General features: G+C 42.3%; 1 protein-coding gene across 1 annotated transcript; it reads left to right on the plus strand.

The window, feature by feature from the left end:
• Positions 1-3,500: 3,500 nt before the first annotated feature.
• On the plus strand, positions 3,501-45,497 carry FGF6 (fibroblast growth factor 6). The gene is made up of 3 exons (XM_082256643.1): positions 3,501-4,311; positions 22,156-22,259; positions 44,955-45,497. Exons 1-3 carry the CDS (start codon positions 3,975-3,977, stop codon positions 45,129-45,131), a joined length of 618 nt encoding a protein of 205 aa, XP_082112769.1. The 5' UTR covers positions 3,501-3,974; the 3' UTR covers positions 45,132-45,497.
• Positions 45,498-72,089: the final 26,592 nt, after the last annotated feature.

A 72,089-nucleotide genomic window follows, 5' to 3' on the forward strand; every position in this document is an offset into this window, starting at 1 on the left:
GATCTCGCTGGCAAGTGCCAGCAGAATGATCCTGAGTAGAAAACACAAGGCATGTTCTAACATGCATACAGCTGCATAATGGTCATATACACTTACCTGCCACTTTATTAGGTACACCTTGCTAGTACCGGTTTGGAACCCCTTTTGCCTTCAGAACAGCCTTAATTCTTTGTGGCATAGATTCAAAAAGGTGTTGGAAACATTCCTCATAGATTTTAGTCCATAATGACATGATAGGATCAGGCAGTTGCTGCACACTTGTGGGCTGCACATCCATGATACAAATCTCCCGTTCCACCAAATCCCAAAAGGGCTCTTTTGGATGGAGGTCTGGTGACTGTGGAGGCCATTGGAGTACAGTGAAACCAGTGGTGAGATGATTTGAGCTCTGTGACATGGTGTATTATCCTGCTGGAAGGAGTACACTGTAGTCATAAAGGGATGGACATGATCAGCACAGTGGTGCAGCGTGAGTTGTCACCGAGGGCAAGGCAAGTAATTTGGGGTCTTTTAAAACTTTAAAACCCGAGGACTTTTAGCACTCCCTGAGTCCCTTCCACTTGTATAGTAGTATTGACCTACCTAACCACTACACTGACCTTCCTGACCACTACACTGACCTACCTGAATATTACATTATTCCTACACTGGCCACTACACTTACCTACCTGATTCCTACACTGACCACTACACTGACCTACCTGATTCCTACACTGACCTACCTGTTTCCTATACTGACCACTACACTGACCTACCTGATTTCTACACTGATCTGCCTGATTCCGACACTAACCTACCTGATTACTACACTGACCACAAGACTAACCTACTCGATGCCTACACTGACCTACTTGATGCCTACACTGACCTACCTGATTCCTATACAGACAACTACACTGACCACTACACTGACCTACCTGATTCCTACATTGACCACTTGACTGACCAACCTGATTCTTACACTGACCACTACACCAACCTACCTGATGCCTGCACTGACCTACCTGTTTCCTACATTGACCACTACACTGACCTACTTGATTCCTACACTAACCTACCTGATTCCTACACTGACCTACCTGATTCCTACATTGACTACTAAATTGACAACTACAGTGACCTACCCGATTACTACACTGACCTACCTGATGCCTGCACTGACCTACCTGATTTCTACATTGACCACTACACTGACCTACCTGATTCCTACATTGACCACTACACTGACATACCTGATTCCTACACTGACCACTACACTGACCACTTCACTGACCTACCTGATTCCTACACTGACCACTACATTGACCTACCTGATTTCTACACTGACCTACCTCACCACTACACTAACCTACCTGCCCCCTATACTGACCTACCTAAATCCTACACTGACCTACCTTACCACTACACTAGCCTACCTGACCCCTACACTGACCACTACACTGACCTAACTTATCACTACACTGACCTACCTGACCACAACACTGTCCTACCTGATTCCTACTTCCTGCACTACTCACACTCCCCCCATCCCCCACACCCACACATATACAGTATAGATCAGTGGATCCTCCTTGCCTCTCCATGGCCTCCATCGTCCATCTGATCAGGGCTCTCCCCAGCACTTGCAGTATTGTTCTGGAGTCCTGTCACCAAGCTGCTTCTTGGTATCCCACCGCCGGGAGATCAACCAGCAGCCACTGCACCTTTCCTATCTGCACAGAGCACCGCTCCTCCCCCTCTGCCAATATTACACACACAGGCTGCACAAGAGGGATCCAGAGGGACAGGCTGGACTGGAGGAGTCCGGGGCGTGGGGGGGGGCTAATAGGTTGCTGTGCAGGAATTCTCGGGATATGCCTCATCGGAGGTGTAGTGGCCAGGGGAGGCAATAGGCTGTAGCACAGACTCTCAAGATGGCGCAGGAATAACTTTACGCCCCCCAAATGTTGTGCCCAGGGTGAGAGTACCAGTTGCCCCCCCATGCTATGCCACTGGGTCAGCAACAATACTCAAGTAGGCAAAGGCATTTAAACGGTGCTCAATTGGTTCTAGGGGGCCCAAAGTGTACCATTAAAATATCCACCACACCATAACACCTCCAGCCTGGATCATTGATACAAGGCAAGATTGAGCCATGCTTTCATGTTATATATGCCAAAATCTGACCCTACCATCTGAATGTGGCAGCTGAAATCAAGACTCATCAGACCAGGCACTGTTTTTTCCAGTCTTCTATTGTCCATTTTTGGTGAGCCTGTGCAAATTGTAGCCTTAGTTTCCTGTTCTTAGCTGACAGGAGTGGCACCCGGTGTGATCTTCTACTGCTGTAGCCCAACTACTTCAAGGTTGGATGTGTTGTGTGTTCAGAGATGGTATTCTGCATGCCTTGGTTGTAACAAGTGGTTATTTGAATTACTGTTGCCTTTCTATCATCTCAAACCAATCTGCCCATTCACCTCTTAACTCTGACATCAACAAGGCGTTTTCGTCCACACAGCTGCCGCTCACTGGATATTTTCTCTTTTTCGGACCATTCTCTGTAAACCCTACAGATAATTGTGCGTGAAAATCGCAGTTTTTGAAATTCTCAGACTAGCCCGTCTGGCACCAACAACCATGACACGTTCAAAATCATTTAAATCCCCTTTCTTCCCCATTCTGATGCTCGGTTTAAACTTCAGCAAATTGTCTTCAGCACGTCTAGATGCTTAAATGCATTAAATTGTTGTCATGTGATTGGCTGATTAGCAATTTGTGTTACCAAGCAATTGAACAGGTGTACCTAATAAAGTGGCCGGTGAGTGTATATTTGCATATACACGCATAAGCACATACATTACTGCACTCAAATTCATCATTTTCTATTTTTCATGGATCTTTACTCAGCTATATGCATTATGCCATTGCCAATAATATATCTGTTCAAAAAAAAAAAAAAAAGTTACACGCTAGAAGAGCTGCATTTTTTTTCTACCTGTGTACAAGAGGCCTTAGGTTTAGTGTATTATAACATTTTTGGGAGTTGAATATATATATAGAGAGAGATAAAGAGAGAGAGAGATCCAGGTGTGTAGGTGGGGTTCTACTTTAAATTTTCATTAAAGAAAAATTGGAAACATTATGCCTTTTATTTTGATACAAGTGCACATAAATTATAAATTGTCTGCTTCAGATATTTCTGCAGGGTGCTGGTCTAATGTAATAATCCCTGAAAAAGACTGTGTCATTCCATCACAATTAGAAGTGAGAATTTATTACTGGGATTCTTTTCTTGTCCTGCAGGAGATAGCGAGGCAGGGGGAGATCTTATACAGCCTACGGCCTCGTCAATGCCTTGACTTTCTGATTCAGTTATCCCAACGTTAACTCAGTGGACATGCTAATGAGGGAGTGCTTGCAGGATTATCATTGCTCAGCGATGAGGCAAAGGACTGTTTTAACTTCTTGAGCTCTAAATAAGGAAGCTGCCTGCTAGACATCTGACCATTCAACCAATTTGGACCTTGAAGGGGGCCCTTCCATATGTAACATTTTCAGAAAGATATCCTGTGTAACTCATCCCAGCTCTGACCTGCCGTTAGCAGCTTTTTAAAAAACCAGGGCTGGCTGCTGAAGAGGCTGAACAGGTTAGTGCTAAGTCTCTTTCTATATTGCCACTTTACCGTTGGCATGGCATTGATGTCACAATGACGTTGCAGGGTAGGACAGCCTCTGCAGTATAAAGATAGGCCAAGCAGATATAGCTAAGCTGCCCACAAGTCCTCGGGAGCTACAAAACATGGTCCCCGCCACTTTGGAGTATGTTGGACTCTGTGTTTTCGTCCCTCATTTACTCTCGGGGTTTGGTTTCATGTCAGCAAGCCCCCTCTGCCTTCCAAAAATAAGCTCCCGCCGCCATGCTGAAGTCAGAAAAACAAGGAGGGTGGTATTTTTAGGGCCATCAATTCTGACCACGTGTCCAGACGGTGAACCGGATGGCCGTTGCACAAAGGCTTCTCATTACTATGTCCCACGGAGTCGGGATACACTGGACGTTGCCTGTTCTCTTGCTGCTGGGCACCATGGTTGGGATGATTTCCTCGTACCCTATCCCAAACAGGGCTAATGGGACGTCACTGGAGAGGACGTGGGAGTCACTTTTCTCCATGTCAATGGGAATGTCTTCCGACCGATTGGATGCCAAGTGGAAGAACATGTATTTGCAAGGAATTAAAAGACAACGGAGGCTCTACTGCAACGTGGGAATTGGGTTTCACCTGCAGGTCCTCCCGGATGGGAAGATTAATGGTGTTCATAATGAAAGTCCTTATAGTGAGTCACATCTGGTGTTTTATCAAGCTATTCTAAAACTTACATCATTGCTTACTGCACCTGCATGACCAATGTACCATGCTTCTATGTATATTATAACAGAGATGCACCTGTCAGAAAATCCTACAGTGCCAGTCCTTCTCATGCTTCAGGATGCCAGTAATCCACATAAGTGTGGATTTACTAAAGGAAGCTGTTTACTTGGCAAAGTGAAAATGAATAAGGTAAAGCTTTGTTCATTTCAAATACCCAATCATGTGCAAGGGGAAAAACAGGATTTGTTGCTAGCAGATGATTGGTTGAGTAAAATAAACACAGCTTCATCTTATTTACTAAGCTCAGGAGACCTTCACTTTGCTAAGTGAACAGTCTTTAGTCCTTTGATAATTCAACTCTAATAGAGGCACACATACCTATACATAGAAAGACAAACAAACATAGAATACTTGAAAAAAAATACCTAAAATAATAATAATAATGTTAATATTATCATCAGTAATAATCATCATCATCATGTACACAGTTACTTTATTTTCCATGGGACTGTGCAATGTAAGGGATACAATCAAATAATAGGGAACACAAATATAGAAAATGTTTTTCACTGACAAGTATGTACAGTTATATAAAAACATATACAACAATAACAAGGCACAATAGGAAAGAGAGTCCTGCTTATACAATCTAAGCAAGTGACATATATATATATATATATATATATATATATATATATATATATATATATATTTACATATATACAATCCGTATATATCTATCTAAAAGTTTTTAAATATATTTTGATGTGAATGTACAATGTATATGTAAAAAGCGCTGCGTAAATTGACAGCGCTATATAAGTACCTGAAATAAATAAATAAATAAATAAATAAATATATATATATATATATATATATATATATATATATATATATATATATACTTTTGGATAAATAGATGATAGTTTAATAGACAAACTGTATATAGTTTACTTAACAATATTAAAACAATATATAACTAACATCAACCATATAACATACCATTTTTGTTAAATATGTTTTATGCATTGCAAGCTTTACTTGCTTGTTCACACCATAGCGGATGCTTTAGCACATGGTTAACACACATTCTGGTATGCATTTTTAAGTTGTGCTGCACTGCATTGCAATGCAGTTTTTAATTGATGGTATTACTACCTGTTGCCATGCACTACAAAGTTTCAGGAACGCACTGCACTGCGCAAAAATGCGACATATGCTATTTTTTTTTCAGCACACACCGATGCGGGACATAAGATAGATTGCCTGGTTTTTGCCTCAGAGCTGCAGCCTGCAATCGCCTCATTGTAAAATCAAGAAGAGAATTTTTTTGTGCTCCTATGCTACTGAAGGGGTGGTAGATACATTGATTGTCCTTCCAGCAGAGGTATTCTATAAATAGACAATACAGTTGATGTGCTCTTGCTGCTAATAATGTCAAAATGTCAGTAAAATGCAACTTATAATAATGAGGACAGAGAGAGGCAAAAAGTTAACTAAACAGTAGTTGAGTAGAGTATTCAATCATTTTAGCAATATATATAGGAGCATCTCAAAAAATTGGAAAATCAAAAAGTACATTTATTTCAGTTATACAATTCAAAAAGTGAAGCTTGTATATTATATATAGATGCGTTACACACAGGATGATATGGTTCAAGCATTTCTTTCTTTTAATTTTGATGATTATGGCTTACAACTAGTGAAAACCCAAAATTCAATATTTTAGAATTTAGATTACTTAAAAAAAAAGAAAGAATTTTTAATACAGAAATGCTGGTTTACTGAAAAGTATGTACAGTATAGTACTATACTAGTACAGTATAGTACGCACGCAATATTTGGTTGGGGGTTCTTTTTCATTAATTGCTGCATCAATGCGGCGTGGTATGGAGGTGATCAGCCTGTGACATTGCTGAAGTGTTTTGGAAGCCCAGGTGGCTTTGATAGTGGCCTTCAGCTCTTCTGTATTGTTGGGTCTGGTGTCTATCATCTTTCTCTTCACAATACTCCACAGATTCTCTATGGGGTTTAGGTCAGTCGAGTTTGTTTGCCAATTAAGCACAGTGATACCATGATCATTAAACCAGGTATTGGTACTTTTGGCAGTGTGGGCAGGAGCCAAGTCCTGCTGGAATATGATATCAGCATCTCCATAAAGCTGGTCAGCAGAGGGAAGCATGAAGTCCTCTAGAACAGTGTTTCTCAACCTTTTTCCATTCAAGGCACCCTTTGAAATTATTGACAGTCTCGAAGCAGCCCATTCTAAAATCTAAAAATGATTCTAATAGCTTTACACAATGCAGCATTATCCACATGTAGGACTCCTAACGTTAGAGGTGATTCATTTTTCCAAAGCAAATACACGTTTGCACACTGGTACTGATTAGTATTCTAATCTTTCCTCTATCCCTCAATTTCTCTCCATCAGTCAGCTAATGTCACCCCAGTGCTGAGGGAGAGGGGCAAAGGAGGGTCAAACAAGGATGCTGTGGAGGCAACAAACATCCTCATTAACTGATTATGTCATCGTTGGTTGTTAGGGTGCCAGTGTCTAGAAAGTCGTAATAGTGCATATTGAAAACCTGTGGCTTTGTGTAACTAAAAGGCAGGCTTCACCCACCTGCTGGCTTGTAAACAATTTTTGATCAATTTTTAGGCATTTTGCCAAGGCACCTCTGAGGAAACCTCAAGGCACACCAGGGTGCCTGGGCACCCTGGATGAAAAAGGCTGCTCTAGAATTTCCTAGTAGAGGGCTGCACTGACTTTGGACTTGATAAAACACAGTGGACCAACAGCAGCAGATGACATGGCTCCCCAAATCATCACTGACTGTGGGAACTTCACACTGGACCTCATGCAACTTGGATTCTGTGCCTCTCCACTCTTCCTCCAGACTCCGGGACCTTGATTTCCAAATGAAATGCATCATTTTCCACAGTCAGTGATAATTTGGGAAGAATTGGAGAGCCATGTGATCTGCTGGTTGCTGCAATGTGTAGGTGTGAATATACCTTCAAAGTGAGGGAAAACACTAAATTTTGAGTGGTCACTGGAACAGAAATAGAGAGGATATCTACAATGAGGATACTTTTTTTGTGATTTCCTTACTTTTTAAAGTTTTTCCTCTCACTTATTAATTTTTCTACGTGAAATCTCCAGAGTAGAACACAGACAAATAAACGGATGGAGTTTTCACCCTTCCATACTCTATTGACAACTAAACAAAAAATTGAGGGATACTTTTTTTTTTTTTTTAGGGATACTTTAATAAAATATTTTGTAACCAGTAAGGAAAAATTAGCAGGGAACACTAAAAAATAAATGACGGATATTATACATCGGGTTGTGGTCTGTAAGGTCTGCCTATATTAAAAATAATACATTAGTTCAGATCACTAAGCTAACACACCTGTATAGTTATTTTTTATGAAATTTGAAAATGACAGTCACGTGCAAAAGTAGAATGCCTTATCCTTGTGTTAAAAGTTTTGTGAATCTAATAAGCATGATACAAGCTGGGACTGTGCAATGTCTGGCTTCTCCTCTATCACATCACCTGACACTATATACAGGTAAGGTCTAAGAGCCACTGGCAATCCTGCCACAATTTTTGGCAGCGATTTATGTAATCAGCTACTACAAATTCCTTCAATTTCATTCTTGATTCTTAATTTACAGAAATTGACTAGCTGCAGCGATCGCCTAATGATTGACTGAGCGCATTCAAGTAATACTTTAAGTTTGCATTATCAGCCAGTAAGATGCCAGTGCAAAGGAGGATGTGGGGAAAAAACCTTGGGAATCCACAAGCAACTGTGGGCGATTTTTTTTTTTTGCACTTGAAAATCACTGCAAAATCAACTTTAGAGTTTAGGTCTTTTGATTTCTAGTGTAGTAAAAGGGAAGTGCATCAAAAAGTACTTTATGATCTACAGTATTCTTGGTGCTGAAATCAAATGTCCCCAATAAAACTAAAAGGGATTATTATAATAACTAATTATTATTATTTATTAAAATATTTATGTATACAGCTTGCGAAAGTGAAGCTAAATCTACCAAAAATTGTGGCATGGTTTGTCTAACCATAACATTTTTTTAGTTGTGATGAGAGCAGAGAAATCTTTCTCAGCCTATTTACCCCAGAGGATCCCTTAGGCTCCATGCACGCTAACGTTTTTCATAAGCTCAAAAAAAGCTAGGGAAAAAAAACGCATTTTTGTGCCAGCTTCTAATAGCATTTTAGTAGCTTTTAGAAGTATTTAGAAGCTTTTAGGAGCCTTTAGGAGCATTAGCATTTTATTAGTGTTTTTGCAGTACATGAAGAAAAAAAAAAAGCTAAAAAAAAAGCTATTTGGAGCATTTTAGTAGCATTTAGAAGCAGTTAGGAGCATTTAGGAAAATTCCACTTTTTTCTGCTGGAAAAACACTCCAAAAAACCTCCACAAAAACAATTTTTTTTCTGCTCCTGAAGCTCAAAAAATAGTGATTGACCGATATCGGATTTTCATTGCCGATACCGATATTTTGGCCATTTTTTATTTTTAGCACTTGACAGGTACTGTTGTGGAGGGATATGGGGGTCTAAAAGACCCCAAACCCCTCCTCTGCACTTAAAAGCATTCAAAACAGCCAAGTTTGGCTGTTTTGAATGCTGTCAATTTTTTGAATCTGGCGCCAGTACCCAGTGCCAGTACCCAGTGATGTCATGACACCCCCAGTGTCATGACATCACTTCCGAGTTTTTACATGGAGACCCGATCAGAGCCGAATGCAGCTTTGATCGGGTCTTCGGCGGTGTCCTAGGACAGCGGTCGTGAGGGCTGGTTGCCCGATGTTGTGCCGAAACCAGGCACTCAGCTCTGATCGGAACTCTGCCTCAGTCTCTAGCCATCTGCAATCCAGCTCCACCCAGCTCCGCCTCACCAGCTGAACTGAATTCCGCCCCTCCAGCCTTTTGCACTCGAGCTCTTCCCTTGCTCCCTCCACTCCGTGTAATCTACGGTATGTTTATAAAAGACTGCTTTATTTGAGTTCCTGGGGAAACTGGTCCGGGTCTCCCGGTGGGATGGGAGACCTGGGCGAGGTGTGGAAGGTGGCGGGAGGGGGGGCGTCCCCTCCTTGTAATGGCAGCCGAGCGGCTTCTCAGCCACATCGATTGTCATTACAAGACAGCCGACCGTTGGCTATGGACGCCGATACCGGGGTGATGCCTCTAGCTGCAGGCATCACTCCGGTTCAAGCACTTTCTGAAATATCAGCAATATCGGTAACCTCAGGGGCCGATTCCGATATATCGGGGAAAGTGCATATCGGCCCTCGATATATCGGCTTTGCCGATATTCGGTCGATCCCTATCAAAAATGCTAATAGCCTAAAGTAGTGTGCATGGACACAAAGGATAACACTATTTAGCTTCTGGGAGCAGAAAAAAAATTGCTAAAGGAGCTTAAAAAACGCTAGTGTGCATGGAGCCTAAAATAATTTTCAGATATCAAGGAACCTCCGACTAAAAATGATTATATCTATAGCTTTAAGCACATTAACGTGATCAGTAAGATACACAAACATTAAAAATTGAAGTATACCCTAACATTAGTGGTCAGTACAGAAGTGACATCTTTCATTAGTCAGTGGAAAATTGCCCTGCCATTGTTGGTCGGTGTAAGAGGAAAATCAATTTTAACACCTCCTAAGGAATCCCCAGCAAGTCCAGCAGTAACCTTAGGATTCCATGGAATCTTGGCCGAGGAAGGATGGTGTAAGGAGAGGTTAAAACCGCTGTCATTTGTTTATTTGCTCTCTGTGCCTCATTGGGTATATTATCTTTTACTTCCTGTCCTTGAAATACAACAGGATATGAGAGCGAAACTTCTCTCACACATGTTCCAGTGACAGACCTAAAATTTTAGCCCCCACTAGGATGGATGAAAAGGGGGAATCTCCCTAGCAGGGACACAGGCAGAAACAAAATCATAAAGTGCAAAAAGACAACAAGAGTATCAAACCAAATAGTGAAAGAGTCCAAGTCACTTAAGCGATTTATAATATAATCACATAAAACAATCAACTTATTTCAGGGGCCAGCACACTCCCCCTTCATCAGGGTTTGGAATCGTTATTAGGATTTAGGTGAAACAAGTTGCCAGTTGTTTGCTCATGGAATATCAGTGAGATAGCAGTGTCTGCCACTCTTTAACACTTTCATCACTTTCATTTGGCTCTCATGTTGCATTTTTACGCTTTCAGTCGTATTCTAGATACCCACTGAATGAGAGCCTTGGTTCATGTGAACAACCTTACCAGAGCCAGTGAGCTTATTGAATGAGTGTGATCTCTCCCAGGACTGCTGTTAGAAATCACGGGGCCCCATACAGCCTACCTAGCACCACCCGTAAGTGACTGAGGACATAGATTTATCAGTCCCTTTCTTTGCAGCCTCAGCATCACAGATGAATGAATAGTAAGTGCTCTAAGGCTTCTTGCTTATTTACAAACTGAAGCATATTAAACCCAGTTGACTATGCTTCAGTGATGAATGAACACAGGAGTGATTGGTACAGATTGTTCACTGTGTTCATTTATGAAAGAAAGGGGCCAGTAAATTACATACTTTCCATCTCATTCCCTGGCTCTCCATCCTGAAACATCTCCCTGTTTTCCCCTAGCAGCTGCCTGTGGGAGAGGAGAGGAAGGAAGCCGGCAGCACTGTAGGGGAAGGGGGGTGCAAGGGGGGTCTGGACAGAAAATGGAAGGGGCACATGTGCCAGAACCAATTCCCCTGCTGTGCGGCTGGAGGGAGAAAGAGGAGGAGAAGCTGGCAGCCCTACAGGGAGAGGCAGAAGAGGATTGGCATCTGCAATAAGACAGTACAGCCATCCCTCCTGCTCAGCAGGTGCCTGGGCCCCCCTTTTGAACTGATGGGGTCCAGGCCCAGTACAGGAGGGCTGGCTGTACTGCCTTATTAGTGGCCCCGATCTATCCATTACAGCGCTTCTTGGATACGACTTTTAGAAAAAAAAACTTGGTAGGGATTCTAACCCTTTTCTACTCTACCAAACATTTAAACTGTAGATAAACATTTGTAGGTCAATCCCAGCAAGGGGGATTTCTTTATCGACCTAATTTGTCTGCTATGCTAGCTGAACAAAATAAAACTACCTGTGTATAATCAGCATTAGACCAATGGCCACTGGGAAAATGCCCTCTTAAATTGATGTTCATTGGGGAAAGGCCAGATTACATTAGTGCTCAGTGGAAAGAATGCCCCTTACATTAGTGGCTAGGGCATGGGTCGGCAACCCCTGTCACCCGTGCCAGACATGGCATATTGCTACATTTATGATGGCACGCGAAGGAAGTCTGTGACACCCTACACATAAAAAAAATGGTGCTTGCAGCTGGCTACAGAGGAGGGAGTCACGCTTGCTCTTTCCCACCTCCATACCCACCCACCTCATTTGGCTTGCCTGCATTTAACTGACATAGACTAGTGTTTGACCAGATACAGGGTATGCTGTGCCCCCCCCCTCCCCCTCTGTGCCCGGCCCGCTGTTCTGCTCCTCCCTTTCCCGCACAGGGCACTTAGCAGATCTCATCCTCCCACATATCACATAGCTGAAATCGTATTCTTTTACGCAACCTCCATCTGCACAGTATATAGCTGCCTGCTATGTTGCTGCTCTCACCTGTGAAATCTCTAGATTGGAAAAGCAGCAAAGCTGCAGTAGTCAGCTACACACTGTTTATGTGGAGGTTGTCTCTGTAAAAGAATCTAATCTCAGCTGTATGGGGAGAAGGAGCTCTGCTGTGTGCCCTGACAGCACTGACCCCTGTCCTCTGCCCCGCTGATCCCATCCTCTGCTTCGCTCACCCCTTCCTCTGTCCTGTTGACCCTGACCTCTGCCCTGCTGACCCCAGACCTCTGCAGCGCTGACCCAAGTCCTCCACGCCACTGACAACTGTATACTGCCCTGCTGACCCTATCCTCTGCCCACTGACCTCGGTCATCTGGTCCTGCTATCCCATCCTCCACCCTGCTGACCACTGTCCTCCACCCTGCTAAACACTGCCCTATGCTCTGTCCCTTGCACTGCTGAACCATGTTAGCTATTGGGAGCAACTAATTTACAGGTGCAGGAATTGGGCCTGATATCAGGAGTGATGGTGCAGGAATCAGGGCTGATCTGAGGTGTGAAGGTGCAGAAATGTGGGTAATCTGAGGTGTGAAAGTGCAAATACTGTAGCTGCTGTTGTTTAATGAAAAGACATTTACCAAGGCAGAGATCCAGCGCTGTCGTCACCACACATGCATGAGCCATGCCGCGCTCTGTAACTGGTCCTGCACCCTCCTGGGATCTGTGGCATGTCCCTGGAGGTTGCGGGCAGTGGGGGGGGGGGGGGGGTTTGAGGGACAAATGTCTGACTGGAATGTCCAGGGTGATCAAAGTGGAAGTGGGAAGGGGTCCAAAAAACAATAAGGTGAAACACCTTTCTCCTGCGCTTGGAATCCGAGCCTCCCGACCACACTCCTCCCAGGACTCACACCTGGCTTCTCAAATGGCTAAGGTCTTGCTGCCCATAACAGACTGGGGTAGTCCACCGCTACTAAAAGCAAGAAAACAAAGAAAGGGCGCACTGACCTAGCGCATTATCCTCAATAAAAGGCTTTATTAGTGTAACATTAAAAATGGCTACTCACAGACATAGATGTAAATATAGCATATCGAGCTCATTTGCCCAAATGTCCGGATAAGTCCAAATAATCGTCCATAACCGATGAGATGATGGCTGACGCGTTTCGAGGCTTAGCCTCTTCCTCAGAGCCACCAAGTGGGAAGGTAATACAAAAAAGTTGGGACTTTAAATGAGAGACATGACTGGGTAAAAAATTATGACACATTTATTGATGCATAAAAGGGGTAATCATGATGTAATACACGTATAGGCTGAGATGATATGATAACAAATAAATAGTAGAGTACATGGTGTACACCCCAACAAAAACAACCTCAAAAGAACCAACATGACAATGAAACAGTAGTAACAGAGTAATAAAATGACATCATAACATCCATAGACTGACGCGTTTCGTGGACTACATTCGCCACTTCTTCAGAGTCGGTGTATGATCATATCTATAAGTAAATAAGTATATGCGTATAGGTACATTGCATTGGATGGTAATTTAGAAATTGGGGGAGAAGAGGAGAAAGGGGAGATAGGAAACAGAGTCCCCATGACCCCAAACTTACACAGTAGTTCCAACAGTAACTGGTCCTGGAGGTGAGGGCATCAACCCAGATGTCTCCCCCGGGAGCTGAGGGCACGTATGGCCCACGGGCAAGGCGAAGGTGTCACATACAAAGTAAGTTTGTTGAGGTATTACAGAGTAAGCAGAGTATATCTAAATGGAATAAGTAGTAATAATGAATGGTAAGTAATTGTATTTTATACACAAACATAATATTGCTGAACTGATGTGTGTGGTGAGGGGAGGGTGACAAGATGATGTGAGCATGGAGAGATGAGTGGGGTGGGGTGGGGGGGTGTGATACGGAAATGAACTATTGAGAAATTACGAAATGGTCGTAAATATAATGAAAATATAACTGAGTAGCCAGAGTATGTCTATATAGAATGAGTATTGGCTATCGTAAATAAGTATGTACTATATAGGGATCATAATGCTACTTAAATAGTATATATAGTAATTATATACCTGCATGATTGTATACTATGTAGAAATCATAATGCTACTGAATGATATGTGTGGTGAGGGAGATGGCAAGATATTGTGAAACTGAAAAATTAATAAATGAATTGATGTGGGGGTGAGTATATGGTAGAGTAGACTAATTAAGCAAGAAAAGGGGGGTGATGTGATTGTGAACTGGTGAGAATTGTGAGTGAAATAATAAAAATTGGATGAAGTCGGATGCAAACCGACTAACAACTGTGCCTGAGTTTAGAAAGTATAGTAGTGACTAAATGAAAGGGGGGGATAATGAGAGAAGAGAAAATGTATGGAAATTGTAAAGGGTATGAAGGTGAATTGAAGTAACCTGTGGAAGAATGGATCCAAACGAAGAAAGAGAGTGTGACACAATACCGCCCGAGCCCGCCAACCATAAAGCACCCAGCGTCACGAGGTGAATAGACATGGAGCCGCAGAGTGGAGGCAGATGCCATGCCGCCCTGCTGGCTTCCTCTTATGTGCCGGATGGGACAGCAGCCGTCGGCGTGTGGCGCCAAGTGACGTCACACGTCGGCGCAGAGCGTGACGCCGATGTGCGTCGGGACCGCCCACCCGATCCAAGTGGGAAGGGATACCTGATAAAACAAGGCATCCTTTCTCAGAAAAAAAAAAAAAATCCAATACATGCAGCTGGAGGACAATCATCGCAATTTCTGTAGTAAGTGTAGTTCTGCTTTAACGTCCATCAGTATGCCAGCGTGAATGAATCTTCAGGGCTACAAGCACCTAATGCCTTTGGCACACGGCAAAAACACAGTAATGCACATGTTAAACTTGGCAGCACTGAAAATGTGAAGATCTTAAATCATAGGGGAGAGACGTTAACAAAGTCAGGAGCTTCTGCTGGGACATTCTCCCTCTCTATTGGTCCTACTGACTATTGTCACCCGGGCTGAGGGTGAAGCAAAATCCAAAATTTTGAGTTGGTGAATAGAATAAGAATAGAGTGGAAATCTTCCAATTGGGATATATGCTTTGAAGACAACTAAGTGGGGAATTCCCATGTTTTGGAGAGATTAGGGAAGATAGTTCTCTCCAGTGGGGCAAGGACAAAAAATGGGATTTTCACTACTCTACCTAAAATGAAAAAAATATTTGTATATAGAAAAGGAAATTAAACTAGGTTTTGGTATAATCGTACGATGCCACATCTCAAAATGTCATAGCAAAAAGCGATTGGAATAAACCATTCCTGAAGGTAACACCAGGAATTTTTAGGTTTTGTACTCATGACAGAAACACAATCAATTAGAAAAAAATATGTATACTTTATTAAATCATATAGACAAAATGAAAAAAAAAAATTAAATCTGGCCCGATGGGCATAGATATTTCCACAATATAACAAAACAACATTAAAATCAAGCATGGTTGAGCATAAATACAACACTCAATGCTTCTACATCGCGGTTGGCTTAGTCCTGGACCAACACATTTCGCAGCATGGATGCTGCTTCTTCAGGGACCTCACAGGAGCATCGCATCTTACGTGCTGGGCATGCATGAACCCCAGAAGAACCATCCAGCTGCCAACCGAGATGATGCACACACCAAACCCCCCACACACAAAAAAAAAGCACAGGGGATGGAGCTAGGGACACTGGAGAACACAGGGAGGAGATGGACACCATAACCAGCCAGCACACCACACTCTGAAACATATACTCAGATCACCAGACCAGATGTATACCCAAGCAGCATTCAGTCCCCCCTGTGTGCTACATGTGATCCTCACCTTTTCAGCGCTGCCAAGTTTCATCAAACAACAACAAAGTACTGAGCACACTGCATTGCAATGCAACACAATGCACAAAAGTGCAAGGCTGCACATAGCCTTTCATCTTAAGGGCTTGCTCAAGCTGCTTGTGTTAAGCTAGGTATACACATACTGGAAGTCAGCAGGTTGTGTATGTTTGTACTGCTGTCTGTTCAACAGAAGACAGTTTAATGACCGGCTTCTGTCGAACGGTCATGCTGGAAACTAGCGTTTGATCAGCACTTGCAGGCAGTGAATGCAGTGCTGATCTGTGTATTCTGATGGTGGGGAAATCCCTGCTGTCAGAACACAGAAACGCAGCAGGGGAGATCCCTGCATCAACATTGCTTGTGTTGATGGGGGATCTGTGAGTTTTTTTTAATTCAACCCGCTGGTTGAACGAAAAAAAAAAAAAAAAAAAAGCTCAGCATATATACCCTGCTTTACCCTGCTGTGTAATGCAGAAAATAATGCTTTCAAGTACAAAAAGTTCTAACATGCATGCTTTGTTGTGGCTCAATATAAGCAAAAAGCCAAATGTGCTGCATTTGTAGAAGCCTTCCTGGTCCCATTTAGTTTTAATGAATGCCCAGCTCATTTGAAAGCTCAGTGTAATGTGTGTTGCTGTATTCTTCGCGGTGTTTATGAGCCATCTTTTGGGCCATACGCACTATACAATCTTCTTTAGATTGTTTCCTTTAGATTTACCAAAACCATATAATATGAGGTCAAATCTAAACACTTTCAATTTGTATGCAATCTGGCAGGCCCTGCCACTACATAGAAAAGGTAAATCTAAAGGAAATCTGACAACAAAAGTTGTATAGTGTGTATCCAGCTTTAGACTTGTTCACACTAGCACCATTGGACTACATTGGGCAGCATTGCTCAATGCAATCCCAACATAGGAATGAGGGAATTTTTGTATTGCTTCAGTCAATTGAAATACGTTGCATTTTTGTGCACTGAAAAAAAATAGAACATGTTCTACTTTTTTGTTCAAACAAATTTTTATTACATTTTATCATATATAAACGAGGACACACCTTTATTAAATACCATGAAGGCAAAAGGTAGATACACCCAGATTTCAATGCCTGATAACATAGCAGAAGGCTAACAAACCATAGATTACATATTTGACTCTCAACATGGAAAAAAAAAGACAAGTAGCAACAATATACGGCGGCATTACTACGGTTCTAGTCTGAGAACCAAGTGTATATAAGCTCAGAGACATGTTCTTTTTTTGCGCAGCATGTTGTAATGCACTAGACAACATCATAATACATTGCAAAGCACAGAATTTCATAGCAGTTCTAAAATAAAACTAAAGAAAAAGCGAGTACTGCAATGCATTATATTAATGCATTCCAGTGCACAGTAGTGTGCGTTCACACTGCCCTTTTCTTTTACTAATACAACTCTTATCTGTGTATTATATTTACAATAAGCAATGTCTGATTTGTACCCTGATAATTGTTCCTCACACTCTACTACCCAAATCTTTTTTAGTTTAGAATAGAATTAGAAAGGGATAGAACCTCTATGTTTTTATTGTCTTTGACCTGATCAGGGTCATTTCCCCATTTCCCCATTTTTTTCAGTGTAATGGAGACAACATGGTGAGGGTGTGTGGGGGGGAGGGGAGGGGGGGGGGGTCATGGACAGTAATAAAATCAGCACTCTTAACGGAATGATAAGTACAACTCAAGGACCCACGGCATGGGATTGTGCCGCCACAGGCTTTAAAATTTAAAATAAAAAAAATAAAAAAATCATTTTTAGGTTAGTACAGCTTTAAAGGTGCTGGTCAAGGGTATTTGAACATGTTTGCTTCTGGAATATACCTGCACGCATTTCTGGGGGGCTATATAAAGCCTCGCTTGATTGAATCTCTCCACAGTTGTCCTGGATTGGTTTGGCAAGCTCCCCTCACACCCTGTCATGGCACCATTTATGTGGTTTTGTCACCCTTGGATCAAGAGGGGACTCTGTTTAATTAATTATTCATGTTTTATCACTGGACTGAGTGATATTTAAAGTTTTAATATATATTTATTTGTTCATGTTTTTAACCGCTTGCCGACCGCCCACAGTATATTTACTGCGGCAGTCAGCCCCTCCTGGGCAAAGCGACGTAGTACTACGTCGCTCGCCCAGGAGCCTGCAGGGGGCAAGCGCACGCCGCAGGGGGAAAGCGCACGCCACCGGGGGCAAGTGCGCGCCGCCGGAGACGCGCTCCCGCCACCGCTCGTTCATGGGCATCCCCGTGCGAGTGACCGGCGGCTTCGATGTCCGGCGGCCACTCGCGATCTAACGCTGGAGAGGTAGAAAGGCATTCAGGTCATTCTCCCTGGTGTAACTGCAGAGATCCTACGATCCTGCTATGTAGGATCGTATGTCTCTGTGGTTACATCACAAGTCACGCCCCTTTACAGTTAGAATCACGTCCCTAGGGACACACTTAACCCCTTGATCACTAATAAAGTTAACCCCTTCCCTGCCAGTGTCATTTTTACAGTAACAGTGCATATGTATAGCACTGATTACTGTAGTAATGTCACTGGTACCCCCAAAAGTGTCAAAAATGTTAGTCAGGGGTCCGATCTGTCCGCCGCAATGTCGCAGTCCCGCAAAAAAAATTGCAGGTCGCCGCCATTACTAGTTAAAAAAAAACAATAAAAATGACATTAATCTTTCCCGTAGTTAGTAAACGCAATAACTTTTGCGCAAACCAATCAAAATACGTTTATTGCGATTTTGTTTATCAAAAATATGTAGCAGAAAACAAATTGGCCTAAAATGTTAAAAAAATTTTGATTTTTACATTTTTTTGGGGGAATTTCATATAAAAAAATTTGAAAAATATTGTTATTTTTTTCAAAATTGACGCTCTTATTTTGTTTATAGCGCAAAAAATAAAAATCGCACAGGTGATCATATACCACCAAAAGAAAGCTCTGTTTGTGGGAAAAAAAGGACATCAATTTCATTTAGGTACAGCGTCGCACGACCGCGCAATTGTCCGTGAAACGGCAGTGCCGAATCGCAAAATAGGCCCTGGTCTTTGAGCAGGAAAATCCTCCGGGGCTTAAGTGGTTAATAAAGTTGAATAAATTCGATTTTATTACCAATAAAGGTGTCACAGCCATTTAAATACAATTTTACTATATGTCTGGTTATTTTATTTAGTATTTTAAGCATTAATATTTTGGTGGTGAATGTGAGACCTTTAATCCCAAGAGGAAGTGCCAGTGCTGCTGTGCAGATTCCTCTTACTTCCCCAAAGGTGACACAAAAAATGTTTAGGTTCCCAATCTACGGGCAAGTCAATTTTTTAATCACTGTCCCCAGCTCTCTAGGGACCTTTTTTTTTTTTTACTGACCTTTACTCTGTCAGGAGTCCCCCCAGCTGCGGGGTCTTCTTCCTCTGGAGGTGCAGTGAACAGGAGTCTGCAAGGCTATATCCCATAGCTATGCCCTGCTGAACCAGCGCTGAGAAGACCAATCACTTAGTGCACACCTAGTCAGCTGGGGTGACCGATCTCCTCAGAAGGAAATGCTGCAGGCTCAAATGTTAGGCCCCTTCCACACATATGCGGACCGTTTGTACGTTTTTCATCTATCAGTTGTCGGTTGAAAAACAGATATCAGTGCATCCCTATGGAAAAACAGATGTAATCACATGATCATCCATTTACATCAGTTTACATCCGCATCCGTCAACATCCGTTTTTTGAAACGGATCAAAGTCCTATTTTTGTTCCGTTAAAAAATGGATCGGACCAAAAACGGATGTAAACAGACAAACTTTCCATTTTTGCATCTGTTTTTGCGTTGGTAGTGGATTTAAAAAAATTGATGTACAAACTGATGAGAAACTGATGAGCACATGATGAGGAATTGAACTTCATCTGTTTTTTCTTTGAAAAAATGTGCCTAAACTGATAAAATGAACGGTCCGGTCTGCATGTGTGAAAGGGGCCTTACGATCTGAATTTTCAGGTGAATTAGGGTTTTACTGAAGTACAGTATGTAAAGACTCACCCTAGCTCTACCCGCAAAGTGAAATGGATACGGAGCTGAGTGTCGGTGCTCAGGCTAAAATGTCCAGGAACACTTGCAAATGTATAAAAAACTGGCACATGAATGCTTCTTCGTTATGCAATTTTATTCCAACATTTCCAGCAGTTACAACATGATGATCATGTTGTAACTGCTGGAATTTCTGGAATAAAATTAGGGTTTTACTTTGCATCACTACAATGCATACATAAAATAATCCATGAATTTAAAAAGCAACCCTAAACTGACAAGGGTTGCAAATTCTGACTACCTTGTGAAAATGCAAATTGCCTGGCTATCCTCTATTTTGATCATTTAAATTTACAGATTAAAGCATTTTGTTATATCTGTTCAGTAAGTGTAAGGCTGGGTTCACACTATTGCGAATTGGATGCAGGGATCCCCGCATCCAATTCACTTGACAGGAGACTGTGCCCGGCTAATAATGGAGCCGGTTCACACAGCTCTGTGTTGGCTGCGGATTGGCTTGCAGAAAAGTCTGGTCCGTCTTCTGGTCTGTTTCAGGTCGAAATTCAGTTACAAATTCGGACCTAATTCGAATCTGAAATGGTGCACAGGGACGCACTGGACCCCTGCTGCGAGCCTCGAATTCAGTGTGAACCCAGCCTAAAGAAATATCTGATGATCCTGTCAGACGCCACGTCAGCTAATAACTTTCCAAGCTCACTGCTTGTACTGACTGTTGTCAGTTAGTCATAGCTATCAATTTGGAGTACAGAACAGCACCTCCATTTTATGGAAAAAAGGAAAAGGTGAGGCATTCTGTAGTCCTAACCTACTTCCTGTACAAGGTCACAATGAGTCTCTATACCTGTACAGCAGGGGCAGACTGGCAACTTTCGGCCAAGGGGGCAAGTACAAACCAGAGGCCCATGGTGCAGCAACTCGGCCCCCCCTCCCACTTTCCCTCACCCATCCTCCCAATCCTCCTCCTGACCCCCATTATAAGCTGAAGCCCTGCTCCAGATACTCTCTACTTACCGGCTGAACCATAGTTCCCGATCTGGCCAGCAGGGGGCAGTTGGGGGGAGCTGGGACAGCTGGGTTGGGGCTGGCCGGGGCAGAAGAGTCTCCAGTGGGGCATGGAACCGGCTGCGTTCTGTCCTTGTCTTTACCACGCACTCAGTAGGTCAGTGGCAGGGAATTTTTACTTCTCTTCACCAGGAATCCTTTAGGCATGTCTGTGGCAGAAGCAGTGCAGCCTTTTACGGGGCATCAGAGCTGCCCAGGGGGCAATTGCCCCCTGCCCCCTTGCCCAGTCCTCCCCTGCTGTACAGTAAACCCCCCTCCATTGCGGGGGTTACGTTCCGGACCCAGCTGCGAAAAGTGAAATTCCGCGAAATAGAAAAACCCTATTAAAATGCATTGTAGGCATGATTTTTTTACTGTCACTGTACGTGTAAAAGCATTTTAAGGTCTTTAAACACACTTTTAAAACAATAGAAACTCATTTAAACACATAAAAGATACTAAGAGACATAGCAAGAGCTATGAAAAACACAAAAATATTTCATTTTTAATGATTTATATAGTAAAATAACATTACAAAAAAAAACGCGAATTACCGGGACCGCAAAAACCGAACCGCGATGGAGCGGGGGATTACTGTATATACAATACAGTCAGTGAGGGTTGTCACCATAGGAAGTGTGTTACCAGCAGGATCACCTGGTGAGAGTAAAGGTAAAACAAACTTAAAATAGAAAAACAAATGCAGCCACTTAAGACTAGTAAGTTGCCATATATTACATTTCTGTTCTTGGGTTTCGATATGCTTGAATTACTCTCTGAGTCAATGGCACAAAACAAACACATAGATTGAAAATAAGGGAGAAGTTAGAACCTCTGAACTACATACCTGATCTGGTCATTGACCCCAAAAGTTTTTATACTGCCAGGTCAAAGTGACCTCTGAGCTACTCATCTTTTTAAAGCAGTTGATTGGCAGGGGGACCTCCACCAATCAGAAGACAAGTGGCGACGCTTTCTAACTTCAGCCCTAAGGAGAAATATTTGGAGGTGTCAAAGAAATTTCCTAGAGCCAGAGGTTCCCTCTTATTTAAAGCCTGCTTGGGAAATGATTTGTAAATTTGGCTTTTGTTTCAACATCCTTTATACACCAACCCAATGTTTTATTTCAGTATTATGTATCTGTGAGTTTTTACTGTATAGCACAAATATTAAGACTTTTGTTTTGTCTGTTTAGGTCTCTTAGAAATTTCCACAGTAGAAAGAGGAGTTATTAGCTTGTACGGTGTGAAGACTGAACGCTTTATAGCAATGAACAACAAAGGAAGAGTATATGCTTCAGTAAGTACCGGATATTCCTATGATACTAATATTTACTTAAAGTATATCTAAGTCCAATTTATTTTCAATTTTCGATAAGGTAGAGAAGGGTTAAAACCCCACCCATTTTTCCATGTGCATCCCATTGGGGAGATTACCCTTCCGTTTCTGTCCTGTAGACACAGCAGGAAGTGAGGTCAAATCTTTTCTCAAAGTGAGGTCCCCTCTTAGACAGTTGTCACTGAAATAAGTGGAAGAAGTCCCCTCAATTCTTGTTTTGGCAACAACTCAAAAATTTGGAATTTTCCCTTACTTTCTGTTCATGTGACAGTCATCACCAGGACAAATATCCAAAATGTATCTATCCAAAATGAAAAAAAAAACATTATGGCTTCAAATACTATTTCATTTATCTGATGCTGAAAAATGTTTATTATTATTACATATTTATTTTAAATGATGATGCTGATTATTATTGGTTTCATTATTTTTGCATTTCAAATGTTTATTATTATTACCTACTGAATAGCAATTTCATAGTGTTGCGCCTCCCGGGGCGGAGCTTTGTGTGCTGAGGTTACGCCGCCGCATCAATCTTGAGCGGCAGCAACAGATCTACAATGTCCATTACTGCCTCAAGTGGAGAAGTTTATTTAAGCGGAGTTCTGCCCCCCCCCCCTCCAAAAATGAAAAGTCAGGAGCTACACATACTGTAGCTGCTTACTTTCAATATTAGGACACTTTCCTGTCCTGGAATCCAGCGATGTCGGCACCCCAGCTGATGTTTCCATCGACTGACGGGTGCTGCCGCCGCCATTGCCAGTAAGGGAATCCTTGCGGTTTCACAGCCAGTTCCCTACTGTGCATGTGTGAAGTGCGCTGCACTTTCTTTATGGCCTGACAGCACAGGGAAGGAGGAAGGAGGAGGAGGGGGGCTAAACGGCGAGGTCCGGCTGAAAAGGGGACAGGGTACCTGTCAAAAACAGGTACCCGCTCCCCCCTTACTCCCGGAAGGGGGGGGGAGGAATCAGATAAGTGAAAGTTCCACTTTTAGTTGTAACTCCGCTTTAGGTTGCCTGATATTTAAAGATACTAGAGCCTCTGCGAGAAGGGGAGTCTGCCTAAATTGGTCTATAGAGCGCTGAATCTGTCTATGGTTTGGACAGCCATTTCTTCTAGTGAGTGCAGAATGGTGATGGTGGTGGTTTGGTGATATCCACAATTTTGGACCAAATATACTCATGGGAGAAAATACAGATGAACTCGTGCAAGCCAGAATTGTTTGCACGCTTATATTCATGAACTTAAGCTATTTATAATGCACACATATTTGATGAATTGATTGAATTTTATTATATTTAATCATTTATTTAATTTGCACACTTTTGATAAATTGGTTTAATTGTATGTATTTATTCACTCGTGAATTTGGAGCACGCTTTTATTTGTTTAATTTGTCACACACAGTAGAGATTGCTTGTTGTTCCCATTGTATTTTAATTTGTGGTGCTGCATTTATTATCCATAAATTCATAGTGCTGCCAATAGTCTTCAGTGAATGGATAGGCTGCATCCTTAGTGATGTTGCTGGTCTCTGTGTAATGAATAGGCTGTATTTTCAGTGATGTTACCAGTACTTTGATTGGCAGGTTCTCAATGATGTCACTAAAAGGAACACAAGGGGGCACCAGCTAAGTGCAGCATAAATGGGTTTTCTAGGATTAAAAAGCCAAATGCAAACTCAAAAAATATAAAATCAAAGAGCTTAACTGCAGCCATGCCACATTGAATGGAATCCATCCAGTGGAAGAGCCGCTTGTGAAAGCAAACATTGTGTTGTCATTGAGGAAACGAAGTCCAATGTCCCAGAAAGTAAGGGAAGCCACTGTGAAACACAGGGCAGGATGTTACGTCCCACCCTGGGGGGGGGGGGGAGAGGGGGGGCTGGTTGATATGGGAACCCATTTTGGAACTCATATTGGCTGCTTTCTCAAACCATTCATCAATGGTTTGATAAAGGAGACAATAGGAGGTCCAAAACACATTACCAAAGCAACCAGCCCGCTCCAGGTGTGACGTCACATCCTGCCCTGTGTTCCACAGTGGCTCTCCTTACTTCCTGGGACATTGGGCTTCGTTTCCTTACTGAAAGGAGTTCCCAAACACGTTACCATATAGGTAGAGCCAAACTTATGTGGATGGTGCATTAGCATTTGTTTGTGCCACAATTTCATTTGTCAATGATGTCACTAGTCTCTGTTGAAAGGAACATGCTGCATTTCCTGGCGTGTGTTTTGTAGACAGATGGCAGGCTCAGTTTATTTACTGGTCTATTGTGAAGGGCCAGGTTGGAGTCTCGCTGGTTTGTTATAAATACTTTTCAGTGATGTCACCCATGTGTAGTGAATGCATTGGTGCTCTGTCAGGGATGTCTCTAGACCTTATTAAAAAGATAGGCCACATTCTCAGAGTTGTCACTGGTCTCTAGAGAATTGATGGGATACATCCTCTATGAATTTACTGGTCTCCAGTGGCAGTGAATGGAAAGACTGTATTCTCAGTGATGTCGCCAGTCTCTAGATGGACTGTGATGCCACTGGTCTTTAGTGAGTGGAAGAGTTGCATCCTCAGGGATGTCACTGATCTCTAGTGAATAGGTAGACTGCATCCTCAATAATGTTACAAGTCTTCAATGAATAGATAGACTGCAGCCTCAGCGATGTCACTGCTCTCTAATGAATGGGTAGGCTGCATTGTCAGTGATATAACTGATCTCTAGTGAATGAATAGATTACATTGTCAGTGATGTCACTGCTCTCTAGTGAATAGATGGACTGCATCCTCAGTGATGTCACTGCCATCTCTTGAATAGATGGACTAATTTCTCAGTGATGTTAGTGGTCTTCTGTCTTCAGTGGTCTCCAATAAGTGTGAATAGTCTGCATCTTTACAGATGTCTCTAGTCTCCATTGAGTTGTATTCTCAATGATATCCCCAGTCTTCAGTGAATGGATAGGCTGCAATATTAGCGATGGATAGGCTGTTTTCAGTGATGTAACAAGTCTCTACTGAATGGAAAGGCTGCATCCTCAGTAATGTAACTGATGAATTGTGAATGAATAGATGTAACACTGACATACATTTGGGCTTATGTTACATAGTTACATAGTTAGTGAGGTTGAAAAAAGACACCAGTCCATCCCGTTCAACCTATGATGAGTGTGGGTGTGTGTATTTATGTCAATAGTACCTCGAATACCCCTGCATGTTGTGGTCGCTAAGGTGCCCATCTAATAGTTTTTTGAAACTATCGATGCTCCTCGCTGATACCACTGCTTGTAAAAGAGAGTTCCACATCCTTACCGCTCTGACGGTATAGAACTCTTTATGCAGTTTAAGGTTAAACCGCCTCTCTTTTAACTTTAGCGAATGACCGTAAGCCCTTTTATATTCACTTTCACTGAATAGTTTGTGCCCTATGCTAGGGTCACCAGTACGGTATTTGTACATTGATATCATATCCCCTTTCAAGAGTCTCTTCTCCAGAGAGAATAAGTTCAATGCTTGCAGTCTTTCATCATAGCTGAGATCCTCCAGTTCTGTTATTAGCTTTGTTGCCCTTCTCTGGACTCTCTCCAGTTCCAGCCCATCCTTCCTGAGGACAGGCGCCCAGAACTGGACGGCATACTCCAGATGCGGCCGGACCAGAGTCTCGTAGAGTGTGAGAATTATTGTTTTATCTCTGGAGTGAATCCCCTTTTTAATACATGCCAATATTGTATTGACTTTGCTTGCAGCAGCTTGACATTGCATGCCATTGCTGAGCTTGTCGTCTCCTAGGACCCCCAGGTCCTTTTCCATCTTAGATTTCCCCAAAGGCTCCCCCCCCAGGGAGTAACTTGCGTTCGTATTTCTGGCACCCAAATGCATTACCTAACATTTTTCAACATTGAACCTCATTTGCCATATAGATGCCCATCCCATTATTTTGTTCAGGTCATCTTGTAAGATTACCATATACTGCGTAGAAATTATTGCCCTGCCTAATTTAGTATCATTCACAAATACGGAGATTGAGCTGTTTATCCCATCCTCTAGGTTTTTTATGAATAAATTAATTAAGATTGGTCCCAGGACAGATCCTTGGGGGACCCCACTTTCTACACCAGACTATTCTAGATCAGTACTCCCCATTTATCACCACCCTTTGGACTCACCCCTGCAGCCAGCTTTTAATCCAGGCACTTACTCTATGCTATGGTCTATACCTACGTACCTTATTTTGTACAGTAAGCATTTGTGGGGAACTGTATCAAATGCCTTTGCAAAATCCAGATACACCACATCCACCAGCCTTCCTTTATCTAGATGGCAGCTCACTTCTTCAAAGAAGGTTAATAGATTTTTCATGAATCCACACTGATTTCTACTAATGATACCGTTTTCATTACTTAAGTCTTGTATATAGTCCTTTATCATCCCCTCCAATATCTTACAGACTATTATTGATGTTAGGCTAACCGGCGTGTAGTTTCCCAGGATATATGTCGGCCCTTTTTTAAATATCGGTACCACATTGGCTTTTTCTAATCAGCTGGTACCCTTCCCTTCAGTAGACTATCCATAAAAGTTAGGAACAATGGTCTGGCTATCACCGGGCTGAGTTCTTTAAGGACCCTCGGGTGTAAGCTACCTGGTCCGGTGACTTATTTACGTTAAGTTTTTCAATTATAGTTCTGAGTCTGTCTTCTGTTAACCATGAGGGTGCTTCCTGTGACATGTTAATAATTTTAACATTACAAGCTGGGTTAATGTAGCTCCCCAATCCCTTTGTGAAGACTGAGAAGAATTTATTTAGCGCCTTCGCCTTTTCTCTGTCCTTTGTAGCCAGATTCCCTTCGTCGTCCTTTATGGGGCCAATGTGTTCTGGCCTAACTTTCTTACTATTTATATACTCAAAGAATTTCTTGGGGTTTTTTTTTTTTACTCTCTTCCGCTATGTGCCTTTCGTGTTCTATTTTAGCCGCCCTAATTTTGCTCTTACATTTCGTATTGCATTCTTTGTAATTTTGGAATGCTGCCAGTGACCCCTCAGCCTTGTATTTTTTGAAGGCCTTTTCTTTAGTTTTTATATGCATTTTTACGTTGGAGTTTAGCCACCCAGGGTTTATTTTAGCTCTTTTAAACATATTCCTCGTTGGAATGCACTGGCCAATACCTTTATTTAGTATGTTCTTAAAGCACTCCCATTTTTACTCCGTGTTTTTTGCTTCTAGGATTTTATCCCATTTAATAGCGTCTAGCATAGAGCGCTGTTTAGGGAAATTGGCTCTTTTGAAATTCAGTGTCCTTGTATTACCCTTGTGTTTCCTATTTCTATGATTTATAGTGAAACTAATTATCCTATGGTCACTGTTTCCTAAGTTTCCCCTTATTTCTACAATGTATTATTCATAATCAGTGGGTCTAGTAACGCGTCTCGTTGGTGCGTTCACCATCTGACCCAAAAAATTGTCCTGCAAAACTTTTAGGAAATGGCGAGCCTTAGATGAATGCGTGGTTCCTTCTGCCCAGTCTATATCCTGATAATTGAAGTCCCCCATTATAACGACATTTCCCATCCTTGCTGCCATTTCAAGCTTTGATAGGAGGTCCGCCTCCCCCTCCTCCCTCTGGTTGGGGGGCCTAAAGCATACACCCAATATTTCTATCCCCATAGTACCTTCCCTTTGAAGCTCTACCCATAGGTATTCTACCTCCTCCCTAGCTCCATTAGTGATATAGTCCCTCATTTTCACTTGCAGGTTGTTCTTGATATAAAGGCATACCCCTCCTCCTTTTTTACAATCTCTATCTCTGCGATAAAAGGAATACTCTGAATGTTTGCCAGCCAATCAGAGAGCTGTCAAACCAAGTCTCCAATATTCCCACAAAACCAATATCCTCCTCATACTTTAACAGCTCCAGTTCTCCCATCTTGTTGGCCAGACGTCTGGCATTGGTATACAACCCTCATAATGTTGTCCGGTTGCATAATGTATCCTCGTTAGATTTTATGAGGCTGCACTTTTGTTTTTTCAGCCTACCTACCTTGGGTTTTGGATTTCTGGTCACCCTACCGCTAATGCCCCCAATAATGCCCGCTGAACCTTGCTCCCCCGCTGGCTAATTCTACATCTGGACCCCCCCCCCATCACCTAGTTTAAAAGCCCCTCTAACTTTTTGGCCATCTTCTCTCCCAGTATGGCTGCACCTTCCCCATTTAGGTGCAGTCCATCCCTACTTAAGAACCGGTAGCTGACTGAGAAGTCGGCCCAGGTTCTCGAGAAAACCGAACCCTTCCTTATTACACCAGCTCCACTTGTTAACTTCCCTAATCTCCCGCTGCCTCTCTGGCATGGCTCAAGGTACAGGTAGTATTTCTGAGAATGCTACCTTTGAGGTCCTCCTCCTCAATTTAGCTCCTAAGTCCCTGAAATAATTTTTTAGGACTCTCCACCTTCCTCAAACTTTGTCATTGGTACTTACGTGTACCATGACAGCCGGGTCCTCCCCAGCCCCACCCAATAATCTGTCCACTAGATCCATGATGTGCCGAACCCGAGCGCCCTGTATGTCTTTTAGATAACATGGCTTCTTTGAACTAACAGTCTGGCACTAATTGCAATATACAGTAAAAGTATATACATCAAATCACTTAAGGGTTCAAGTAGAACTATAGGCAAAATGTTTTTTTTTTTTTTTTTTCATTTTGGTTAAAGTAGGGAGGGTTATAACACTTGTCAGATTTTTTTTCGCAATCTGTGTCCCATTGCAAAGATTTCCCTTCACTTCCTGTCCCATAGCCAAACAGGAAGTGAGCAGAAAACCCAGCAAATTAAGAGAATTCTTTCAGGACCCCTAGGTCACCAGAACTAGTGTCCCCATTGGAAGATTTCACCTATATTACTTTTGTGGGGACAATCCAAAATTGGAGACTTTCTTTTACTTAAACTTTCAATGATAAAAGTAACTGTAACGTACCTGTATGTGATTTCGTGCACAGGGTCTTGGGCGCGTGCGCCGCCAGCGACCCACTCCCGCTGTGATTGGACACAGCGGGAGCCAATCAGCAGGTCCGGCAGACGCGATGTCTGCCAGGACCCGCTGATCATTGACAAGAGAAGCAGAATGGTGGTCTGCCTATGTAAACAAGGCAGACTGTCAGAGAGGAAGATGGAGATCTTGTGTTCCTGCTAGTGTTCCTCCTCTGTCTTCCTCCAGTTAAGCCATATCCCACACAGTTATAAAGCACTCCCTAAGAGCACACTTAACCCTTTGATCGCCCCTGATGTTAACCCCTTCCCTGCCGGTGTCATTAGTACAGTGAGAGTGCATTTTTTTTTAGCACTGATCACTGTATAATTGTCACTGGTCCCCAAAAAAAGTGTCAAAAGTGACAGTTAGGTGTCCAATTTGTCTGCCGCAATGTCACAGTCCCACTAAAAATCGCTGATTGCGGCCATTACTAGTAAAACAAATACATTTTAAAAAATTCCATAAAAATATCCTATAGTTTGGAGACTCTATAACTTTTGCGCAAACCAATCAAGATATGCTTATTGGGATTTTTTTTACCAAAAATATGTAACAGAATACAAATTGGCCTAAAATGATGAAAAAATTTGATTTTAACTTTTTTTTTTTATTATTTAGAATGTTATATAGCAGAATGTGAAAAATACTTTTTTTAAGAATTGTCGCTCTTTTTTGTTTATAGAAATAATATAAAATAAAAAAGGACATTCATTTTATTTTGGTACAGCGTCATACGACAGCGCAATTGTCCGTTAAAGTAAAGCAGTGCGGAATCGCAAAAAATAGCCAGGTCATTAAGAGGGAAAATCCAGTCCAGAAGTGATTAAAGGGGCAGCTGGTAGGCTTCATTGCCATATACTTTAATTACTGTGTTTATTTAGTACATCTTGAGTTATTTATCTGGGGAGCGCCTTCTCCTATGTTTTTGGTTTTAGGCTCGGTTCACACTTGAGCGATGCGGGAACACTGCGAATATGCAGCGTGTTCCCGCATCGCATCCGCACATCTGGCAGTTCACACTGCCATATGCGATATGCAGGGGGTGTCAATTAAAAGTTAACGACACCCCCAGTTTGATTGCATATCGCAGTGCGATCTGCAAGTATGCACAGAATCGGATCGCACAAGTGTGAACCACTGCGCGATCCGATTTTGATGCGGCTCAAAAAGTGCCTCATGTGCGTCTTTGGTGCGGATGCAGTGCGAATTCAGCCATACAAAGTGTATGGCTGAAATTCGCACCGCAAATGAGATCGCATGTAATGAAGGAGCAGTGCGCTCCAAATTACATGCGATCTCCGCAGCCGCACAAGTGTGAACTGGCACTTAAAAGTATATACATACAGAATGTTTGTAACAGCTTTTTCCCCATCTGTCAAATGGAATCAAATGTGTGGTTATAAAGGGCCAATCCACCCAAAAGTGCTATTTCAGTTATAGGTGGAGCTAATGGGGCAGAGTCAGTCACTATCTACTTATATATTAAGGCTTCTTTCACATGGTCCGCCTCCGCAGGCGGATCCGTGTTGCTCAGCGGGGATCGATCCGCGATCCCCGCTGAGCCGGGCGGATGACAGCTCCGTCTCCGCTTGCAGAGCGGAGAGGGAGGTGTCTCAGCACCCGCTGCCCTCTATGGGGGATCGGAGGAGAGCGGACCGCTTGTCCGCTCTCATCAGATCCGCTCCGCTCCGATTACTGGACGGATGGAAAAATAGGGTTTCCATCCGTCCAGATTTCAGCACAGGATTGGATGCGGATGGCAGCGGGTGTCAGCGGAGGTGACCTCCGCTGACACCCGCTGCCCCATAGAGCTGCATGGAGGATCCGATCAGATCCGCCTAAAAAACTGACAGGCGGATCTGATCAGACCGCCCGTGTGAAAGAGCCCTTAGAGTACTCCAACTAGGAGATCTCTCTGCCTTAATTCCCAACTTATTTCCTTTCCACCAAAAAGTTTCCTGTCCTCCATAAAAATACAAAACACAGCAGGGATAGTGGGGAATCCTCATAATGGGCAGAGCTTTCATTAAAATAATACCTGCGGCTTCCAGTGGAGACTACAAGATTGTGCAGATATGGTCCACTGTTGTCACCATCAGGAAACCTGCCGTGAGAGTGCATGTAGACGAAAAGGGGTTGATTTACTAAAGGCAAATAGACTGTGCAATTGCAAAGTGCAGTTGCTCCAAAGCTTAGAAAATGAGGTAAAGCTGAACTTTGCAAGAATACCCAATCACATGCAAGGAAAATTAAAAAAAAAACAGCATTTTTGCTTGCACATGATTGGATGATGGAAGTCAGCAGAGTTTCTGTTCATTTACTAAGCTCTGGAGCAACTGCTCTTGCAGAGTGCAACTGCACTTTGCAAAGTGCACAGTCTATTTGCCTTTAATAAATCAATCCCAAAGTGTCTGCAAAGAGGCTGCAGGAAATCAGCAGCATTGAGATGCATCAAAGGATGTAAAAAAATGTGGAAACAAGTTTTTTATTTAAAAAAAAAAATGTTTATTATACACAGTGCTAAGGAAACTAAATATCATTCAGTTGGGGTTTACATCTACTTTAATTTCATGGCGAGGGATGCATACATTTTTCATTTCAGTTGCACAAGCACAAAATAGCCTTAGAGCTACAGGATTATATTCCTGCGTCTTTCTTTACCCTGCAAAATATTAAATGTCACGATTTCTAATCCCGTTTTTGGATCTGGTCACCATAGTGTATTTGTTTTCAAATATAAGTTGCACTATAAATACGTTATGGGCAAATAAAAAAGAACAGACCCGCTAATGTATATCAGCTCGCTGAGGGTTAGAGCTTAACAGGTGGCATCTGACCCATGCGACTTGGAAGCAGAAGGACGAGATTTATTGTTGGATGTAGACTTCCAGGCACCGACTGTCATAACATGCTCTTATCCTTTACAAATAATGACTTTCCAAAGAGTCTTGTAAAGGCACCAAATCTCAGCATACTGTACTTAGCTGGTAAGGTCACCCCGCACATGGGCACACAGCGGCACCCTTGCAGGGACTGACGTCACGCTAATTCCGGTAGGCGCTATAAGCGCAGCCTGACCTCATGCACAGATATGAAGGCGTTATTTTAGACTGTTTTAGCTATTAGTGTTGAGGATTATCCATAGTCAGTCCCCGGTTCTGGGTATACCGAGATCTACCCAGAGGAGCCAGCTATAAGGTGACCACTTAATATCCTGTGACACACTAGCCCTTGTATAATCCGCACAGAAATTTAAACTGAAACTCCAGCCAAACAACTAAATACACAGTTGAACTGCATATATGTCAGGTGTGGTACAAGTTCAAATATTTGCAATTCTTTTGTAAGTCAAACAATCCTGCCACATTTTAAAGCCAGGATAGTGACACTGGGATTGGATGTTTTCAGGTTTTCAGCTTCCTATGCCACCTTGTAATGTCATCCTATGGTACTGCTCCCCCTCCCCATAAAAGACTATGCAGTTCCAGCAGCATGTACATGTAACACAAACTAGTAAGGTTGCACACCGGACCTCCACAGCTACTCAAACCAACGTTATTGAAGTAGAGAGGACATTCCTCCCGCTGAATACCTCTAATAGAAGGAAGTTTCTTCCTTTACTGTTCAATCACAGGCTGGGGCAGGTCCAAGATGACTTGGGCTCAGAGGAAAGAGGTTGAATGATGTTGGCCATCAGACCGAGGACATCTAAAGGCAGAAAAAAATACTGCAGGAGAAATTTCTGGATTGAAGGTGAATATTGCAGAAAAGGCTATTTTATCTTTAAATAGACTATTTACTTTTATTGTACTGTTTTTATAGTTCTATTTTAAGTGAAATCACACATCAAAAAAGAGATGGGCAACTAAAGTTATTTGCAAATTTTCACTTTTCCTGTTGAAGCTAAGCTTGGCCCTACCATCCGATGGACATTAAGGCTTCCCATCACATCAAAAGTGATCCAACCTGGAGGCAAAGGATGCAGAAACGGAAAGGACAACAGTCAAATTTTACAAAACAAAAAAATATCTGGATTAGCAAAGAACTTCAGCTGCTCATATCTCTGGATATACTCATCATTATGAAAGACAGTTTTCACTGCCTCTGCTAATGCAGGCTAGTTCCTGGCAAATCGCTAAACACGCAGATGAAATACACATATGGAAGCCAACTAGTTTGTATTTCTGACCATCCAGTTCACAGCTCCATCAATTTGCACAGTCCTGTCTGGCAAAGGCAGAAGATCTGCTGTTTCTCTTCACCAGTTAAAGGGAAGCATAGCCAAAGCTTTTTAGCCATACTTTACTATGGGTCACAGGAGTGCACGTACTTGTGACCCAGAATCAGCTGACAGCTGGCAAAAGCCCGCTATCGGCGGACACAGGGCCGGCCCTACCATGGGTCCCGCTGGGTCTATTGGACCCAGGCAGAACTTGGAGAGGGGCAGAAAATTGACTCCCAAGATTTTTTTTCCAGCAGTTTTGTGTGTCATCAGTTTGCGGCGCGTTACGGGCTGCATTTCCCTATCTCATACTGCTGCCTGTAGTGCAAACTGATGAGTATGAGAAGGCGAAGCATCTCCTCAGGGGAACGTCCTTTACGTGATTGTGGTATGCGCAATGACGTCAGACATCAGCGCATTCCATCTCATGCAGGGCAGGCTGGATCTTCTAGTGCGGTGGCCACAGCAGACACAGGATTAACAGGAGGACTGAGGACACACAGTGGGTGTTTGGTGGACCAGTCCAATGATGAGTTTTGGAAGATAACAGGATATATAATATTTTCTAAATTTTATATTTATATAAAATAATGGATGTGGGGGCCTTTTGATGGGCATGATTTTTTTTTGGGGGGAGGGCAGCATTTTATCCTTGGACCCAGGTAGCACAATGTCTTGGGTCAGCCCTGGGCGGACATCACAGAGCAACTCCAGGCTCTGGAAGGATCTCAACAATATTATCAAAATCCACCCAGATGCCTGACCGACGCGCCACTTAGAGCCTGAGCCAGCTGCTCCAGCCCCTTTTCCAGCTCCAGTGAGCGCTGGAGGGGCAGAGCAGAAAGCAATGACTGGCAGGCACCGCTCTCTGCTCAGGGCCGGGAACTCAGCAATCAGCAGTCATATGATCGTTCAGTTCTTTGGCTTAGAGCAAGCGGGGGACAACTGCAGCATCACAGGGATACTGCAGCCATAGAGGGGAGTATAAATGTTTTTTTAATTTTTATTTCCACACCTCCTTTAAAGGAGAATTCTCATGAGCATTCCAAAAATTAAATACTGGTCCATATATTCATGAGTAAATACCTTTCTTTACCTCTTTAGTGAAAAGCTAAATGATTATGAATAAAATCTTTTCTTTAGTTCTTGAATTCCTGCATGCCAGCTCCTTTCCTGTCAGAAGCCCGATTTGTAGGCATTGTTATTGTTAAACTCAGGCAGAGCTCAGTTGCCACTCAGTGAATGCACCTGTCAGGAGCATTGATGGTAATTACACTGACCATTCCCTAATAGGGATGATCGAACGGTTCGGGTCGACCATCGGTTCGACCCGAACATTGGCTGTTCGAGGTTAGGCCGAATTTCGAACTTTTTGCTGAAAAAGTTTGGAATTCGGCAACCAGAACCGACCAAAATGCAATGGGACAGGAAATGGGCTTTAAAAGCCTGTGATTGGACCAGAACCATCAGTAAAAGCCAATTGAGGGGGCAGGAGAATGCTAGGAATGTAATTGGAGTGACTAGGGGGTCCAGAGGCCAATCATTAGTGAATACGCCCCCCAGTATATAAGATAGCCCCCGCCAAATTCCTAGCATTGTAATACAGGGACGTTGAAGAGAGTGGAAGCAGTTCTGTTACTTCTGCTTCAAAGTGTCATTTAGCAATTATTAGTGTGAGGAAAGGGATATCTAGTGTAGTTAGGGTACTATTTTCCACTATAGTCAGATTTAATAATCTAGTTTCTGTAGGGAAAGTGTTAAGTGTAAGGGGACCGTAGTGTAGTGTAGGGTTAACTGACTCTGACTGCTATGGCAGGGTGACAAAACCCTTCCATGTCAGGGTGACCGCTATAGAGAAAAGATTGTTTCTCTTAGGACACTTATAGCACAGGGATATGGCTTCGCTCCTGTCACCCTGCTTTTTGCTGCAGGCGTTTATAGTGTTTTTTTGAGGACATGTTTGGAGTCAGGCATGACATCTGAACTTCTGTGTAGGGGTATATATACACACACACATGTATGTATATATACACATACACATATATAGGTGTGAAAGTAGCAGAAACCTATGCTTGCGCTAATGAAATAATTAACACCCATATGGCTTCTCTGCTATAACACCTATATGTGTGTATGTGTATAAATACATATAAGTGTGTGTGTATATATACCCCTATACAGAATTTCAGATGTTTTGCCTGCCTCCAAAGACCCCAAAAAAATGCCCAAAAAAAATGCCTGCTGCAAAAACACACCTGGGCGTTTTTGTAGCTGGCGTTTTTTTGGGCATTTTTTGGGCGTCTTTTGAGGCAGGCATAACATCTGTACTTCTGTTTAGGGGTATATATACACACACACATGTATGTATATATATATACACATACACATATATAGGTGTGAAAATAGCAGAAACCTATGCTTGCGCTAATGAAATAATTAACACCCATATGGCTTCTCTGCTATAACACCTATATGTGTGTATGTGTATAAATACAAATAAGCGTGTGTGTATATATACCCCTATACAGAAGTTCAGATGTTTTGCCTGCCTCCAAAGATCCCAAAAAAATGCCCAAAAAAAACGCCTGCTGCAAAAACACACCTGGGCGTTTTTGTAGCTGGCGTTTTGGTGAGCAGCAGTCTGGTGAGCTTTTTTGTCAATCTGCTCTCTCCTTTTATCAGAATTCTCCTTAAACTACTGCAACTTATTGGCTCTTCTCCCATTCCCAGGCTGAGCTCTGCTGTAAAAGGACTTATGCTGTATGCATTCAAAAATAAATTGAATGTTGTATTAATATGCACAGCTGAATTCATTTATACCTTTTATATTTATCCCGGAATCAGCTGTAAATAGTTATTACTTAACCACTTGCCGACTGCGCACAGTATATTTACTGCGGCAGTCAGCCCCTCACAGGCAGAGCGACGTAGGTCTACATCGCTAGCCTGTGAGGCTCTGGGGAGCGAGTGCGCGCCACCGGAGGCGCGCTCCCGCACGGTCACGGACCCCCCCGCGCGTGTGACCAGCGGACCCGATGTCCGCCGGTCACTCGGCGATCGTCGGGAGAGAGGGAGAAAGGCATTCTCCCCTGTGTAGAAACTATGATCATACGGTTCTACTATGTAGGACCATTGATCATTGTTCCTACTCCTCAAGCCACAGCCAATCACAGTTAGAATCACGCCCCTAGGGACACACACCACCCCTCCCTCTCAAATAAAGTTAACCCTTCACTGCCAGTGTAATTTTACAGTAACAGTGCAAATGTATAGCACTGATTACTGTAGAAATGTCACTGGTAACCCCAAAAGTGTCAAAAATGTCAGTCAAGGGTCCGATCTGTCCGCCGCAATGTCGCAGTACCGCAAAAAAATTTGCAGATCGCCGCCATTACGCGTTAAAAAAAAAACAACAAAAATGACAAAAATCTTTCCCTTTGTTAGTAAACGCGATAACTTTTACGCAAACCAATCAAAATACGCTTTTTGCTATTTTTTTTACCAAACATATGTAGCATAAAACAAATTGGCCGAAAATGTTAAAAAATTTTGATTTTTACATTTTTTTGGGGAATTTCATATAAAAAAATGTGAAAAATATTGTTATTTTTGCAAAATTGACGCTCTTTTTTTGTTTATAGCGCATGATCAAAAAATCGCACAGGTGATCAAATACCACCAAAAGAAAGCTCTGTTTGTGGGAAAAAAAGGACGTCAAATTCGTTTAGGTACAGCCTCGCACGACCGCGCAATTGTCTGTTAAAGTCACGCAGTGTGGAATCGCAAAATACCCCCTGGTCAGGAAGGGGGTAAAATCTTCCAGGGCTTAAGTGGTTAAAGTGATATTAAGGTTAACTTTTTTTTTTTTTTAAATAACAAGCATACTATACTTACCTACTCTGTATAGTAGTTTTGTACAGAGCAGCCCCGATCCTTCCCTTCTGGGGTCCCCCGCCTCCTCCTCTTCCCTGAATGCCCCCATAGCAAGCCGTTTGCTATGAACCACTTGAATCCTTAAATATTAGACAACCTATGGGCCTCCAGCTGTGACACGACCACAAGTCCCACATTGCCTAGTCATTTCAGCCAGAGGCATAACTAAGAATTTTAAGCCCCTATAATAGAAAACAAGACCTTACAACAACTTTATTAATAGCACGTAATGTACACACAAATACTTTACGCGTTATAACAAATTCATAAGTGAGCCCAGTGGCTGATGCTATCCCTGTAGCTAAATCCCTGTCTCCAGAAGCTAACAGAGTATGCTGGAAAATTCCACCCATGAACAGAGTTCCATAGGTTGCCCATGGCTGGTGTATAAGCAACATAACTTATCCCTTGAAGACAAGTTTCTATTCTTTTATATTTCTTACAGTGGGAACCCTGAGACTAGACAGTAGTGGTATGCCTAGAAAGCCATTCCTTTTGTAGCTCAGTGCCTAAATAAGAACACATCTTACTAATCTTTTTAGTAGTGGTGACCACAGGATCATGCATGTTCTTCTGCTAAGTACATCTTGTTCCCATACTCTCTGTGCACTTAGTAAAGATGCTAAAAGGCTTATTTAAAGTGGTAGAAAGTAGACTTGCCAAGTTAGCCATTTGCAACCTAACACAGAGATGAATATGGTTCAGAGATAAGTTATCCGGCTGGGCAGTAACAAAACTGACTGCGTGTCATTTAACCTGTGTGATACCTTAATGACATCACAAAAGCAATATCGTGATGCTATTCTACAATATGGGCACTTGATTTTACATACCACTATATACAGTATATTTATTACATTTTTAAAACTGCCTTTATAAGGGGTTTGCTTGTTATTGAAACCAAAGGTCTCCAAACTAGAGAAAATGTAAAAGGAGGTTGATATGTTGTGCTTGTCAATCAATGATAATTACAGTTGAAGTGTTACTAAACCCAGGACCCTGCATTCACTATATCTGGTCTCCCACAGTACACAGAACATGGGAATGCAATTGTTTTAGTAAATATAAACTGCTAAATAAATTTTCTCATCAGCAGCTTATAGCAGTCTTGTGACTTCTATCAGTGTGTTGTCAAAGCTAGTAGGAGGAGTTTGCATTCCACTCTGACTGTCCTATGAGCAGTGCCAGGACAAGGTCATCCAGCACCCAGGGCAAAAATGCCAAACTGTGTCCCTCCTTCCCTGCCATAAACCATTGCGCCCAGGGCAGCCATCCCTCCTGCCCACCCCTTGTCCCGGCCATGCCTATGACGCTTCAGAACCCCTGACCATCGGTCTGGACAGTGCTGATGCATCCTCCAAAGTAAAAAAAAAAAACAACTCTCTAGCAATACACACCAAACTGAGTATGTGCAGAGTGACTCCAAATGCTCTGTCTTATCAGGAGATGGATTGGGGACAGAGGAAGAAGGGGCGGATCAGAGAAGATAGGATCAGGATCATACAGCCTGTATACACAATGCAGAGGATTAACCCCTTAGGTTTCACAGTGAGTATAACAAGCATGCTTTACTGCATATATACACTGATTTTCCTGTTGTGGGTTTAGTAACACTTTAGGCATTTTGAGTGAAATGCGTAAAGTTTCTTCTTTGATGTCTGTTTATCCATTCATGCTTGTACATCTTCACAATAAATCTTATGGCTGAGAAGCACAAAAAAAAAATGGAAATGAAGGGGTTTTATTTTACTGGAATTTTGTAGAATACTAGACTTCACCTTCTAACCTCCACTAGGAAACTGGAATCTTATTGGTTACTTGTTTTGTACCTGTAGCTATCACAAAACTACTTTTACAAAATGTATTTATCATCTTATAGTGTACTGTAACTCCATTTTTGGACAAACATCTACATAGAATCAAAAGGAAAATGGATAACACATTTCTCTTTCGTTCATTGATGGACACAGCTCCTGATCTTCTTAACCAATGGTTATATTGCCCCCTACAGGAGTAGGACACTAGGCAGAAAAAAGTCTGGCCATGCCTATGGGCAGTCCCAGGGGTATACTCCCTCTTTCTGCTATAGGTACTCAGTTTTTTCTGCCTAGTCAGGAGTAAGGACCTAGTTCCTTGCTGGGATCTCTGGTCCTGGCAATGTTTTCTTTTTAGATATATTTTTTTTCTCCTGTTTTTTTTCCTATCAGATGTACAATCTACTACCAGACTGGGTGACTGGCTGAATAATCTAGACCCAGTGGTTACCCCAGTCTGGCCAACAAGCGCGCGCAGACCTCAGCTCCACGCTAGGTCAGCCACGACATAGCCCCACCGGATGGGGGCTGGCCTGCGAGTTAAACGCCTCGCGAGGTCGCATACGACCAGGTCTTGGCCTGAGTCGCAGCATTCCTTCTGCCCGACAGCCCCCCCCCCCCCATTTTTTCGATGAAGAGGAGCTTCTTTCTGGAGCGGTGCCCCCCTATTTCCTGGTATGGTAAGTAACTGCCCCCCTCTCCCCCTGGAGGGTCTTGGGGTATACATGGTCCCCCTTCATGGGACGGTCAGACCGCTGGTTTCACCTCCTTCCCATTAGGCACCCCCCTCATCGGTCTGGTGGTCCATGTGGGCCATATCGCCCCCCATCCACCCCCCCTCCTTCACTGACGCTGGGGCTGTGGGGTGGCCTAGTCCACCGCCTGGGGTGGGGGGCAGGGTGCTGTGCTGGTGATGGGGGCGGGGGTTCACCGCCGGTAAATGGCTGTGGGGGGCTGTGACTGGTGAATGTTCCTGCCAGGGGCCCCCCTTCCTGCTTCTCCCATTTTCTGAGGCCTAGGGATCCCTTCTGGGGTCCATGGGAGCTTTGTGGTGCCATGTGGGGCCGCCATTTTGCTGTAGCCTAGGTGGTCAATGCATGGTGGCCATGTTTGTGTAGTCTGGTGGCCATTTTGCGGTGGTTTGCCATTGAAAATAGCGGCGGCCATGACGGTGGAGCCCTGTGGGTGGCAATGTTGGGGGTGGGAGCCCTTCCTGATCCCCTGGTGTTGACTCCTGGATCTTTTCACTTCCTGATCGCCGCACGTGGAGTGCAAATTATCCTGGTGGCTGCAGGTGTCTGTTTCTGCTGGATGTTGAGTCTAGTGGTGTCCCCTCCCTCTCTTCTGAGGATCGATTAGGTGCTCTATTACTGGCGACCGAGTGGTGCTGCCGGAGTGTAGTGGGGTGTCCCTTAGCAGTGTTTTTACTCTTTATTTTGTGGGGTCCCCCTATTGACTCATGGGGTCTTTGGAGCACATTTCTCCACCTAATCCCCTCTCAGCGAGTTCCAACCATCTATCGATGCACTGACGGCGGTCCTGGAGGTCTTTTGTGTCCCAGGTGGAGGTGGTTTTTGGCCAACGGGCTAGCAAAAAGCGCCCCCTGTTTTCCCCTGTCTCATCTGTCTCCTTAGATCCTGAATCTGATTCGGCTGTGGGTTACTCTGCTGGGTCTGCGACCACGCTCCCTGAGTTCTCAGATAGAGAGGATGATTCCTCAACATCTGCAACCACGCACAAAAAGGCACTGGTGGATGCACTGATTGTATCTGTGCGTGAGACCTTAAAAATGGAGGGCGCAGCTAAAGCTGCAACGGAGGCATCGGTTCCCGTTTGCACTCACAAGCCACCCAGAGCGGCAAAGGTGTTTCCTTTCCCTGCCTATTTAGACAGAATTGTCACTAAAGAGTGGGAATGGCCAAAACCTCCCCTTGTGGTCCCTAAGCGATTTGATATGCGGTACCCCTCTGGACTGTTTCACCGGTGGTGGACCCTCCGGTCCCCAGATTGAACAAAGCAACCATGATTTTGGTTGAAGAGTCCCTGGCCTTTAAGGACCTGGCTGACAGGAAGGCAGAGGTTGTGGCCCGCAATATGTACACCCTGGCTGGTTTGGCACTGAGACCAGTATTTACCATTGCACTGGTGTTGCAAACTCTGACTGAGTGGGCTAAGCTTTTACGCCGTGACCTGGGGGGGGGGGGGGGGGAGCAGCTCTCCCCTGAATATTGCTGAGCTGGTGGACCAGTTGTTCCCGGAGCCGCAGTTTATTTGTGATGCCTCTTAGAGAGCCTAGCGGCGAGGGGAGCCGCATCCAGTTTCGGGCAGTGGTCGTATTTTTGGCTCAAATGCTGGTCTGCGGACCAGACCTCTAAAAAGGCCTTTACTGATCTTCCTTTTGAAGGAGATCACCTGTTTGGAGTTACCCTGGATTACATCATTAAGGGTCTCACAGGGGGGAAGTGTACCTTTCTTCCGCAGGCTAGTAAGGTCAAGGACCCTCGTCTTAGACGTGGACCATGCTTCTCGGCTCATAAGAAGTTTTTTCGTCCCTCAGGGGCGACTGACATAGGATCAAAGTCGTTCAGGGCCTCTTCTGGTGGATCCAAGTGAACTTGGTCTGGCAAATCGAGAGCTGGCTCATCCAGACCCACGGACAAGGCTTCTTCAGCATGAAGGTGCGCCCTCACCTGTAACGGGTGTGGGGGGATGTCTTTGCTGGTTTCCGGATCCGTGGACTTCTCTGGTACAAGACAAGTGAGTCTACGAAGTCAAACGGTCTGGCTACAAGATCGAGTTTCGCTCTTACCCCCCACAAGGTTCTTCCCTTCCAAACTGCACCTGTCCCCGGAACACTTACAGGGTCTGTTTGGGGCAGTACAAGATCTGTTACTTCAAGGAGTGATTGTCCTGGTTCCGACATTGGAACACGTTCAGGGTTTTTACTCAAACCTGTTTACAGTACCCGGCAAAGAAGGAAGGCAAGGTGTGTCCAATCCTGGACCTCAAGGCGCTAAACTGCTTTGTGCGGGTGCAGAAGTTTGGAATGGAGTCCATTCGCACGGTGGTGGCATCCCTGCATCAGGGAGATTTTCTTGCCTCTATCGATATCAAGGATGCTTACCTTCACATTCCAATATGTGCCGGTCACCAGCACTTCCTCTGCTTTGCCATGGGAGAGGAGAGTTATCAGTTTGTGGCATTACACTTTGGTCTCACCTCTGCTCCTTGGGTCTTCACAAAAGTGTTAGCCTCGGTGCTAGCATTGTTACGCCAACGGGGAATTGTGGTACTGGGCTACTTGGGCAACCTCCTTCTGCGAGCGGAGTCTCCTACTGCTCTGGTGGAAAACGACTCTGACGTCATCTTGAGCAGCCACTCCAGATGACGTCAGAGTGACGAAACACATAGGGCAGGGCTTAGCACCATTGCGACACTTCCGGTGTGGGACCGTGGAGTGCAGAGCATCCCAGACCTCCTGTATGCCTTTGGACATAATGAGCGTTACTTTTTATGGGTATGTAAGTGGATTTTACTTGTTTTAATAAAATTAAAATGCGGTTTTACACTATGGGGGCTATCATTTTGTGTTCCATTGAGCTGTAAAAGAGGACACAACCATACAGAGAATATGAGGGGGAGCTTAAGGGAGGACCTCGGAGGGAAGATAAAGGCAGTTTTTCCAATTAAAAGGCAAGACGCCCATGTTGAAAGGGGGTAGTCATCTGGTAATTGCATACCTGGTGGGGGACACGAGAGGACCCGGGACTCACTGCATGCTTGGAATTTATTGTACTGGGGTAGAGCCGATTTGTGGATATATTGAAGACACCATATGGACCAGCAATTTTACGTAAAGAATATTCAAAACAACAGCTCATGGTGTTTTGAAGGACATTTATTACTATTATTAATCACCCTGATATCATATAAGTAGAGTGAAGTACTCACTATTAAGCACATTTGTATATAATCAGCACTAGCACTTTTTTGCGGTGTTTGCACTAATGTTTTTTGCACAGTACTGTATGTGATTAATTTTACTAATGTTATTTATTCATTCAGAAAGCACTTTTGAGCAGTATTTGCATGTACAGCACAGCAGAGCCATACCCAATTTCTATAAATATTCTACTTATAGAAAGATCTACCATCCTACGTGGAAGATGTACATTGTGTGGTGTGAGCCTCTTGGGGTTCATCCTCAATCTTTTTCAGTGGCTCAGATCTTGACCTTCCTTGAGTACTATCAAGGGCCAGGTGTCGGCCTTAGCAGTCTTCTTTCAACGGCCCTTGGCCACACACTCCCTGGTGCGTACTTTTCTTCAAAGAGTTTGGCACTTGGCTCCTCCAGTGCGATCTCTGTTACCGCCTTGGGACCTCAGTCCTCCAGAAGCCTCCTTTTGAGAATTTTGGGAGATTCCCCTGCTTACGCTGTCTCAGAAGGTGGCCTTTTTGGTGGTTATCACCTCTGCGCGCAGGGTGTCGGAATTGGCGGCGTTATCCTGTCGTTCACCCTACTTGGTGGTTCACAGAGATAAGGTGGTTCTTCCCCCCCTGTCCGTCGTTCCTTCCAAAGGTTGTCTCTGATTTTAATTTGAATAAAGACATTGTGTTACCTTCCCTGTGTCCCAGGCCAAAACATCAGAAGGAAATTGCCTCGCATGCCTTGGATATGATCTGAGTGATTAGGGTGTACCTGGCAGCTACAGAGTCTTTTAGGAAATCAGACTCATTATTTGTGCTCACAGATAGGCCTCGGAAAGGGTTGTCCACTTCCTCTGCGGCATTTCCAGATGGATCAGACAGACGAGGGTTCAGGCCTATTCCATCACGGGCCAGGTTCCTCCTTTCCCTGGCAAACCGCATTTTACTCAGATGCTCAGTACTTCCTGAGCCTTCCTTCATCAAGCGTCAGTAAAGCAGGTTTGCAAAGCGGCCACTTGGTCGGAACACTTTCACAAAGTTCTATAAAGTGCATGTGTTGGCATGTACAGATGCTTCCTTTGGCCGCAAAGTTTTGCAGGCTGCTGTTTAGAAGACCTCGTCCTTTGTGAGGGTGTATTGTTCTTTTCATGTGGGCTCCAGTTGTTTTGGTTAAGCTCCTGTTTACCCGGTTGGCTATTGTTTAGCCTTGGGAATTTCTTTTATACTTTTCCCACCCCTCATGTTTAACACTGATTTGTGATGTCCCAATGGTTAAGAAGATCAGGAGCTGTGTCTGTCAATGAACGAAAGAGAGAATGGGATTTTTGACTTTCCATAAAATCCATTTCTCTGATGTTCATTGACGGACACAGCACCTACCCCTCTGTGGAGTTGTAACTCTTCTGACACTGCTTGTAGCAATACTGAGTACCTATAGCAGAGAGAGGGAGTATACCCACTGGGACTGCCTGTAGGCGTAGCCAGACTTTTTTTCTGCCTAGTGTCCTGTAGGGGGGCAGTATAATCAATGGTTAAGAAGATCAGGAGCTGTGTCCGTCAATGAACATCAGAGAAATGAATTTTACTGTAAGTCAAAAATCCCATTTTTTTCTGGTGCAATAGGTCAACAATTCCTGCCATCTAAGTAGCAAATCACCGCACAGGAATATAAAACTCCATAAAGTCCAAGGATGTTTCAGTGATATATTGTACATTTTAGCACCCTTTTTCTTTCTATTCTAGGCAACATTTCAGGATGAGTGCAAGTTTAAGGAAATTCTGCTATCAAACAATTATAATGCCTACGAATCTCATCTATACAAAGGTGCTTACATTGGATTAAGCAAGCATGGGAAAATTAAAAGAGGAACGAAAATTTCACCCGCAATGACTGTTACACATTTCCTTCCGCGAATATGAACATCGTGCAGCTGAAATGTCTTTTAATTTTGCACATGTGAATAATCTCCCAGGTAAAATATTTATGCCATTACAAAATATATGTATATTTGGAAGGAGCTATTTCTATAGAATCATTGCAAGCCATGTCCATCCGAAATCTGCTTACTGCAATTTAATGACAACTTAAAACACAAAAAAATGTTACAGAATGTACTATTTTTTTTAGTACAGTATACCTAATTTATCCCTGATGGATACAGGATGAATTTTGAGAGCATTTTTTTCCAAAGGACAATGTTTTTTACATCTTATTTTTCTGTGGGAAAAATAAACTTAAAGTCCTTAAAACTTTGAGAAGTGTAAATATACTTCTTATACCTCGAAACTCAGCAAACTCAACTTTTTCGATATTAGGAGGTGCATGTATAATATTACTTAATAGGATTTTTTTAAAAGATGAAATAATGTAACTACATTTATATGTTTATGAAAATAATGTTTGATAAAAAGTTTCTAATATAAGTTATTTCGATGGTGATGTTTTATGTTGAATAAGTTACTATTTAGATATAAACAGAACTGCTTTCTGGGTTCTTGCTAGTACTGTGCAAATGGTTATTGGCATATTTTCACTGAAGGTAATCAATTTTTGAGCATTTGTAGTCCTCCTTTTCAGTAGTCTCTGCCTCCAATAGCTCCTTTTCAATTAACATAATCCTTGTCCCTTGTTTGATTGACTGAACTTTATCCATATAGTGTAGACTGCAATTATTAAAACCCAACTCCCGCCAATACTTCTACCTTAATACTAGATGGGACAGAGAAGTGTTCAAACCTCTACCAGGCTGTTTTTTCTCTCATTTTTCTCATTGGAGAGATTACCTCTTACTTTCTTCCTTTTTGAGGAAATTTACAGAAAATCTCCCTAGTGAGTGACACAAACAGCCTATAAAACCTGATAGAGGTTCTAGACAGTTCTCTTTCTTACGTAAAACTGAAACAAATGTGGTCGGAGTTTGGCTTTAATGTTCATGTAGGCTGCAATCTAATACTCACCAGCAGATGGTGATAGTCCTAATGGTGAGTAGTGGACTCTTAATCTTCAAGTCTCCTAAAACATCTGTAAATAGGCCTACAGGGTAGTGGCTTCTTAATTTAATATCCGTCACAATACCATCTTGCCATGATTATAATAATAACCACAATTTTTTTTTAATTTTTAAGTGTCCTTTTTAACATATTTTATTTTGTGCTTCCATGCTCTTTTGTGACATTAAATGATGCCTGCTTAGGGGAGTGTATTGCTCTTGGTACTAAGGCTCAAGGGGGCATACAATGTGTGCAGATGGTGTAGCTACATAAGGAACCTCTAGGATTTAGAGGTCCATTTTTACTCGATGGGTGCTAGGACCTCCACTGTCATGTAGACTTGAACATTGCACAGTTCTATCTAGTTGTCATTCAATACTAAGTTATTTTATTTTACACGGCCAGCAGTTGAATAGGGGGCCTAAAACCGGTCTTGCAGAGGAACCCCTTGGTGACAGAATGGTGACATAGCTAACTGTCAGTGAACTACACTTCCCAGCAGGCATTGAGTAAATCATTTAAATCTCAATCTAGGAGCATGCACCAAGAGGCAGTATTATGTGTTGGAATACTGCATTCAAGCAAAGCTTAGAATGTCGATCCCCAATGTAAATATGCAGACTACCAAATGGGCAGATGGGTGACAGGTCTAAATGCTCATATGGAGATAGCATCTGACACTGGTTACCACTTTAAGAAGCACCAGGGTTACAGATTAGAAGAGCAACATAAGTTATGTTAATTAATTAGCATTACACTGCATTAAAATACACCAATCCGGATACAGTGAGGATGTGTAGGTTTTTATCTGTGCATAGAAATTACATATAGATCTAACAGGCGCCTCTAAAATTTGGAGTTGAGAAGCTTGTTCCTGCTCCCTAACATTTCTAGACATGCCTACAAAGGTAAAGCAGAACTAAACCAATCGATTTTACTGTTTCCCAAAACAGTTACATTTAATGCATGCTGTGAATGATAACTGTCAGAGTTGCTTGTGCTTTCAACCAAACTGTCAAGCCATCAAATGACTGGTGTCATGTGCAGCACCATGGCAACTGCAGATCAAACTGAGGCTAAGATGGCAGCTTCCTAAGCTATATAAAGAACAGGAAGGTTTAGTCCTGATTTAGGCAGTTATTCCACACAACTGTAGATTTCTCCAGGTTCCAGATGTTTTCTGAAAACAATTGGAAGTCACCCATGAACAGTTGATTCCATTCCAAACTTGACAGAACCCCCTTTTTCCTTAAATCCTTTCCAGCTAAAAAGAAACTGAGATATTAAAACACAAAGTAGCATAAAAAAGAGATCAAACAGTTGCAGCAAGGAATTTGCTGTTAAGGGTTGAATTACTTTAGTTTCAAGAGGCAACTAAGCTAGACTTAAAAGAATTATTCAGCTGGATTGAGAAAAAAACTTTCAAGATTTAGTGGTTAAGGGAAATTTTATGCCGTATTTTAAGCTTATTTATTTTGTACATGATGCTGAAGAACTACTGAGATTTTTAGAATGAATTAAATAAAAAACAGTATTATTATATCTTTCAATGTGTATTAAAAGATATAATATAATACATATACAATTTATTCTATACCTCTATATTATGTGTTTTTTCTATGCTGGATATATTCAAATTTGTGCTACCAAATGTGTAAAACTTTAAAGTGAAATCAGTGGATGAGTTACAGAAAATTCTGACATAATTTGTTTAAAGTTTAAAAGCTAGAACTTTTTTGTTTTGAATAGAGTATGGAATGGTTGGAACCAATTTATGCTTTTGTGTCTTGTTGGGTAGATTTCCCTTCGTTTCCTGTCACAACATAAATCCCTCCAAAGTAAAGAGGAAATATCCTCTGACAGTTGTCACTGGTACAGATGTCTCCATTGAAAAGATGTCCCCTCATATCCTCTAAAATTTTGGATTTCCCATTATTTTCTATCACATTGATCATGGTTACCAAGACAAACCGAGAATGAGAATCCCCCAGCAATAAAAACCTGACAGAAGTTGCAAATTTTCCCTACGCAGTCCAAAACTTAAAGCAAAAACAATCTTTACTCCCAGTGGTGGGTAAATATTAATGGATGTAATGTTGGTGGACAGGTAGGTGGGGCATGAGGTATCCCTGTCATACATCGGGAGGTATATATACTGTTCCGTATGTCATTAAAAGCTGGTATTACTCATCAGGTGTTTGTGAGATGAAAGGTATTCATGAAAATGTTTTCCATATTCAGGTAGATAATTGTAAAACCCTTATGTGTTGGCCAATGCAAGCCTAAATAGGTCCTCTCATATGCACTCTTTTTGGAATCAGCTGTTTGTAATGTGCTAAAAATAAGAAAGCTTCTAGGTTGCTGGATGGCTCTGAGCTTTTGTGCCGTCATCTTTGCTTTCTGTAGTTTTCGTATCCAATGCTGCACATCTTTAACCCATTGCAAACAGTTAATCCAAGCAATAGGTTGAAGCATGAAGCCCCTCGGCCGGTTCACAAAGTTCAAACACAAGGATTTGTTAAACATTTAGGCACGGAAAATTAGATGCTTTGAACTTTGGTGCTAACATTTTTAGAAGATAATTTTGGTGTTGTATACAGATTTTGTCAATTTTTCTTTTCAATGTGAAAAGTAATATATCAAGATACATGTATCTTGAGGCACTTTTAAAAATGTTGGATATAGTGGTGAGGAATTGGAACCCCTGTCAGTTTTTTTTTTCTGTTTGTTTTGCTGCTGGGGAGAGTCAACCTCTTTTTGTCCTTCTGACCATTGTAACAGTGATTAAAAGTGACAAGATCATTCAAATTGGAGTTGTCACCATTACTGGAAAAGAGGGGAAATCTTCCAATGAGTACCCTTGTTTTTTAACAACTGTGTAGGAGAGCATTTACTATGTAGAAAAGAACAGGAAATAAAAAAAATATATTAAATAGGAGACAAATGGCTGATTAAAAATTAACATGGGTTTTGATTCTATCTAAATTGTTCAGGGTTAGATTTAGTGGCTTGAATTAACGGAATACTATCATGAGGGATGCATGGATATTACCATTACTTTTCCTTCATAAATTCCCTGGTTGTCACACTTATCCACTTAGTTCAGAACTTTAAGTCACTGACCCGGAAAAAGTATATTCAGGACATCTGTCTTTTGTCTGCCTTTCTTGATCTGCATGCTTGTTCTAGATCATTGGAGTAAGTATGAAAGTCAGTCGGTCAACAGAGCAGGCAGGAAACTGGTCTTTTTAGAAGGAGGTCAGGAATGGTAGCCTAAAATGTATGTCATGACAAGTTTAGGCAGCCCAACAATTGATTTTTTTCAATTACCAGTTGAAAAAAAAAAACCAGATCCTTCCTGCTTATTGTATTGTATTCTGACAGTGGGGAGCCTTTCCGGCCATCAAAATATAATGATCAGTTTAGCCGACAATAGCCAGCAGAACTGATCATATGGTAAGAACCCGGCAGGCTGGTTGTACCCAAGTCAATTGATAGAGCCAGCGCATACATGGATTGAACTTTCTGGTTGAGCCATCCCAGATAGCAAGCAATTGTGCTGCAAGTTTGAAAATGACTTGCCAAGCTATTGCAAGACTTGCCGGGCTTCACAAGTTTCTTGCACAATTGAGCAAGTCTGCATTGCATGACTCCAGATCAACTTTCTATGCAAACATTATGCAACTTTGCTGCAAGTTCTGGTTCAGTTATGTTGTGCAATAGTCATCCCACCACAGGGGTCACTGTGGCTAAATTTTCATGCTGTAGACTTGCAGAGCTCTTGCTGTAGACTCACTTTGCTCTTGCTAGAGACTTGCCATGCAAACATTCTACAAATTGCAGAAATGTCAACTAGAACAAGTTCTCTGCAAGTATACAACTTGCCAGTGAATATTGCCAGTGAATATGTTTTCTTACAATTCAACACTGCCACAAATGTGTGGGAAGTTATCCTTGCTATCTGGGATGAACATGGTGGGGCTCCTTCCTTCTGTATATCTCACCTTTACTTTAAGCCTGGCTAAGCACCTCACCCTCAAGCTCATGCAGCCTGAAGCACATTAGGATGACAACACAGTAAAGGGTAAAAGAGTCTGGTTGGCACTTGGTGCCAGCTCTGCTATTCTCAGCTTGATTTCTGGTGTGCAGGATGTTAGGGAAAGTTAATATACAGATAGAACTAAGGTAAATAAACTTTTATTTACCTTAACCTTACCTTAAATTTTAACTACTATTTATTGCATTTAATGTGTTTTAAATGAATGTATAGTTAGACTAAAAGGTGGGTTTTTATATCCATTGGTTTGGCTTAAAAATAATTGCACAACTTTCCAATTGTTTTAATTATTATGCTTAGCATGTAACAGTGACCCAACACAAGAATTTAACATTTTCTATTTTTGCCAAGTCTTAAAGGTCATTGTCAAGTGACAACTTATTTTATACTGTTTGAAGAAGCCATACGTTGAAGCAGGAAAAGCTCTTACAGGTTACTTGAAATGCAAGGTCCACTTAATTTGTAGCCTTCAACCCACCTGAAAAAAAACATATTAAGTTGAAGCTACAAATTTATACACTTTGGGTAAAAAATTTTTAAAAATTCTCACTTTACACCCCACTTCTGATGGGTGTAATCCTATGTGATTTGGTATCCTCAGCTTTCCTAGGATTCCACAAGAAGGCTCAGTTGTATGTAAAAAGTTTTTTTATTTTTTCTGAATACATAACTGGATTAAATAGTGATTTTATATTTGCCTGGAGTTCAGCTTTATTCCTATATGTTTTTTTATGTTCTCCTTTATGTGTCAGAGGGTAAATATGAGCAACTAATGAAAATGAGCTTAGACATAATGTGGTTCAGCAACACTGCTTTGGGCAAATATTTGCCATTGCTGCAGTAATATTTGACGCGGTCAAAAGGTTCACTTACCAGTTCAGTTTAGGCAGAAATGCAGTTGTCCCTCAAAAAGGAAGCCAATACATGCTTGATGCTCTCCAATCACCCATTTAGATCCAAAAGGGATCTTCCTTTTCAGGCCACTGGAACTTTTGAGCCAAAACTCTTATGATGTCAGCAATCTGATAATGAGAGTAGTGCTTCCTTATTAGGATAATGATGTCACAAATTGGCCACATGGAAACATCTTGCCCTCCTTAAAAGAACACATTTTAAAAAGAGACACTCCAGCAAATGTTAAAGTTCATAGGGAAGAATTCAAATTACTTTTGCTATCCTTCTAATATAGAAACAGTTTAAACTGTATTTGTGGCAATGACCTCCATGGGTTGCCAAATATGCTTCTCCATAAATGTAAAAATACAAAAAAAGTCTGTCAGTTTGATTTATTGTGCCTATATTTGTAATCCCTTTCTAAAAAAACATCTAACAGGTTCCAGGGCAAGGATCAGAATAGAAGCCTATAGTATAATGTTATAAAGTGTTCCGATTTTATGGGGACCTGTCATGAAAAAAATACTTGTGCTGCCTTTGCAGACCCCCTGCAGAAGTTGCCAGTTGCCTGGCTATTATGTTTATCATTTGATTTCCCTAATTAGAATGTCACTAACCAAAACCAAATGTGCAGTCTGCGGAGTCAAAACTTCTGACCAGCAAACATGTTCTGCATCAGGAGTTTACTGAGTAGTGAAGTCAAAGGAACAGCATTTTGTCTGGTGCAGTGTTTCTCAACCTTTTTCAGTTGAAGCACCCTTTAAAATTCTGCACAATCTGGAGGCACCCCATTCTAAAATGTAAAAATCAAAACGAATAGTTTTACACTTGCAGCAACATCCACACATGTAGGACACCCAACGTTAGAGGTCATTTTTTCTTCCATTGTAAATACACCTTTGTACACTGGTACTGACTAATATTCCAATGTTTCTCTTCTCACCCAGTTTCTCTCCCTCACTCAGATAATGTGACCCCAGTGTCAAAGGGGAGAGGCAAGGGAGGGGAACCCGAGATCCTTCTTTTTAAACCAATGACATGATTGGTTGTTAGGATGCCCGCAGCTAGGTTGTAATGGTGCATGATGGAAACCTAAGGCTTTGTGTAACTAAAAGGCAGGCCTGATCCACTTGCTGTCTTTTATACAGTTTTTGGGCAATTTTCATGCATTTTGCCAAGGCACCCCTAAAGAAACCTGAAGGCAGCCCAGGCTGTGCACTCTGGTTGAAAAAGGTTGGTCCAGGTAACTAGCAAACCTAAGGAGGTTAGCACTTGAAGGTCAAGTATTTCTTTATTAGTAGCAAAGTGTAGCTATAATTCATGAAACATAAAGTGTCGGGTATGTTGATGTCTGCCACACAGTCAATGATCAGAAATTTGGAACGTTAAGATAAGGAAAAATTTGAAAGTTAAAGAGATGAATTTAAGATGGATTTTGATTCCACAAGTGAAGCCGCCATGTTCATTTGTGAAAAGCACAGAAGGAGAACACATAGACAAGATCAATAAAATGCCAGGGCAATTTAACATCCCTGATTATGAGCATTTTTTAGTGTAAACAGTGTTAGAAGGTCATGGTTTGCAAAGTTTTGAAAGAAGACATAGAATAATGACATGTCTGAGAAGGTTCTCATTTATCCACGTCATGGTATGATTGTATTAGTTAGTCATATTCAACTGGACTTGTTCTGCAACATTGAATATGTTGTGTAGCTTCTCCAAGCCACTTGTTCAGTTCCAATGAGTGTCAAGAAGATACCCCAGCATTTGTATCCACACAGGTATCAAAACACCTTAAAGAGGCGCTCTAGGCTCCTTCAGAAAAAAAATTAATTCAGCAGCTACAAATACTGTAGCTGCTGACTTTTAATATCAGGGCAATTACCTGTCCAGGAATCCAGTGGTGTCCCCACCTGAGCCAATTTTTCCATCGGTTATTGGGTGCTGGCACCCCCTTCTTGAATAAGGGAAACTGTGCATGTGCAAAGTGCACTGTTCTTTGTGAATGGGACAACTGTGAGGGAAGGAGGGGGCCAAACTTCCAGCTCAGTTTGCCGCGGTGAACTGAGCTGGAAGTGGGAGCAGGTGCCTTTCAAAACCAGGTACCCGCTTCCCCCCCAAACGGTGCCAAATGTGGCAGCAGAGGAGGAGGCAGACAAGAGGAGCTTCCCCTTTTGGGTGGAGCTCTGCTTTAATCCAATCACCAAAGTGTGAAAGTTGTGGAACCACCCTTTTTCCAGTAACATAATTCCATTCTTGGTGTCAGGAAGTCGTGACAAAGAGGACAGCTGGTTTGCAATACAGCGTTCCCTGAACAGGAGTGGGGGCTTTAACACCATCTGTCTTCCACATGTAATATCATTTTAACATCTCTACCTCAACAATCCAACAACAGTTTACAACTAAAGCCATGTAAATAGAGAAATTAACACCTATGCAGACTTCCTGATACCAAGGTATGTAATTAGAGCAGGGTGGTCACCTCTCGTCATGTTCTTTGATAGTCAACATCTCCACATTAGATGGTGTTTGGATTAAGGTGACTGTGTGTGAATATACATGTTGGGAGGAAGAGGACTTCAGATTTCCACTATTAAAGCCGATATCAGCACAGGGGTCAAGTAACGTCCCTTATGCTGATTTTTTTAAAATGTTTTTTTTCTAAACTTAGGCCTTAAGGAAAGAAAGGAAAGAAGGGATTTCACTGAAACCTTTAAATATGTTGGGGATGTGAATTTGGTTAAAGACAGCAGTATTTACAATATGAAGCTAAGATCAAGAACATGGAGACATGAGCTCGAACCAGCAGGTGGAAAGTTAAAAACTAACCTTTGAAAGTATTATTTTTATAGAAAGAGTAGTTTATGCTTGGATCAGACCAGCAAAGGTGGTGGGTCAGTGAACAATAAGAGAATTTAACCACTTGGGTTTTACCCCCCTTCATGACCAGGCCATTTTTTTCTATTTAGCACTGCGCTACTTTAACTGGTAATTGCGCTGCAATGCAACGCTCTACCCAAATGAAAGGTATGCAATTTTTCACACAAATAGAGCTTTCTTTTGGCAAGATTTGATCACCACTGGGTTTTTTTTTTAATTTTTATTACATAAACAAAAAAAGACCGAACATTAAAAAACAAAAAAACAAAAACAATGTTTTTTGCTTTCTGCTATAAAACACATCCAATAAAAAAAATTAAAAAAAAATCAAATTTCTTCATAAATTTAGACAAAAAATGTATTATTTTATTTATTTATTTTTTTTTAATATTTATAGTTTTCTATTTCTTTCTTCATCAAAGCACGTGGTAAAGTACAACAAAAAGTAGTGTGGCAAACATGGCGGATCAGAAACCATCATAAAGTACAGTGACAGTAATAGCAATGAAAAATTTCAATACATATTCAGAACCGTGTCATCTTGTATGACTCTGTAACCATTAGAAATCTGATTACATAGAAAACGTTAGTTCAGAACAAGGTCACTAGAACATACAATTCAAAAACATGCAATAATGGGTCTGACCCATGCAGGCTTAAGCTAAAAGAGTTTATTTTTATAAGACCCAAATTATAACATTGATGAGGAACAGGGAAGAATGAGTAATAAAATGAAATTTGATGAATGATGAAATTTGACCTAGGCACATATATCTGTAGTGTTTATTTATCTCTCCCCAAAGCCCTAAATCCAGTGTCTTTCTGCTGCTCCGTTCCTGCGATAAAAGCAGCTGAAAATTTGTATCAGGAAGGGTGCATAGAGATAGATTAGCAGAGAGCTGGTCTATTCACAACACAGCTCTGCATTTTTCTTCCTTCCTCTGCCTCTGTGGAGGGGGGTGTGTGCCTTTCCTCCAATCAGCTGTCACACAGTGTATGCCAAGACTCCACACCCAGCGCTGGAATTTATAACACAATGTTCACTTTCTAAACAATGTAGAAATCTGAAGACAGCAGATATACAAATAAAACTTATGCAGGGAGATTTGTTTAATCTCTGTGTATCATCTGAGGCTGTTGACTTCCCTGGGTATATGTGAGGGTTCACATCCACTTTAACATGACAAAATATATCTGATGCTAGTTCCAGTTTATATGATATCAGGTGATTGACTTATGAAAGGTGCAGCAAAGCAAAGATTATTTTTTAATTTGAGGCAAAAAAGCTGATGGATTCTTATGTACAACAGTTTCACTTTCACACATTAATCAGTCCCAGTGATAATGATGTCCTGGTGAATTTAGAGTCCACACAATACTCTACCATTTCATTGTTTCCACTGTCGTATTTGTGGGAGGTCTAGGAATTGCTGGAATACCAGCTCCATAGCATTGTGCCAGGGTCATGTTGGGCCACTGCCTTCTCCTATGTGAGGACAGAACAACCTCAGATGCTCACAGTGGATAGAAAATAAAGTGTCCCTTTCTATGGAGTGTCCTCGCTCTACAAGGAATCCTGAGAATTCCCACAACACAGCAGGTGTAAATTCCAAATTGAGTGTTATGTACAAAGACAGAACAGCATTCCATCATAGTTTTCCCATATGTTTAATTAATATATACCATACAGAGCTGAATAAACAATCCTGAGTTTTACAATTAAAGTGGGCCTGTCACCTACCATTCATTTAAAAAACAATCTTCCTAGAGGATTATATGTGTGTATACAGTAAAGGATAACGTTACCGTTGGGAACATGTTACATGTTCCACTTGTTTTTAGGGTGTAACATGTTCCCATTTGTTTTGCGATACGGCACTGCGCCACTTTACCTGACAATTGCGGGATCGAGCGACACTGTACCCAAATAAAACTGATGTCACCCCCCCCCCCCCACAAATAGAGATTTCTTTTGGTGGTATTTGATCACCTCTGCTTTTTTTTTTTTTTTTTGTGCTATAAACCAAAAAAGACCAACAATTTTATAAATAAAAAAAAAAAACAGCATTTTTCACACTGTTATAAAACATATGCTATAAAAAAAATTGAAAAAACAAATCAAATTTCTTCATTAATTTTGGCCAATATGTTTTCTGCTACATATTTTTCGTTAAAAAAAATTCCAATAAGCGTATATTGATTGGTTTGCAAAAAAGTTATCGTGTCTACAAACTATGGGATATTTTTTTTTATTTATTTAATTACTAGAAATGGCGGTTATCAGCGACTTATAGCAGGACTGTGTAATTGCTGCTGACATTCTAACACTAGCTGACTGTTTGGGGACCAGTGACACTAATAATACAGTGATCAGTGCTAAAAAAATGCACTGTCACTGTACTAATGACACTGGCTGGGAAGGCGTTAACATCAGGGGCGATCAAAGGGTTATAGCAGGACTGTGTAATTGCTGCTGACATTCTAACACTAGCTGATTTTGGGCATCAGTGACATTAATAATACTGTGATCAGTGCTAAAAAAAATGCACTGTCACTGTACTAATGACACTGGCTGGGAAGGGGTTAACATCAGGGGCGATCAAAGGGTTAACTGTGTGCCTAGCCAGTGTTTTTGTGTACTGTGAGAGTTGCTTTCACTAGGGGAAAGCATGGTCCCATGTTCCTGCTTTGCAGAGACACAGGATCAATGCTTTCCCTCCTGTCATAATGGTTATCTGCATTGTTTAAATAGGCAGACCGCTGTTCTGCCTCTGTACTAAAGGATCAGCAGGAGCCGGAAGACATTGAGTACGCGGTACCCGCTGGTCAGCTCCCGCTGTGTATAATCATAGTGGGAACGAGCTACCGGTGGTGCGCATTTGCGCCCGCTACCCGGAAGAGCCAGATCACGTATTTATTCGTGATCCGACGCCGAGGTGCCGCCCTATAGCACTCAAACTGTGAACTTATCCTTTAATGTATTTTTTGCATGCTAATTAACTGAAAAGCTTCTTTTGTGTAGACATCTAAAAGCCCCGAGACTGCTGCTGGGTGCCACCATCTTGGATGTGGTGTCAAAAGCACCAGAAGAATAAGAGCTGTCAATGAAATGACAATATAATATTTCCCTTCATTCCTTTCCTGGAAGCTAAATATAAGTTATGTAGGAAGGTAAGGGGGGTAGGGGGATAAGACACTCTCAGAGGAGGAGAGAACTATGGTGTACAAGAAAGGAGGTTTGTGTTATGGAATTGACTCTTCCTGGAATAGTCACAGCAAGTTCAAATGCAAGTAAATGAAAGAGAGAATTTATAGTAAGAAAAAATGCTGTAAGGTAACATTTAACCACTTCAATAGAGGCACTTTCACCCCCCTCCTGCTCAGACCAATTTTCAGCTTTCAGCTCTGTCGCATTTTGAATGACAATTGCGCAGTCATGCAATACAGTACCCAAACAACATTTTTATATTTTTTTCCCCAAAAATAGAGGGGGGAATTAGCGGTATTTGATCACCACTGGGTTTTTTTCTTTTTTGCTAAACAAATAAAAAAAGACCGAAAGTTTTGAAAAACAAAAAGTTTGTCTTCATTTATGTTATAAAATGTAAATAAATAAGTTTTCTCCTGCACTGACGAGCACTGAGGAGGCTGCACTGATGGGTACTGATGAGGCAGCACTGATTGGCACTGATGAGGAGGAACTAATATGCAGCACTGATGGGCACTAATAGGCGGCACTGATATGCAGCATTGATGGGCACAGATGGGCACTCGTAAGCAGCACAAATGGGCACTGATAGGTGGCACTGATGGGCACTTATAGGTGTCACTGATGGGCACTGATAGGCGGCAATGATAGGAAATGATGGGAACTGATGGGCAGCACTAATGGGCACCGATAGATGGCACTGATGAGGAGGCACTGGCAGGCATTACTAATGGGCACTGATTGGCATCCCTGATAGGCACTGATTGGCATCTTTGATGAGCATTAATTGACATCTCTGCATCTCTGGTGGGCAGAGGTTGGCACCCCTGGTGGGCATGGGTTGGCATCCCTGGTGGGCATGGGTTGGCATCCCTGGTGGGCTCTAGTGGGCATCCTTGATGGGTCTGCACTGATAATCAATGCAATGATTATCAGCGCAGACCCCCCCTGTCAGGAGAGCCGCCGATAGGTATATGAAGCCCAGTCAGGATAACTTAACCACTTTGAGGCCATGCGCACTCAGGCTGTTATCAGCAGTTTTTGGCAGGGGCAGTTTCTGGCTGGAAAAAAACCCAGAACTAGTAGATTTTAAGAGAAGTTTTTCAGCTGTAAAAGGGCTCTAACTCTGATAAAAGCTTAAAAACGCAGAAAAACGCAAAAAAACGCTGAAAATGCAGCTATTAAGCATTTATCAATGTTTTTCAGCCATAAGCTTTTGTGGGAGTATAGTTTTGCTAAAAAAAGCAAAAAGCTGAAAAAAGCTAAAAGACTGAAAAAAACTTCTTCTACAGCTAAAGCTCTCTACTGGCGTTTTGATAACATCCAGTGGGCATGAGGCCAAAAACTATATCAAAATTTGATGTCAAAGTTACCACTGCACTACCACACAAGAATTAAGTAGGGAGAATCTACTAAGTTTCTGAAAGAAATAAAAAAATAAGAAAAATACTTTTCTTATTTTTTTTTCTTAATATTAAATTATAGTAAAATATTCAGGTAATATGTACAATGGCATTACAGCTAATAGAGTTTACAGTATTTTTTTTTTTTTTTATATATTTTAAAGTTGCACTTCTGTTTGTCAAAAAGCAATATTTTTATTTGTTTATGAAACATAACTTTATTTTATAAAGATGCGATATATCACAAAGGCTAAGGCCCCATTCAACTCGTGCGTCTTGTCCTGCGACTTGGGAATACAAAGTTGCATGACAAGTGGTACCCCATGATTTCCAATGAGTACCATTCATATCTGTGTGACTTCTAGTCGCAGCGACTTCAAAGTAGTCCCTGCACTATTTTGGTCTGACTGATGTAACTTGAGGTCCATAGAATTCAAGATTACACAGGCATTGCTTCAAGTCGCATCAAAGTCGCGTGGCTTTCATGTCGGAAAAGTGTGAAAGAGGCCTTAATCTGTGTCTGTAGTGCATGTTCAAACCTTATTACCATAAATAATAACATGTTATTTGATTTTCCACCAGGAGTATATAATGAGTTTGGAAATTCTAGAGAAATGCTTAAATAATGCATTACAAGTTAACTAAAACCATTTGATTTCAGTCGACTAAAATTTCCTGAGGTTGAGTCAACAAAAAATGTACTGGATATTTTAGTTGACTAAAATAAGATTAAAACTAAAATGATTTAGATGACTAAAATACGAGTCAAAAGCCTATGACTAGAAATAAATCGAAATTTGACGCCAAAATTAACACTGGTGCCCTGGTAGTTCAATGAGAAAGCCACAAAGGTTGTTGGTACTTGTAGTACATTCATTCATTCACAGAACTCTGTATATGAATGACGCGGTTGGGTGGGCTGAGCCCCGCATGGCCACACTCTTTTTGAATAAAAACAACAAAAAAACCTCTATATAGAGCGCTGGGGGATTTGAGTCTATACAGCCCATTAGTAATCAATGTGCTTGCACTTGCCGGCTGTTACTTGTAGTTCAACAGAATGGGTTCAATGACTATGGATGGCAATAGTGAAAAAGTTTATTGATAGGTCAAATGAAAACTTTGAAAGGACTATGAATGGCTGTAGGGAATATGTAGCAAAGGAACACATTTTCATGATCCATCATATTAACCATGATCACTGTAGGACTACACATACCATAAATCCAAACACTGAATGAGAAACAGGAAGTGATCTGCCCAAGAGGAAACCCACATGTCTACCCAGTGTGGTCAGCTGGATCTCCGAGAAAACCCTCTGTGATGTCTTGAAAGATGACGGTAGATACGGGGAGGGGGAGAGCGGCTGTACACCACTGGCTGTGTGTCCCCAGTGCGCTGCCCTGGACACTGCAGTGGCAGATCCACGATACACACCGGAGCCGAACAGCAAGTAGGGAAGCCAGAAGTGGGCAGTCCTGCTGTCAGTAGAATCCCAGGAGGGGAATAAGTCCGACCGTGTTGGATGAAATATAAATCAGGGGTGATGGATCCGATGCCTAGCCGTCCATTACAAAGCTGTCACCATGATGACACATTTCGGGCATGGCCCTTCACCTGGTCATGTGGTGTAGACAGCTAGTAAGGATATATATATAGGCAATTGTTAAGGGAATGAGGATTATTTTAAGGTAAATCACTTCCTTCATCCATGTCAAATTTAAAATGATAAAAACACAAACTTATCATATTAAAAATGCATTAGCAATTAATTAAAGATTAAAAAGGGACTCTCAAAAAACAAAACAAAAAAAAGAATATAAAAAAATATAATGGTTTAAACATCTAACTCCTTATTTAACCAATTAGGAATCAAGGTCAAAAGATTGTAAATCCAAAAGGTTTCCCTTTTGCAGAACAGAGAACGACTCATCGCTAGAGGTTGTGATAAGCACAGTGTGCCAAAACATTTTAAAATGCACCACAATAAGAATAGGATTTATTTGTTTGTGCCATTGAGTATATATCTGAAGGGTCTTTGACGGCCAACAAAAGGTTTTCCCTGTTCTGCAAAAGGGAAACCTTTTGGATTTACAAGCTTTCAACCTTGACTCTTAATGGGTTAAATGAGGAGTTAGATATTTAAACCATTATGTGATTTCTATATATAGATTTTTTTGTATATTTTTTGTTTTTGTTTTTGAGAATCCATTTTTAATCTTTAATTGCTAATGTATTTTTAATATAAGTTTGTGTTTTTATAATTTTAACCACTTGCCTACTGTGCACTTAAACCCCCTTCCCATCCAGGCCAATTTTCAGCTTTCAGCGCTGTCACATTTTGAATGACAATTGCGCGGTCATGCTACACTGTACCCATATGAAATTGTTATCATTTCTTTTGGTGGTATGTAATCACCTCTGGGTTTTTTATTTTTTACAAAAAAAAAGAATAAAGACAGAAAATTTTGAAAAAAAAAAAGTTTTTCTTATTTTCTGCGAGTAAATTTTGAAAATAAATTTTTCTCCTTCTCTGATGTGCGCTGATGAGGCGGCACTGATGGGCACTGATAGGCTGCACTGATGGGCACTGATGAGGTGGCACTTATGGGCACTGATGAGGTGGCACTTATGGGCACTGATGAGGAGGTACTAATATGCCGCACTGATGAGCACTGATAGGCGGCATTGATAGGCGGCACTGATAGGCGGCACTGATAGGTGGCACTGATGAGCACTGATAGGCGGCACTGATGAGCACTGATAGGCGGCACTGATGGGCACTGGCGGATGGCACTGATGGACACTGACGGGTGGCACTGATAAGCGGCACTGATGGGCAGCACCATCAGTGCCCACACTCAGTGCCCATAGTGCTGCCAGTCAGTGCTAATCAGTGCCTATATGAGCAGGCACTGATGGGCACTGACTGGCAGCACTATGGGCACTGATTGTGGGCATTGATGGGGGGCACTGATGGCGGGCACTGTGGGCACTGATGGGGGTGCAATTTGTGTATGTTTTTACCTTTAGTAATCAGGGCACTGGTGATCAGTGCCCTGATTACATTCCTGTGTGTCCCCGGCGGCTAACGGCTCCCCCTCCTTCCTCACACTGCAGGCTCCGTGTGTGGAAGGAGCGCCGGCGATGAGAGATGATCTCATATGTTTACATATGAGATCATCGCTCATTGGACGGCCCGATCACGTGGTGAATGGCCGCTGTAATTGGCCATTGACCACGATCTGTGATCGGCCGTGTCCAAGGGACACGGCCGACACAGATTTTCCCCGCTGCGCGCTCGCGGGAGCGCGCGGTGGGCGTGTCACTGGGAGGCCGTATAAAGACGGCCTCCCGAAAATTCAAGTCCGCGCTGCAGCCGTATATAGGCTGTAGCGCGGATGGGGGAGGTTAAATTTTAAATCCCCCAGCGCTCTATATAGAGGTTCTTTTGTTGTTTTTTTCTGGGTATTGAGACCTAATTAGTACCCATATGTTCCTCACAGTTGCAGGCGGATATTTAATCAATTTATTTTATGGTCCACTACATAGCGCCATAATATTTACACATTTTGAATAGTGACAGCAGGTGCAGGGACAAGATCCCCAGCCTGCTGTCACAGGGAGGAGGGGATCGGGTGGAGAGCAGGCAGATGCTGAACATGTTACATGTTACACCCTAAATAAAAACATAACATGAGAAATCAGAAAAGTGAACTTATCTTTTAATTAATAAGTTAGTTTAAAAGTTTTCATTTCTCTGTTCCCCCAAAATCCTGCATAATCTGTGGTAATATTCTAGCATAAAATATGCTAAAAAAAAAATTAAAGTCACCTACAAATTCACCAACCCTACAGTTTTCGGGTCAAAAAGAGAAGATTTGCTCTGTTATAAGGAACATCTAGACATATTATTTATGCCTAAGCGGTACTCTGAAATATTTACGTCGGTCTTGAAATACTCCTGAAAAAAAGCATTGCATTTCCTGTATGTGAGAGTGCCTAGACACTCCTGTACCTGTAGCCTTAAAGCTGTATATCTCCAGTGTGGGATCTAAAGCACTGCTGCTTCTTACTGATAGTCTTAGGAGATTTGGTGATGTGACTACTGTACTGCTCATTGTCCTTGCTGGAGGCTCTGACATGAGGAAGCAAAGCCCTGCCTCTACCAAGATGGCCGCCTCTATACAGAAACACAGTGCAAAACAAGGCATGGTAGTCAGTAATAGGGTAAAGATCAGCTGCAAGGAGACCACTGGAAATACAGATGACTACTAGTCCTTTGCCCTCTGCCTGCCTTACTCTGGGTACAGCTTACAGGGTTACATTTTAAATAGCTACAGCTGGAGAGAGAGAGAGGAGAGTGACATGGCTTCTATCAGCTACATTACTTACTAGCAGCACCTCAGGTCTAATCTCTGTAGATGGACCAGTCCTCTGGATATTTAGATAGATAGATAAAGTAGATGATAGATAGACAGACCGACAGACAGACAGACAGAAAGAGGGGCTGAGTGGGATTCCCCCATCTAATTTCTACAGAGGGACCAGCACCTGGATATTTAGATAGATAGATACAGTAGATAATAGACAGACAGACAGACAGCAGACAGAGGAGCTGAAAGGGATTGCCCCATCTAATCTCTGTAGATGGACCAGCCCCTGGATATTTAGATGTATAGATACATTAGGTGATAGATAGACAGACAGACAGACAGACAGAGGGGCTGAGTGGTATTGCCCCATCTAATTTCTAAAGATGGACCAGCTCCTGGACCCCTGGATATTTAGATAGATAGATACAGTGGACGACTGACAGACAGAGAGACAGACAGACAGACAGAAATAGAGCAGCTGGAAGGGATTGCCCCATCTAATCTCTGTAGATGGACCAGCCCCTGGATATTAAGATAGATACAGTAAATGATAGATAGATAGACAGACAGACAGACGAGCTGAATAGGATTGCTCCATCTAATCTCTGTAGATGGACCAGCCCCTGGAGATTTAGATAGATAGATACAGTAGATGATAGGTAGATATACAGAAAGACAGACAGACAGACAAGCAGAGGAGCTGAATGTGATTGTCCCATCTAATCTCTGTAGATGGACCAGCCCCTGGAGATTTAGATAGATAGATAGATACAGTAGATGATGGTAGAGAGACAGACAGACAGAGGAGCTGAATGTGATTGCCCCACCCCTGAGTACTCAGAGCTCAATCAGTATTGACTACAATATGGCTTATTTTGTACATTACATACTAGTAGCACTTCTGCTAATATGTCTGCAGCTGGACTGAATAGATAGATAGATATATAGAGTGATTGAACAAGGTTGATGAAGGTCTTTTTAGCCCCACCCCTGAGCACCCAGAGCTCAATCAGTGTTAACTACATTAACCATTTGCTGACCGCCCCATAGAAGTTTTACTGCTACAATGCGGCAGCTGTGCAACAGATCACGTATACAGACGTGATCCGACTCTTCCTGATAAGGCCCATGCATGCTCTCCACCACCGGCTCGCTCCCGCTGTGATCACACACAGCTGGAGGCCAGCCGGGAGTCCTGCGAACTCGATGTCCACAGGCCCCTACCAATTGTTTAGTACACCAGAAGAATGGCTATGTAAACAAGGCAGATCGCCGTTCTGTCACTAGGGAAGTTATTTTTCATTGTGTGTTCCTGCCAAGCAGGGACACGAATCTATGCCTTCCCCTAGTAAAAGCACCTCCCCCAAAATCATTAGCTAGGCACGCAGTTAGCCCTTTGATCGTGCCTGATGTTAACCCCTTCCCAGCCAGTGTCATTAGTACAGTGACAGTACATTATTTTTTTAGCGCTGTAATAAAGTCACGGGTCCCCAAAAAGTGTCAGTTAGTGTTCAACTTGTCCGGCGCAATATCGCAGTCCCGCTATATGTCGCTGATCGCTGCCATTACTATTAATAAATAAATAAATAAAGAAATACAATTCCATAGTTTGTAGACGCTATAACTTTTGTGAAAATCAATCAATACACGCTTATTGTTTTTTTTTTTTTTTTTTTTTACCAAAAATATGTAGCAGAATACATATTGGCCTAAACTGACGAAGAAATTATATTAAAAAAAAAAAATATATATATATATATTTTTTTTTTTTTAATTATTTAAACAGCATAGATAAGTATTTCATTGTAATGATACATATCTGATGGCTATAATAATAAGTAGTACTTAAACAGGAAACAGAAGGCTGGTCAGTGAAAATGATTGTCCCCAATCAGGTTTTTTTTCTCCAGGGTGAGTGGTAGAAAGATGAGGCTTAAGGGCCATACACACTATAAGATTATCTGAAGACTTTTTCCTTCAGATTTACCTTTTCTATGTAGTGCAAGGGCATGCCAGATTGCATACAAATTGAAAGTGTTTAGGTTTGACCTCATATTATATGGTTTTGGTAAGTCTAAAGGAAAAAGTCTTCAGAAAATCTTATAGTGTGTATGGCCCATAAGTCTTTGAGGGGAAGAGGAAAATCAAGTGAAAATATTTAACTGAAGCTGAATTCCAGACAAGCAGTTAGGTATGCAGATGAAATGCATGTAAGGGAGCTGCTTAAAGCGGAGTTCCACCCAAAAGTGGAAGCTCTGCTGATCTGCTTCCTCCACCCCTCCGGTACCACATTTGGCACCTTTCAGGGGGAGGGGGGGAACGTCCCCACTTCCGTGAGAATCCGCTACGGCGAGGTCTCTTGGCCCCCCTCCTCCTTCATCTCCTTCCTCGGCCAATTAGAAAGTTCAGCGCGCTTTGCACATACGTAGTAGGAAACCGGCTGTGAAGCCGAAAGGCTTTACTGCCGGTCTCCCTTACCACAAATGGCGGCGGCAGCACCCGAGAGCCGATCCGAAAATCGGCTGGGGTGCCGACATTGCAGGATCCCCAGACAGGTAGGTGTCCTGATATTAAAAGTCAGCAGCTGCAGTATTTGTAGCTGCCGTTCTGTCTGTACGGGGAGCGATTGCGGGTGCCCGGCAGCAATCGCAGCCGCCGGACCCGCTGATTGGCTTTCCCTGTAGCCAATCGGCACGTATGTGCACCCATACTATCGGTCCCACCAACGTCGTACAGTTAGGTTGTTTCGTGGGACAGAGCTGACCTGCCGCCGTATATGTACTGCGGGTGATCGGCAAGTGGTTATTGATTACAAAAGATGTAATATAAACAGGGACTGACTTTACACAGGGTTTTATATGAACTTTTTGAAAAAAGAAAAAGAAAAAAATGTAGAAGGTGTGGTCACCCCCCCCCCCCCCCTTTTTAATGGAGCAGGCCTGAACCAGGAACAAAAGCTCAACGTTAATTCTGAGCACAATCCATGCAAACTGTAAGAGTAAATCTGCCGGGGAAAGCGTGCTTATTCTTACCCATGATTTGGACAGGCCTGCCCAATTATCTGTGTCCCATTCTATGCCGAACCTATTTAGACCTCCTAAAAATACACAACCCAGCGTAAAGGTCAGGTTTGCATTAACAAGTTGACTCCTGGAATCTCAGCCATAATTAGTCAATTCCAGTGTCGTCATTGTGTGATGTTCTCTGTCAAGGAAACTTCTGGACAGATAGTTCTAGCGGATATTTTTGCTTGACCTTATTAGAGACCCAGAATCTTGCGGTTTATGTCACACTGACATTGCTGTTGGGAGCCTTGTTGCTAATTACACATCAGAAATGTTTTAAGGCTGATGGAACACAAACAGCGGAACTCCAGGCAAATGCCGAAAAAGCTCCTATTATTGCAGCCGTACCCTCATTTTTAAAGAGAAGCTGTCTCCTTGCCCACGCTGGGAAAAACAAGAGTGTCTCTGCAGAGACCCCCCTTAAACTTAATTACACTGCCTGGCCAATAAAAAAAAAAAAAGTTGCCAAATTGAATTGCAAAACTGTAACGAGCGAGCGCTATAAAGTAGGAGCCGCTTGCACAAAAAGTTGAATATATATCTTCTAAACCAGCCTTTTTCAAACTTTCTACACAGAGGAACCCTTAAAATAAATGTCTGGTCTCGGGGGAACCTCTGCTAAAAATTAAAAATCTACAACTCATAACACATTAGTATGACAGTCAGTGGGAAGAATGCTCCATACTCTTGTCATCATTGGGAAGAATTACCCCCTTACAGATAGCTAAAAGGAACAATAGTGTCATTTTAAACTTATCTGAGAGGCAGAAATTGCCTATTGCTCAAAGAACTCCTAGCAACCTCAGGAGGAACCTTAGGATTCCATGGAAAAAGGGGCATAACTACAGGGGTTGCAATTGCAACCGGGTCCCATGCTCCAGGGGGCCTGTTCGGCTCCCCTGTACACCTGGATAGGAGGGGCGGTGGGGGCAGCATGTAGAGAAATCACTGTCCTCCTTTTTCCTCCTGTAGCTGCAGGAGGAAAATGGAAGCCATTGGTTCCTCTGTTTGGTGCCCCCGCCGCTCCTCCTATCCAGTTCACGAAGTTGGGAGCATAAAATTGTCCAAAATGTCTTGGTATGCTGATGCCTTAAGAGTTCCCTTCACTGGAACTAAGGGGCCAAGCCCAACCCCTGAAAAACAACCCCACACCATAATCCCCCCTCCACCAAATGATTTGGAACAGTGCACAAAGCAAAGTCCATAAAGACATGGATGAATTTGGGGTGATAAAACTTGACTGGCCTGCACAGAGTCCTGACCTTAACCCGATAGAACACCTTTGGGATAAATTAGAGTGGAGACTGCGAGCAAGGCCTTCTCATCGAACATCAGTGCCTGACCTCACAAATGCGCTTCTGGAAGAATGGTCAAAAATTCCCATAGACACACTTCCAAACCTTGTGGACAGCCTTCCCAGAAGAGTTGAAGCTGTTATAGCTGCAAAGGGTGAGCCAACTCAATATTGAACTCTACGGACTAAGTGCCGGTTCACACTTCTGCGATGCGGGAATGCTGCGAATATGCAGCCTGTTCCCGCATCGCAAACGCACATCTGGCAGTTCACACTGCCATATGCGATACGCAGGGGGTGTCAATTAAATGTTAACGACACCCCCAGTTTGATCGCATATCGCAGTGCGATCTGACAGTTCGCACAGGATCGGATCGCACAATTGTGAACCACTGTGCGATCCGATCCTGATGTGGCTGGAAAAAAGGGTCATGTGCGCGTTTGGTGCGGATTCAGCCATACAAAGTGTGCCATTACTCGTTAAAAAAGAAAACACCAAAAATGACAGAAATCTTTCCCTTAGTTAGTAAACGCAATACCTTTTGCGCAAACCAATACAAATACGCTTATTGCAATTTTTTTCACCAAACATATGTAGCAGAAAACAAATTGGCCTAAAATGTTAAAATATTTTGATTTTTACATTTTTTTGGGGGGAATTTCATATAAAAAAATGTGAAAAATATTGTTATTTTTTTTAAATTGTTGCTCTTTTTCTGTTTATAGCGCAAAAAGTAAAAATCGCACAGGTGATCAAATACCACCAAAAGAAAGCTCTGTTTGTGGGAAAAAAAGGACGTCAATTTCATTTGGGTACAGCATCGCACGACCGCGCAATTGTCGGTTAAAGTCACGCGGTGCCGAATCGCAAAATAGGGCCTGGTCAGGAAGGGGGTAAAATCTTCCGGGGCTTAAGTGGCTAGCAGAGGACATAGGATAAAAGACGACTTTTGCCCAATCTATTCAAAATATAAAAAGAAATTGCCCTACATACACTTTAAAGTGGTTGTAATCCTCACATATACCCAGTGAAGTGTCTGGACTCGAGTGATACACACAGATGAAACAAATCCTCCTGTATTAGTTGTACCTGTTTATCTGTAGTCTTCTCTTCTCTACATCCATTCAAAGTCCGGAATTTTAAAGCTTTTCTAAGGGTTCAGAAAAAAAGCTGAAGTTACACTCTGCAGAGCTCAGTGAGGAGAGCTCTGAGAGCTGATTGGAGGGAAAAGCACACCCCTTTCCACACAGCACATAGGAACAGAGCTGAGGCTGTCAATCACCTGGAGCTCCCTCCCCTGTTACCCTTTTTCTCTTGGTTTTAGGAAAACTTGCTAAAAGCAGAGGAAGGAGGCTGCAGATAGAAATGACACTTAGTTCTCTGGATCGAGACAGTATGCTTTGTTCATATTTCATGTCTGAGGTTTACAACCACTTTAAAGATTAACTCTAGCCTTTCCTTCCATCTTGCACGGTTGTACCGGCTCCCTTCATGTTCTGCAATTGCTTACCCTGATTTCACTGCATGCTGTGACCGGACTATCCCTGGCCTGCCCTTATCCTTCATTCGATTTCAGTTCTCCCAATCATAAAGGCTCAGGATTACATGTGAGTATTACCTGGGGCAGTCTGCATGCAAAGGAATACACCAGACATTCATGCATTTTGATATTTGCATTAGTCCCCTTAAGAGCAAGCTCACTGCTTGCATTGGGGCTTGAAGATTTTTGAGAAGAATGTCAAGGTAAGGTGCTGAGATGTTTTCAGTTCAGCGCCCTACCAGCCCCTCCCAACAGTGACCCAGTGATGACATCACTGGATCTAAACTAAGGTATGTGATAAAAATAGAAAGATTTTATTTAAAAATGTCATTAGCATGTGGATAAAAGGGGAAAAGAAAAGAAACCTGATGAATAAGGAGGTTGAAGGCATGCAGATTATACTTCAACTTTAACTGGTTACCGCCCCCCCCCCCCAACCCCGCCACAGTTTTACTGCGGCAGGCTGGCTCTCCTGCACAAACCGACATAGCTCTACGTCGGTCGCTCGCAGGGTGCTGGGGGTCGAGCGGGGATGCCATCAGGGAGGATGCCGATCCATGGGGCTGGCGGCCGCGATTGCCACCGGGCACCTTCGCGGGGAGCGACCAGGCACCTTCGATCGCTCCCCGCTGAGAGAGAAGAACGGTCAGCTATTGTAAACACAGCTGACTGTTCTTCTCCCTGGAATGATCACAGAGCACCTGTGGTCCTGCTATATAGGATCACAGGTCTCTATGATCATTTCATAAGCCCATCCCCCATACAGTTAGTGAACACTCCTCTAGGCTCACAATTAATCCTTTAATCACCCCAGGTTAACCCCTTTCCCTGCCAATGTCATTATTACAGTAACAGTGCATATTTTTAGCACTGATTACTGTAGTAATGCCACTGGTTCCCCACAAAAGTGTCAAAAATGCCAGTTAGGGGTCCGATCTATCCACCGCAATGTCGGAATCCTGCTAAAAATCGCAGATCGCCACCATTACTAGTATAAAAAATAAATAAATAAATAAAGATGACAAGTCTATAGACGCGATAACTTTTGCGCAAACCAATCAAAATACGCTTATTGCGATTTTTTTTTTTACCAAAAATATGTAGCAGAATACAAATTGGCCTAAAAGGATGAAAAATTTTAATTTTTAATTTTTTTTTTTTTATTGGAAATGTTACAGTATCTCTTAAAAGTGAGTACACCCCTTACATTTCTGTAAATATTTTATTATATCTTTTCATGTGACAACACTGAAGAAATGACACTTTGCTACAATGTAAAGAAGTTAGTGTACAGCTTGTATAACAGTGTAAATTTGCTGTCTCCTCAAAATAACTCAACACACAGCCATTAATGTCTAAACCGCTGGTAACAAAAGTGAGTACACCCCTAAGTGAAAATGTCAAAATTGGGCCCAAAGTGTCAATATTTTGTGTGGCCACCATTATTTTCCAGCACTGCCTTAACCCTCTTGGGCATGGAGTTCACCAGAGCTTCACAGGTTGCCACCGGAGTCCTCTTCCACTACTCCATGACATCATGGAACTGGTGGATGTTAGAGACCTTGTGCTCCTCCACCTTCCGTTTGAGGATGTCCCACAGATGCTCAATTGGGTTTAGGTCTGGAGAGATGCTTGGCCAGTCCATCACCTTTATCCTCAGCTTCTTTAGCAAGGCAGTGGTCATCTTGGAGGTGTGTTTGGGGTCGTTATCATGTTGTAATACTGCCCTGCGGCCCAGTCTCCGAAGGGAGGGGGATCATGCTCTGCTTCAGTATGTCACAGTACATGTTGGCATTCATGGTTCCCTCAATGAACTGTAGCTCCCCAGTGCTGGCAGCACTTATGCAGCCCCAGGCCATGACACTCCCACCACCATGCTTTACTGTAGGTAAGACACACTTGCCTTTGTACTCCTCACCTGGTTGCCGCCACACACACTTGACACCATCTGAACCAAATAAGTTTATCTTGGTCTCATCAGACCACAGGACATGGTTCCAGTAATCCATGTCCTTAGTCTGCTTGTCTTCAGCAATCTGTTTGTGGGCTTTCTTGTGCATCATCTTTAGAAGAGGCTTCCTTCTGGGACGACAGCCATGCAGACCAATTTGATGCATTGTGCAGCGTATGGTCTAAGCACTGACAGGCTGACCTCTCTCACCCCTTAAACCTCTGCAGCAATGCTTGCAGCTCTTATATGTCTATTTCCCAAAGACAACCTCTGGATATGATGTTGAGCACGTTCACTCAACTTCTTTGGTCGACCATGGCGAGGCCTGTTCTGAGTGGAACCTATCCGGTTAAACTGCTGTATGGTCTTGGCCACCGTGCTGCAGCTCAGTTTCAGGGTCTTGGCAATCTTCTTATAGCCTAGGTCATCTTTATGTAGAGCAACAAATCTTTTTTTTCAGATCCTCAGAGAGTTCTTTGCCATGAGGTGCCATGTTAAACTTCCAGTGACCAGTATGAGAGAGTGAGAGCGATAACAGCAAATTTAACACACCTACTCCCCATTCACACCTGAGACCTTGTAACACTAACGAGTCACATAACACTGAGGAGGGAAAATGGCTAATTGGTCCCAATTTGGACATTTTCACTTAGTGGTGTACTCACTTTTGTTGCCAGCAGTTTAGACATTAATGGCTGTGTTGAGTTATTTTGAGGGGACAGCAAATTTACACTGTTATACAAGCTGTACACTCACTACTTTACATTGTAGCAAAGTGTAATTTCTTCAGTGTTATCACATGAAAAGATATAATAAAATATTTACAAAAATTTGAGGGATGTACTCACATATATGAGATACTGTATATAGCAGAATGTGAAAAATACTGTTTTTTTTTTTTTTTTTTTCAGAAATGTTGATCTTTTTTTGTTTATAGTGCAAAAAATAAAACTCACACAGGTGAACAAATACCAACAAAAGAAAGCTCTATTTGTGGGGGAAAAAAAGGACATCAATTTTATTTAGGTACAGAGTCGCACGACTGAGCAATTGTCCGTTAAAATAACGCAGTGCTGAATCACAAAAAATGGCCTGGTCATTAAGGGGGAAAAGCCTTCCGGTCCAGATGTGGTTAAGGTAAATTTTACAATAACTGGATGTGTACTAAAAAGGAGATGGTTTCTTTTAGAAAATGTTTATTATACAAGATGGAAAACT

This window comes from Pelophylax lessonae (assembly GCF_965119305.1).
Source record: "Pelophylax lessonae genome assembly, chromosome: 4".
NCBI lineage: Eukaryota > Metazoa > Chordata > Amphibia > Anura > Ranidae > Pelophylax > Pelophylax lessonae.

Excerpts from the sequence above, each read along its gene's own strand:
- FGF6 (XM_082256643.1), top strand. The coding sequence starts at position 3,975 with ATGGCCGTTGCACAAAGGCTTCTCATTACTATGTCCCACGGAGTCGGG. Across the intron at positions 4,312-22,155 it reads TCATAATGAAAGTCCTTATA|GTCTCTTAGAAATTTCCACA; the intron begins GTGAGTCACATC and ends TTGTCTGTTTAG. Across the intron at positions 22,260-44,954 it reads AAGGAAGAGTATATGCTTCA|GCAACATTTCAGGATGAGTG; the intron begins GTAAGTACCGGA and ends TTTCTATTCTAG.